Raw genomic sequence first — 71,801 nt, forward strand, 5'->3', positions numbered from 1 at the left:
TTATATTATGTCTCTATTCGTTGATAGGTATGTCGTGAAAAGTGTTCGGTTTTAAGAAAATTATCAATCAATACAGCGTAACATCTTTTTGACAATGTTATTTTCTGAGTTTTTATTCTGGCCGCTTCTCTGGAAATTCTAAATATCATTTAACTCATGCGCTGTTATTATTGTTATTCTGAACAATGTAAACACGGAATGGCCTTTTTCTTTTAGGGGGGTTCGAGGGCGAATGCGTTATGCAGACCAAATTTCGCCGCTGTGGTATTCGCCTGGCACTATGGAATTCTCTCTTATTAAGCTTGGGGGGCTTAAACCTTAAATTATAACTAGTTCGAGTATAAGATCACTTTGAACCACGAAACAACTGGGAAGAACGCGTATTAGTGAACGAAGAGTCCAAGAAATAACGCGTTGACTTCTCTCATTATGGTAGTCTCTGAGCTAATATCGATGTCTCTCAGGCCTGTATAACCCACAAGATTAACAATGCCGAGAACAACACGACATTGTCGGTTGTAAACACGGCCATGATTAGTGATCTCAAGCGGAAACAAGACCGACCCCCCGGGGGGTGATTTCAAAATGCTTTGAAATTCCAAAGTCGGCCTGGCGGCTGGCACCGTTACAGCATAAAGTGCAATATCACTGATACCGGTGAAATGTCATTACGTTATATACCGGTACGTAAATGTAACGGGATAATTGTTTAAAACAAGGGTCAATAAAACGTATGTATTTCAATGTTTTTTCATTTGTATTTGCGTTACTTATCTTTGACAGTATACGTAAGGTCATAATACTGCAGTAATCGGCTTAAACTAATTAAATGTCTTCGAGTTGTGCTATATTTATGCCTTATGTATCCGCTTCGCTCTGCATCCCTGTTGGCGTTCTGTAAGAACTCTTTTCGAATATTTTCTTTTTTTCAATTTTTTCCTTGCCTACCCGTTTGTGATTTGCTTTAGATTCGTTTGCAGTGCCAGCTGCACATTATGATTATTATTACTATTTCGTGCATTTAGCCTATGAGCCACATTGTATCCACTTGTGTCAGGCAGTATATATTCAAAGTGTTGTTATCTATGTGTTTACCTCAAATGATACCTTCACTTATTGCTCTTTAGCTGAGGAACTAGGAACTTACACTTCATTGTAGAAATGTGTGTAGACACATGCACCCGAGACGCATGTGTCCACGCCCGTTTCTACAGCTCTCTGCATCCTATCGAGACGATCGAATGCCTCCACAGTAGCTAGTCTATGTAAAAACGTTCGTTTTTATAAATTGCGACCTGTGAAAAAAATGTTATACATTTACAATTACGCTTGTAGCAACGTCTTCATTGTATGCTTTGTTTTGGTCGTATTTAGCTGATTTTTGATTTCCTCGCTGCTTCCTTCATAAAGTTATTATTCGTTTCATGACCTGAATTCTCAAATATTCACGAATATTTTTTGTATGTAATTGGATTTTTATATGGAGTGTGATGATACTGATTAGTTACGTCACAGCTTCAGCAAAGATCACATCAGTGCTCTTCCCCCGCGTCAAATGAAAATCGGCTGATTTCTACAGCAGTCTTGTCCCGTATGTTTGGCATTTCCTATAATTAATCTGTTTGCCCCGACTATTATATTGTTGACGAAAAATATAAGGCTAGATCTCGACTGTTTTATCTCTAATTTGTTATAATAATAATAAAATACTATTATGTGTTAATTTCTACCGGTCATTTGTAACCCGTTGCTTACATATACACGTCCAGCTACAGTTTCCATATGAGTAACAACTACAACTACGCCTGCTCATGGAGTATTACAGCTGTACTTAATCGTTCAGGTAATTGGGCAAAAATGCCTCTCCACTCTTCATCTCGGTCCCTTTTCCTCATTGTGCTCTATAATATATTTCTATCTATTGTACTGAACGTATTTTCTACGTTTAATCGAGGCTATCAAGTTAGGTATCTAGCCATCTGAATAACTCAATCAAATTTTTGAAGTTCCCTGTGTTGCAATTTGTTCTTCCTAGCCTGAATACCTACTTTTTGTCCACTTCTTTAATACGCTTTTCGAGGACCTATGGAAATCTACTAATAATACTCATAATGGTAGTTATAATCTCTTAATAACTTAATGAATGAGATGTCTGAGAACTGTCGTTAGGCATGGCTTGAGCCCCAGCACGAGACGGTATTGTAAGCTGCAAACGTCTTCATGCATTATGCAGCCTATCCTACATATAACTTGGTTCTTCAGTGCTGCAGAACTTTCACTCATCACCCCTAGACCCGGTATCCTTGACCCCTGATTCGAAGCTAATTCTAATTTACTTCAAATTCCGGTTTCGAACATAGATCACCTCACATGACCCTAGGTTCAATAGGCAAATTATAACCCTTTATTAGACGTTTCATGCTTTCGTAGAATTGGACCTTTTCGTATTCTTATTAAAATCTGCATTAGCTGGAGCGCCCCGTCAAAACGAATTCGCACACCCCAATGTCTTCTTGAATTACTCAGGTCCGATCTCCAAGATCATTTTATAAATCAATAATAGATATTTATATGCATAAAAAACTTAACAAGTATACTTTTTTCGAATGAAGTTTTTTTATTCAAGAAAGTTGGACAAGTGCAGCTACTAATAATACGTAATTCCTTTAGATTTCGTATGCTGTTACATACGGAATTATGTTAAAATAAGCCGAAAACGCATGCTATTTGTAATCGCCGCACTTGTTGGACGGTTACCCTCAAAGCTGTCTCTATTGTTAGCTGATTCCACAGCTAAGGGTCATTTTGGTTAGGTTGGTTTTGTGATTGTACATATATCGTCAATAATAAACACCCGAAATGTTCTTGCTATATAAATAACAATCTGTACTCCAACGATTGGTAATTACTATCCCGATAATGAAGATAAATTCCTGAATGAAGTGCTTTCTGCAATATCCACGCGCGCGTACTTTCTTATTATTTCTAAAATAGACAGTTGCGCCCAGACCTGTTGCAGTCTATTTTGCACGTGCATGTGCACGTAAGGGCCCGCTAGCTACTTTTTAGGAAATAACAATTAATATCATGCTTGAACTTTGGCTATGTCGTTTACGAGGCATAGTCATTTGTTGGAATAATGTGCATACATATGTATGTGGATTATAAGAGGCCAAACCTAGTATCGTTGATTCCGTACGTACGTTAACATTACAGCGGAACTCGCGTGCCATTGTTCATAAATAGAATACGAATGAAGCTCTTGTTCATAAATAGAATACGAATGAAGCTCAATCGACAATTCTGAAGAGTTGAATCGAATCTGCACGGCCGATCTTGCATCTAATTAGGTACATGATGGCTGCTACAATACCGCAAAGCTTGCTTTCTGTAATAATTATTTATTTGAATTTGCTTCGGCAAAATATGTTGCATCTGATCATTTTACAAAGGCAAGTCCTCAAAGTGTCCTTCGTTCCATTTAATGCTACTAGAAATGCGGCCACGTACCGATAAACCCAATAGATTCAATCAATGAGTACTGCTACATATGGCAATATAGAAATTGTATATTGCCCACTCTGCATTACCTACACTGCTGCCTATTTGACGCACCAACCTGGTAAGCTTCGAGTAGTACAACAATATGTTTGATCGCTTTGCTAAATAGTCATATAAATCAATACAGATTAGTTAGGGTTCTTGTTTGCTCCTTGTGGCAAGCAAATTGTATTATCTCGAGCTCCTAATATCTCTCCAGCCAGCTTCGTGTCTTAAATCGGTTTTTATCACAGACGGTTCTTGCCGACTAGTTGCATGACGAGAAGCACAGCAGATGGCGAGACGAGTACGCAGGATACCATCTCCTGTTTAGAGTTGTTTCCATCTAATTCTTCGGCGTCAGTCAGATCTACACGGACAAGGTCGTGAAATCCGGCTGCCTCAGGGGGGAACAAGACCCATTGTGCCTGTGAGAATGTTTACGCAGTGAAAAACTTAGTTAAACAAAACGACTCGCACACGTGAAGATTTCGGCTGTAACAGCCTTGCGGTCTGCTGACAAAAATGCTAGGCATAACGAAACTGTATGAGTAAGTTGGGAGTATTTAGTACCCCACAGGTTAGGTTGGATCAAACGGAAGTATTTCGCATGTTTTCTAGAGGTTACTCATGCGAACCAAGCAACAAGCGAACTTGCCTTTCGTGACAATAACGGCGGACGAGGGTGAAATAAAGTCTGAAGTTGTCTATTGATGATTATGTCCACTAAACGTTCGTTGTATTCGTCAAGAAATTAAGTAAACAAATGATGTGATAGCTTGCAGCGCGACCCATGAGTACATTAGGTCTAAGATTAACCTTGTTCGGGACCCCGGGCAAGCTGATATTGGATTTCGTTCCAGTTTGGAACACGTAATATTCAACTTACCATTATACGCAAGGGCGTACGGACTGAAATTTACTCTGCTACAGGCAACTTCTTATATACTGTCTAAACAGAAGCGTTGCTATGGATACAGAGTGTTCCTGTCGTCAATGGCGGCTTGCTTGCAATCATTATGTTGCCGAATTAGTTATCCTACGTCCCAGATGAATCCAGCTCCGTAGAGGACGAGGGCGTATGTTTTATTCTAATATGTCATTATAAAGTTCGAGAACTTGTCACTCCTCAACAAAATCTCTAGTCTACGAAACCCATTTCTACACTAAAATTTTCGAAGTTATATTCTTCTACAGCTGCAAACTTTACCGTGATCATACTTGCGATAGCGATAATAAAAACAATGTCTACATTTACGTTGGAAGAGGGTAGCTTTCCTTCTTTTATCTAGTGCTTAGAATATCGAAAAGTTTACTGTGATCAATAATGACGACATGAGCGATTATCGATGGTGGTAAACCGTAGTGATGACAAATCTGTTTGGCCATTTATCGAACGACAATAATATAGTTTTCATGCGCGTATTTGTCAAGACCGTTGCCTACCATTCGGTTGAGTCGTTGACGAATTTTCCATCTGGAGATTGCGACGAAACGATCGACGGTGGGATCCTCCAAAAGCCAACTACGCCACATTCTCCTCCATCTACCATTCCTATGGCTGCTAAAGGGAATCAACTTGACAAGGTTTCCCACAGCTTCAGAATTGGATTTTCCGCCTTCAAGTAAGCAGTCAGCATCAAACAGTAATGGCTCGAGCGGAGTTTTCTTTTTCAGTGTCTGAAGGTTTTTGGGGCACCTACGATAAACTGCCTCAGCTTCAAAAAGTTCCATCTCGTTGCAGAAACGACGAAGCAGCCGACCCCCTCCATCGTCAATTTGCCTAGTCTCTGCGGCTATGTCTTTACGATAATTTCGAAAGTGTGCATCAAAGTTGGCCTCGACATACAGCTGTAATCGAAGAGCATGGGCACCCGTCACACCGCAGACTGACGAAAGGCTCGTAGTCCCAACCTGCATGAAAGGTAGTCATGATGAAATGGAAAGCACTATTATATAAAGACCATATGTTTTGTGTCTAAGTTCTTCCTCAACTATGAGCGACCTATACGATCAAGGTTACGGTACAACTGTTAGTGGTGAGATGTCTTGATTGGTATACGTACTTGGCTGACTCTGCAACTGAACAATGGTGCCATAGGAATTCCATTCATTACAGGAAAATGTATGTCCAAACATGACGTAGGGTCGCCTGGGTCCGCTTCCAACTCTGGATTCAACCGCTGGACGGTGACGTAATTTGTCTGCAAAAACCGGTGTTTTCTACAAAGTAGATCCCGTTCTCGGCCTTGACCAAGCTCCGTTAACTTGTCGATTACGCCTTGGGTCAAGTTATTACGAAAGTTGATTGTAGGATTCTAAATGAAGAAATCAATTTAAAGCAAGATTTAAAAAAAAAAGAGCTATTACTACTTCCCTTTTATTACGACAAGCGAAAAATGTTTGCACAGCTAATAGTGTTGGTATAAAACTCACTGTAATTACGTGGGAATTGGGAACGTCCCAATCCGCTAGGAACTTTGCTTAGCCAACTTTTTGGCCAAGATTAGGATATAGTCGTAGCGAGGGAACCTCATTAGGAAACTATTTGCCAGACACGTACCAACTGAAACTAAGAGGGTAGGTCCAGATATTTCCTCTCCGTGTAGCATTTTGCGCCCAGAGCGCACAAACACTAATAAAGAAGTGTTTAATATACAGCGGCGTCGTGGCTGACTTAGGTTGGGTCTAAAATCTACGATGTAATCGCACGACGATGCTGGCCATTAATTTTCAAGCGCAAACGATGCCATCAGTCTCATACAGCAAATGATATTTCGGTAATCAGTTACCAATTGCCGTACATCAACTGCGGGATGCAAGCAAGCATCCTTCAATATCCAATACATCGACGTGGAACTCTCAGTTTACCTTGGTAACTTAACTTCACTTATTATTATTATTAGTATTATTGCTCTAATTTGGCCACAGGCCAGTGTGGAAACCTCTCAATAAACTTTACTCGAGATTTAGCGGGTTCAGAAGGAGATAAGGTAATCTAAATAGAAAGCAAACATGTACTACCTTGCGTTTGTATAGGCCGATATCGTAAACATATCTTCTCCTGAGCACCCCAGCGGGCAGCTTCGAGGGGTCATCCTCGTATTGCTCATATGATGCCTGTAAAATCGTCCGTTCAATTGTAAACAACGGGTCATGGATGCGAATCCAACTTTCGTAGGCGTTTTCGTAATCATCGCTGGAAGAACCGTTTTTCTCTTCGTCGGTCAATTCCTTGCGTCGCTTTGAGGACGTTTCATCTACTTTACCCTTTGGAAAGCGCACTTCTTTTTTCTCCGGGTTACGTTCGCGCCACGCTTTCTGTCGGTGATGATGAAGTTTTCGAAAATGATGCGAAAACCAATCCGAAATATAGGGGTCACCGTCAAGGACAGATACATCTTTGAGTACTTCGTCCCAACGGCCAAACGCATATTCTTCGAGATGGGCGACCCAAAGCGAGTCATCGCGGCGGATGAGCTCGAACAACTCACGTGAAACTGAGGCGAGACGAAGGAGGTCACCCGGTGACAAAAAGCTAACGATTCGTCGGAACGGAAGTTCTGGTAGACTGTTTAAGGCAAAACATGCGCTCTCAGCTGATTCACTCATAGCTTCTATATTCCTGAAAACTAAAAGGTTGATGATTATATAATCTCGCATCAATATATATATATATATATATTATAACAATTAGTTTTGCTTCAGAGACTCTTAGACTTGCGTCTCATTGAAAAGATTACCTTTTGAAGACACTAAACTTCAAGAAAGCTATCTTCTAATGCTAATACTGCCCTGCTAAAAATACGATTTAGATACTTCTTATCTCTCAAACTAGCGCCTTACAACAAAACTAACAACCAAAACTCCCAATAATAAATTGATCTACAGTCTGCTTATAGTGTTGAATAAATCAATGCAAATACACAGTGAAAATATCTCTATAATTATAAGAAGATTTAGTTATCTGTACTTGATGAGCCCTCCTTTTTCGAGTACAGTTCAACAAAGCCCATTATCCTTTAAGTCGTTAGGTCATATACCGTAGGCGTATACTTTATACATCCCTAGGAGCCGACATTAGTATTTGGTTTCTGGCAGGCTACGCCTGTACTCCACGTGCGCATATAGTAACGCGTATAGCGCAATTCCGCTACAATCCCATGCTACAATAGATCTCTCCTTATATTCGAATTTCCACACGTGCCCCTCCAAACGTCCTTATTGGTGTTGGGGTTATACCACAAAGTTAGCTCTCTACTGTTGTCATCGACCGCGAGCGTCGACCGATAGCCAAAGCATTTTTCAGCGGAATCGGCGTGTTCCTGGCCGTGGTCGAGGCATTGACCCCAAGGTTTATCTCCCTTAACGTCAAACAGTGGATGGTGGCCTTGGGACACGTGCCTGGGCGAGAGGGTTGGCCTGCGCAAAGTGGCCAAGGCTGGCAAACTAGGCCCCATGTAAAGCAACATTTAGCCCCAAGCGAGCAGTCGCACCTAGCTAGGTTGCTGGATCCACGTGTCAGATCGCCCTTTCTCTCAGTGAAGCCGCCAACACCGCAGCCGCTGCTACAGCGTCGCTAGCATCGGCTGATACACTCTCAGGGTACTCGCCGTCGTCGCTTCACCGCTGCGCGCCTGCGCTTGAATGCCTCAGTGCGGAAGAGTCCTTGTCTGCTCTGAGGGCCGCCTCCATCACCACAATCTGCGTTTGCCCCCCTAAAACCATTTCTGGTTCCCGTTGGTAGCGATAACCGGCGTTGTCATCGACTTAATCTGCAGTCATTTCAAGTCGAACGAGAAGACTATAAATAAAGGGTAAACGCCATTCCTTCGAATGGTTTGGTCGCAGGTTATGGTACGCTGTACTTTGATATAATGATCATTCCTAAGATAAATAGTGACAGTTTCGTTGAGCTTTCAGCTTCACTGTTCATAAAAACTACTTAGCTCTAGTGGATTATGTAGAAATGCAGGATCAGACCCACGCGCTGCCTATTTGAAAATAGCGTGGAACATATCTTTTACCGCCTGCGTTCTTTTCCAGACACTTTACTTCTGGTATCAATTGGAAAATCGTATTTATAATTGATCGCAGAATATGTTAATGAAATCACTAATTAGAGAAAATGCTTTTGTAACATAAGCTCAATTTTAATTCTATATGTGGGAGGCTCGCGAGACGCGTGACCTCCCATTTCAATACCTCGATCGAACTCTGTGATGATCTTTCGTCACCTTACGGAATGTTCAACTGCGTTCTAAACTGCTGAGTCTCCGTATTTATTATTGGTACAACATTTTATTTGGTACAACATTAAATCGCACACCCTTTCAACATATATATTCATAACGGAACCCTTTTACCCGATCCGCAGCTTATGAAGAATCTTTCAATCTAATGGGCGTATATCGTATTTAAATGATATTTTTAAACGCCTGTTTCAGTCCTGTTTTATCAACAAGACGTCGCTTGCTTTCAATCCTTTTACGTGCATATGACAGACCTCTTCAGTCGGATGAAGCACTTCGTGCTTTGTGATCATTTGGCCAGCTACGATGAGTATCTCATCATGCCTTAATAATGCTGGACGATTACTATTCTAAGGATTCATGCCATTTCTCTGATTACTTGCTAGCATCTTGTCTTAGCAGGACCAGAACAATCGCTAATAACGGCGATGTTCCTCATGCGTTAACGCCAGTGTTAATTAATAATAACAATAACGAATAATATCTGACGCATCCAGTCGTTAATATTTTACTTCTGATGGTTAAACCGTTAGGCACTTGATGAAACAGTGCGTCTACGTATGGATTCGAACCTAGACCACATCGCGTGTACCTGCGTCTAACAGGCAAACACGTTACCCCCTCTATAACTACGGGTTTAACAATCCATTGGTGAAATAGTATGGAATCGATATATGCATAGTATCCAGTCGAATCTGAACAGATCTCGTTCCTGTAATTCAATTTCGTCGTGTCGTGTTTTTACAAGGGAGATCAGAATATAATCAAAAGGTTTAGGTTTAAAACGCTTAGAAGCTGTCCTTGATATTTTTACAGCTTTTATACAGAAACGAACAGCCTCCTTACACCGAAGAAGAGCAATTGTCAATTCAGTCATTCAAATAAGCTCATTCTTAATACAATATATTATGCAGTTTTTTTTTAAGACTTCTCTCTTCATTTGGCATTTGTTTGGATTTTTGGTCGTTTTGAACCCTTGCATTTTTGGAATCATCCCAAAGTTTTATTATTCCCCAAATATATTTTTCGTATATAGCACATCAACCATTAAGAAGGAAATAAGAATAGAATATATTAAGGAATTAATAACGACTAGTTGAGGTTTCTAATTGAAGATATAATCGCAGTATATGGCGGTTATATTGAAGAGACGTGACGACTAACAATGACGCTTCTAGTGTACGTAAAAAGATCGTTGAAGTATACGATAATATATATAAGTGTTTGTTTAGATACAAACCTAAAAATCTAAAATATATATATATATATATATATCCATGATGAGTTATTCTACATATTGCTTATTCTTAAATTTAACTAATAGGTGTTCAGATATTTTTTGGGAAAGATAAGGTTCAAATGTATCTCCGACCTGACTAAGGCCATAGGCAAGACTACGCTACCATTTCTATTAAAACTGGACACGAGTTTCTGTCTATCTCGTAACTCGTAACATTAATGTACGTATAATAGTTGATATGTTACAGCACTTTCTGTGTCTCGTCTACTGAGATGAGTTTCCGCATAGCGGAAAAAGTGTGCGACAGAGAGAGACCAGTCTAGCCTAGAATACATTCACATGGAATCCTCGAGGCAAGAGCTTCCAAGATATCTGTTTCCTACGGTGATTTTTGTTTGTCTTCTGAACTTTGTCGGTAGGACGAAGGAACTCAGCTTAACGCAGCAGAGCAATTTACCAAACGAATCGTCAACGGCCCGAACTGGCAAGCACAGGTATTTATTGTTACATTAAGAAGTCTGATAATACAAACACGAGTAATGATGACAACACAGAAACGTTGCGGTTGCATTGCAAAACGCGGAAGCGGAGACCTCCGCTACAGACGAACGTTTCTTCGTATACCAATTATTAAGGTTAGCAGGTGTCAATCCTGTTCTCCTCGTGTCCTTCAGAACCTTGCTGGTATATACTGGTAATGAACTTCTGTGTGAGCATAGACGTAGGTTGGTCACAGAGCATACAAAATGGTAAGTTGTCTCTTTGATAAACAACTGGATTTCCCTTAACCTAAGAAACAGTATTTTTTTTTCCAAAAGATACGAAAATATGTATTCTGCTTTTAAGTGAAACCGATAATAAAAATTGGTTTTCGCGAAATTATAATCTCGACATACGAATAAGAGAAACAACAACAAACTCTATTAGATTAATCTATCTTTACGTGCAGAAATCTGTCCGTGTTCACATGCTTATAGAATAATTTTATTATATTTTTCATTATAATGTAGTCAGTAATGATGAATCATCAATCAGCGGTTTCAATCCAGATAAATTAGTGATGCCTGCAGCTTTCGCCCTTTAAACAGGCCGTATGACCACTGATTGACATCACCAATATATTATAGGTCCTTGACTACGTTTCAATACGCTTTTAGTTCGGCGGCTGTAATGTCTTTTTATTCTTGCTAAAGGCCTTTAAGGACATTAATGTACTATGTACTAGGCTGCTACAAGGGAGTACTGAAATTGCATAACTTGTGAGCTACGCGTTGCATGTAGAAATTGGCTGATAAATACTCCTGAAAACTTCTGGGTGAAAAGCAGTGGAGTTCAGTCTGAAAAAAATCAGTTCTTGAAAATCAGTGCTTAACAGTGAAAGTTTTGTTCTTCAAAAGCCACAGCGTTCGAATAATTCATGAAGATATCAGGCAAGAAACCCTTAAGCGAAAGTACAGCACATGAATGGTACAAACGTTTCAAGAACGAAGATTGAAGACTAGCGAAGAGGTAACCAGATATCGGGATCCGAAGGTTAGAAACACATCACCGAATCGAGAGGGTTTTCACAGGAGCAGGGTCTGCAGTTTAAGAGCTCTGCCGTCTCATTTCATATGTAGCGTGGTACAGCATTACAACCCAAACACTGAAAATGCGGGAACTTAGCTAAAAAAAAAAAGGGTCCTCTGTGAATTGATTCCAAGCCAGTTAGAAATTCGTGTGGCGTATTTTAAGCGCAATATTCGGAACTTTAATCAACAAAAAACCCGCCTGAAGCACACGATCCCCATATGTGACATATGCCTCATCCTGAATCGACAGCCGGAGAACACCAGGATGGCGTCGCTCTAAACAAAAGTTCGGTGACAGATGAGTAGGACTAGAGCTAAGGTAATGGACGTGGTTACAATGGAGATCGAGGGGTGTTCAGTACCAGTACTATGAGATACTCGCTGAAGCTGCAGCTCGCTGACTCGAATCGACAGACTTATGGGCCGTTGACACAGCAACCGAAAGTCTGTGTTACGTGATGATAACGCTAGACTTCATCGCTATGCCCCAATAACTTCTTAGATTAAGCAAAAAATCATCCAGCGCACCTTCAACTCGCTTATTATTCCGATTTAAATCCGTACGGGACTTCCCATGCCCTAACAAGGGTAACTGGTGGGCAAGCACATCCGGTCATCGATTTACCTCGAGAAGATATAGAGAAGTTACATATGGGAACGCGAATGGTTGGTACATGGCTGTTTGGAAACTGCCAGAATACTCGTGGATGGCCTTGTATTTTAGGAGCTTCGAAACTTCCGACAAAAGGTATAACCTAACTAGCCGCTTTACACGTGCGAGGTATCTCAACTTATGTATGAAAATATACGAGAACCTAACTGCCAATAGCCGACCTTCATATAACTATCTTCCATATCTGCCGAATGCATAAATTACCTTTTGCATTGTCGGCTCCGGCTTATTCATTTATCATCACTTATCATTCAACGAGTAAGCCAATACATATATATACAGATATATGTGAGTTAATGGCTAAATCTTCGTTATTTCGCAGTAACAATGTAATGAATTGTGCTTGAATAGATTACAGTTAGAACGTGTTGATCAATACGAGTAGACTGGGGTGTGGCTTTTCACAGCCGAACTCATATACCATCATCGTGTCTATCCATTAGGGAGTATAGCCAATTGTAATACTGTCTAGCTATGATACAAGGTAACATACTCAAATACAGGCCGAACAGGTATAACTTCAACATAGCGAGCCTAGAAATAAACTCAACGATTAGACAAGATACAAGAAGCAACTGCAAAATTAAGAACATTGAACAATTTAACATTAGTAAATTCCACATAATTCTTTTTCTATAGAAGACCAGCTGCGGCGAAACTTCAACAAAACGAAAAACGTGAGCAAAAGGAATTTCGTGCTAGCGCAAATTATAGTAAGTTTATCGCAAAACAAAATGCGCAATAGGGCGGTAAGGACACGACAAGTTCCTCTATACAATAGCACGTTCGAAGCAAAGTATGTTTTATGCATCCTTACAAATACATATCTCTCTGGGACATTGTTACAGCAAATGAACACCTCACGTTCACCCGGATGTCGCTAATATTCGTAGACCCACACGCCGGCAATGGTATAAATGCGAAGCCTATCATTGCCAACATCGTTCTCTGCCTGTTTTTCCTAAAGAGTAAGGCAGATTCCCGAATAAACGTTTCGAGTTCCCTTATACATCCGGTTCTGCTGTAGAGGGCTGGCCTCTCGCATCACAAAATGAAGTGCGTCTACGTCTGCTGTCCAATCCAGACTATCTTGCGTGCCCCCAGATTTACCTGGGTGAACACTGCGTCATCACGGCGGCAAGGTGTAGGTTTCCCGGTGCAAGAGAACTGCTACTGCCACTTTTTCTATGAACTATAACTACGACAATTTGCGTGCATTCGTGTACTGCTGCCACGGTCGATTTCCAACGTCCGTCAGCGGCCACTATGGCTAACTTGGAAATGCGACCGTCCTCTTAAGAAATTATAGAAAGACATTACTGCGTCGCTAATTCGACAGCAACAGCGAATGTAGATGTTGTCGGCTTTCCACACGTTGCATAGGCCCGCGGACATGGCGGCGTAAACCGATCGGGGAAGTAAAGTAGCTGCTGAGCGTTGGTTAGCCTTTAGGAAAACAGACTGGCTGGCTAGGTAGGGGCAGAGGTGCAAGGCCAGTCACGGAGGCTATGCTGGCCGCCAGAGGCGTGTAGCTCAGGCTGAAGCGTTGGTTAGATAGACAAATCATAAGTAAACGGAATTCAGGATGCAATAAGGACATCTTACCGGTAACTAGATCGTAGCTTTGTGGAAGCACAGAGGAACGGAACAGCTTGGCTAGGTGCTGCAAGAACTTTTCTCTTTTGGAGAAGACTGAGCGTTTATGGACCTACCGTACCTTCTTTGAAGATGCAGACGAGGCAAAGACAAGTGCACTTTCAAAATCTCTTGCTTTGAGTGATGATATCATACTAGCGGCCAATAGGCTTTAAGCAATTTCTCTGAAGTTATTTGTTGCGAACACCGGAAAGTTATATTCTATAAGTCGCCTGCTTCTCGATTCCACAGACGATGAACCGATACGAACGAACCCCCGAAAAATCGTTCTGACCATGAGATTCTCTATATTCGTGGCAGATTTCTCACTACATTCATAGTCGTTTGACTTTAATCCATGTGCCGGCGGACCCAAAGCAGCCCTTGGATGCAAAGCCCACTTTGGTTCTTCCATCCACGGAGGCGGGCCCTCTATCCTATCGTCATATTCTTCCGTTTTTCGTTCTCAGACACCGCCTACGAAGTTTGCTCGCATTGGCCAAAGTCTAAACAGGTGTGCAAAGATTTGGCGAGAGTCGTACAAGCGCGCCTGCTTCCTGGCGAGGGCTGAAAAACCGGCCGGCGTCCCTTACTCCGGTATGCACAAGTCAACTAGGCGCTAGCGATCTCTATGCACAGCATTGAACCTGTCAGTGCAATTTAAGCAGAACTTGAAGGTGCATAAAGCACCTACTGAAAGCGACCAATAACGGCGATCTTTGAGCGGGAGCCCAGTCCCGATATATGTCGCAACAAAACCTGCTATCAAACAGGTTGAAATCATGTTGCAAATAGCTGTGGCCGGGCGTCAGCTAGAATAAAAAGGGCTTTCTATTACTGATCAATTAGGATAAGAACAAAATAATAGAATCAACACGACACCTCGTCGTACTAACCATGGAAGATATCCAAAAGAAAATCGGCATCACACAAACATAAACAGGTCGGCAGAATACTTGTTAATAGGGTCATCCCGCCCTTCCCTTGACAGAAGAGTGAGCATTCCCTAGATATTTGTCTGCAACTGTCAGACGATCTTCCAGTACATTTTTCCATGTATGGCCATATTCATGTGAACGTAAACCATATCCACCTACCATTGCCGTGTATCCAAGGGTGACGCAGGCTACGGTTTTGCTGCACCAGCACAGATACCCAAAAGCTGTGGCTGGCTCGCTTTTAATTAAGGAGAGGGTCGCATTACAAGCGAAATCTAGCTGGTCTGGTCTCCCGGTCGTGCAAGCCTACAAACAGGCTCTACAAGGCCAGCCACGTCATAGGCGAGTCTAAGATATAATTTGCCATACGCCTGTCTAGCACAGCACAACGTTGGAAAAGAACGACTCTACGCCGTCAGTACTGAGTAAGATTATATACATATAAGAAGGAAGTGGAGTTATTTGTCTCGAGAGAAGAATATTGTGGGGTGATCCTATAACATGGTTTGGTTTTGAAGTCTCTGCGTTTGTTTATTAAATCTCATCGCCGTTAGAGCTTCTCGGTGTCAGTCAGCGTTCCAGTTCAGTCGTTCGCTCGTAATGTTATACTTCGAGTTTGAAGTAGAACGCTTCTCTATGACACACATGACATTTTCAATCAGTCGTCTTTATATTATTTGTTATCATTATTATATTAAGCTAATGATCTATTTAAATTGTTGGGATGTTGATCGCTAATCAAATGCACGCCATGGCATTTGTTTAGATTTAGAATCCAAACTATATAATTAGAATAACTTGGCAATGTATAAGATGGATGGTGTGTTAATTACAAGATAGCCACTTAGAGCCTTGGACTACGTTATCAATTGGTGATCTGAGCAAGAGAAGGAGAGGGAGTAATGCTGTTATTGACTAGGGATATATACGTATGTACATACATACATACAGGCAAACTTTAATTAGATGCTTGTCATAGTGGGTATGCGTAAGAAAAAGCCAATTTCTTACACACCATAAACGCATCACACTGCGGCATCTTTGAAGTTTGAATAACGATCAGCTGTTATCGCTGGACGAACGTTCACTAAGGTAGAAACACGCCCTTTTATGTTTGGAATAGACGATCTACGTTACCTCCAGTTTTTATATGGTATCTGGAACATCTGAGGCGGCGATTCTCAATGAGAGTTTCGATTTAAATGACTTGAAAAATCTACCAAAATGGCTCGACAGACCATTTATGATACGCCAAAGTTTTTGGCATATGAAATTTATATGTATATATATATATTTATATATGGAACATTTATAATACATAAAAAAATATCAGTTGTTGTCTAGGTGCCGTCTTGGAACCAACTCGTAGGAGAAAAAATACCGTACTTAGATGCATTCTGTATTGAACACGTGTTGGATAATGATCGAAAAAGTATTCACCGTTTTTAAGCTAACATTGAAGCAGCTACTTTTTATACTTAAATGTTACTAAATTTACTGTGCTACGCTGTTTTTATTAATGATCTCTGGCCATTTTTTTTTTTTTGTAACACTAAAAGCCTATCACTGTGGAGTTTGTTTTTTAGGCGACACATTATTTATTAGAACAACATTAAGGAAGTCCTGCAGACACCGCAACAGATGATAGCTTGATGGTGCAAGAAGTGCGCTGCGTTGTTATGATGGAAACCAACGACCTTTCTGATCACTAGTTCCAGATTATTCTCTTCAATGACTTTTTTTCTAGATTTTCTAATTGTTGATAGTAACGGTCCGGATCGATCGTTCTGCCGGATGACGGCGTCTCCTTTCCGGTCGCATCAAACACATAGCATCACCTGCCTAAACGTCAGTCCCCGGTTTCGTTGTAGAATATAGAGCCTTTTCTAGCTTTTTCTAAAAGCGACATTATTGTCGTATGTGATATTTTTCATCACCCGTGATCAGTCGCTTTAAAAATCGCTTGATTCCATTTCTGTAGAGCTTCGAATTGGGTCAATACGTTTGTGTCAATTCGTACGTTACCTAACCATCGAACGTAAAACCGTATGCTAGTCAATGCTAAGTTTCTTGGTTATCTTATGGCTACGCAGATATCGGTTTTCCTCTATGTCTTCTTTTTCATCTTCCTTCACTTGTCGATCACTACAAAAAGCATTTTTCTCATCGAAATTTTCAGAGCCAAAGAAACAGAACCGTCTCTAGGCCGCATCTTTTCCAAAAAAGCGCAATTTTTTATAGGTTTGGACGATTTTTGAGAAAATTGTAACGTAGATAATCTTAGCGGGAAGTTACTTATCTTCAAGACACTTCGTCTCAATTGTGGATAAAAATTGCACATCTACTACTGTCGAATCTATGCTTCTAAGTGAGACCACTGCCGACCCAACGCGAGCCATTTAGGGGAAGATGTTGCTTCATAAGACGTATACGAGGCTACGAATGCCGCCTGTCAAGCAGCTAGATTATCCTTGAACGGGTTTCTTGGCCCAATCCAATGAGACTTGGCGTATGCGTTGGGTTTTCTCATTTTAGGAAGTTTTTCACTGTTTAAATTGTACATTGAAATGGACCTTCCAGAAAACAATACTCCGCAGATATTTTTACGCAAAAGCACATAAACAAAAGTACGAAATGACATCAAAATTTTTTTGATGCTGTTTCGGACAGTACTTCTTGCAAACCATTTATTAGCCAGATCGTCTAGCGTAGTAGTTCATTGATCTTCTTCTATAGGGCTCACGTATTTTACCGGCTTTAAAAGGATTACGTCAAGTACAGGGGGAGGAAGCGTAGTATGTACAAATGAATTAGCCACAAGCACTGTTCGGAGAACTTGCTCCAGATGTGGCCACTAGTGCCACATATATAAGTAAAATAAGACACAGAGACTTATCTGAAACGTGAATCAATTTAATGTGAATGTATATCCGTATAGCAGAAATCCTAGAACTAATACAAGTGGTTCTCCTTTTTCTGCATCAGTTGGAAGATAATGAAGTTATTTTCACTAGAAGAGCTTTTTTGGCATATGCACATGGATCATTTCTTATCGACTTATATATGACAATATCCAACCATGGGCCGCCCCTAAAGCCTTTGCTAACGCTCATTGTTTTCCAGCTTTCCCAGCGCTCAAAGGTGGACAGGCTAGTCGCGAGCGTTCTTGCTGTAGGCGGTGCTCTATATGAGAAAACCATATACTGCAGCACAATCTGAGTACTAATTGTATTACGCTTTACAGTACTTTATTAATCCTTATATCTGAAAGTAATCTAAGGAGCTCTTAACGAATCGTATACATGTAAATTTGTGATTTGCATAATATAATAAATTATGGCTAGTTTATAATCAATGGCTTGTTTGAGGCAATCGACAGTAGAATACGTTATGCCACCTATCGTCCTTTTTAAGGCATGAATACGAATCATATGAAATTCGGGACAATGTGGAGACTGATGCTATCGCTCAATTCGGTTGTGTTTAATTTAGGTTGCAATTGAAGCGTGGCGATGAACTCGTTCGTTATCACTGTCGTTTAGCACGTCATATACCCATAACCGACTACAAAAGTTCGAAATGTTAGACAGATACCACTGACCCCTTCCAATTTTTGGAGTAACAAAATGCAAAAAAAAAAAGCAAATGCTCCTGATGCTTATTGTAAGAATGGGCATTAGCTTGCACCCGGATCTGCTCGGCATTGCCACAGAAGTTATCCATATTAAATCAGCAGGGGATGCATCGTCTATGCTCCATTTTTTAAGAGCTTCCGTGATCACAAAAACGTGTTCCTCCTGAGGCTCTGAGATGTAGACACCTCCTCTGTGATTTTCAGTCTCCCGATTTCCATTTTGAAATCGGGTGCTCTATTAGTATACTGTTTTATTTATTATATTAAAAGCCTTTTTGTCTAAAGGTTCCATCAGCCATCGACGAGTTACAACAGCGCTGTCAGTTTTTTCGGCTAAGCTATTGATAATCACTATGCATCTTCCAAAAAATAAAAATTATAAGGTAAATAAAAGTAGATCGGAAGCAGACCGACGCACATGGCTCAGGTCTTGAATTATAATTGAGTTGAATGGAGATTACACAGAAAAAACACGACCGCCAGGGGTGATTAGCATGTGCCAAAATCATGTTGAATTCTCGTTTTTCTTCAGGTGGTTTTAGAAACAAGGCATGATAAAAAAATTCCAATTAAAAGTCAACATGCTGCCTGTAGTGGTATTATAAATCTACTTTAACTCAACGTCACTACAGGCTAGGTATCCTCTACCTTTCATTCGGATCGGAGAAATCACATTGGAATAGGAGAAAATCCGCCCAAGTCTCCATACTAAGCAAATTTCGAAAATCAAAGAGAAACTTGACTTTTTATAAGCTTCAACTCGTATTTCTATTCATGTATGACCAATATTTTCTTAGTTAAGTTCTGCTGCTAAAACATGCTCTCAAACTTGTTAAAGGCTACGATCATAAGTTTAATATAGCTCAATATATTTAATATAGTTTTAAAGTTTCTCTTGATACACTTGGTGCACTAGAAGATTCCGAATTTCGCCCGTTTATTTCGACAAAAGCTCGACATAGATGAACTTCAAACGTTGTCAATCAATAGACTCGAAGAAATATAACGAAAACAATTTCGCCTCCTATATGACGCAACTCACATCTCATCACAACTATCATCACAAGGTCATTGCTCGCCGTTAAATATGAGTAAACAATTAAATAATAACCGATATTATTTTTGCGTGGCGTGTACTTTTTTTGACATATTTCTCCCTCGGTGCTGATATCGCATTCAACCACAGTAATATGATATAGAGCGCAACAAATGCGAGAAATATAGTACTCTGATTTTGTTAATATACTGGTCATCTAAGAGGCACCGTCACTGCCCAGATCTACTCGAATCGGCGCGCATATCACTTTTGGAAGCAAAAGCTTCAACGAAGTGTTCCATGGTTACGGCCTTCGACTAATTTAGAAGGCCGGACAAACGATTTACCAGCTTAATAAAAAAAAAAAACCGAAATACATAGGCAAATGATAGGGCTTCTTTCCTTTGCCTCTCCTGACTGAGGAAGTTGAGAGAGAGAAGCCCGATTAACTTTGCAGCGGCTGCAAAATTGACAATCTCTGTGGAACGAGTCCAGTAAGGGAACTTAAGAAAAAAGAATAGTTGAGTATCCCTTTGACATTAAGCAGCAGGCTGCTGCTGTAGAACGCCAGGATGTTCCGTAGCGTGCACCATATTAGCTGTTTAAAATAATTAATTCGATCTAAATAAACAATCTGATCTCTCTTTTTCATCTCCACCGTTAAAAGTTTAATCAATTTCATTATCTGATGCGTTTGTAGGGAACAGAATGGCTGTGAAAATTGGTAATTTTATAGTAGCTATTGTTTTCCGTGATCGAAACCAAATATGTTGTGAGAAAAACTAACAACCTTAACACTCAATATGGGTTATTTTTGATAATAACAAGGTTTTTAGGTAAGTCTTAACATTGTTCACAAGATATTTCAGGGCGCACTTATAAAAGGAAAAAATAAAAAAGAAATTTCAAAAATCAAAGATAAAAATAATTTTGAAAATTAAAAAATATAAAAATATACTTAAAGAAGCGTATTTTTTTCTTGCCATAATATTTAAGTTGGAGTGATTTATGGAAGTACCTCGAAATTTTTTAATAATAATTTTGAGACAATTGAAAAAAAATGTCTAGAACGATGGACCAATAGTGTACGTAGACGAGTCCTTAGAGGTCTACACCAACCCTTTAAGCACATAAGCCATTAACCGTAAAGAAATAAGCAACTTTGGAAGACAAGACACCAAAGATAATCCTATGATAATTAAAACGAATACATACAGTTGCTACGCACACAAGTTACTCAAGCGAAAATAGATTTGCTGACAAAAAGCGACTTACTTCTAAGAATCTACAAAAAAAAAAAAAAAAAAAAGAGGATGCACATTTTTTATTTCTTGAAAGTAATCGTAAAAGATTGGACTACTTTATTTTAAAGCTAATTCTAAGCTACCCTTGCAATAATTCTGTCTAAAAGCTTATATTTACATACATTGTTTACATAGGCATCTTTAAAATAAGGTATCATGGTCGTCAACATAACCATCAGATGATGCATCGTGACGACACATTTACTTTTCTAGCAATTTTTACATTTCCTAACTTTTGTTAGTAACGAAGTATAATGCGCTAGCTAACCCATGAGTTGCGACAGATTTGTTTTGACGCTTATTACAAATAAATATCAATGAAATATGGCCGGTTATTACTATCAGTATTATTATGTGAGTATAGACATAGCTCAAATGTATGGTATCAAGCACGATGGTAAGGCACAGATGTCTTTGATGATTTTTTACGTTTTTACAATTAAATTCATTGTCGAAATTAACAAAACGGATATTTTTCCATTGCTAGAAATCTACCGCATGTTAGTGAATTGAACAGCTCTTCTGATCTGTACCCTTCTTTAGATGTCTTTCAAGATTAGTAGCTTTGGAATAATTTCCAAAAAGGTCGGATAATACGATATATTTCTCGACTTTCATTCCCAGTATCTCACAAATATTTACTTTTTTTTAACCACACTTGTTAGGCACACAATTTCATTGCCTAGGCATTTTTCAATTAGTATTGTAAATCATAGAATAGTTGCTGAAATACAATTAAACGGATTCCTTTAAGTGTATGGAAAATCAAAAAAAAACATTAAAACAAGTGCATGCAACATCAATATAGTGATCTTCTTTGAAGTAAAAAGCAAATGCCTGTAGCGCGGTAAGATGGTACACACCCTGGGCGCGACAATCATTCGCTTAAGCGCTAAGCCGCTTGCGTCATTTCGCCTTGAATGCGTAACTAGCCTGCTTCTAAAAGCCCCAGTTGGTGTATAATTACTCCCATTCTTCCCATCGGAATCATTCCCATAATTCCAACTATCAAATTTGTGCATGTAACACGCATCAGCATATAAGAGCGAAACAGATTTATGTTACAGTTGTTTTTTTTGACGTCATCAGGAATCTTTAATGTAAACGGGCAGCAGATCTGGTTTAGAATGCTGAACAATAAAATAATGATTTACTTCACCCCATCTTCATGTTGTGGCAACAGAGAACAATAGAATGAATGTGATTTTTCTATTCACTAGGTAAAGCCAACGCAATTCCACGCATAGTGTAAAATGTTGATGAAATGAATAGAGAACATGCAGCACTTGAACTCTAAAAGAAAGCCCTCCATATATGAAGAGTTCAATCCAATCACGCCTAAGTATTCTAGCATTTTTCCAATTCGCTGCAAAATTAGCTACTCTACTTCGGTTACCGGATGCTTTAAATTGACGTAAAAAATTATGTTTATTACTAAAATGCAGTGCATATTATACTATTTAGTCTAAGGCTTTTTGTCCGCTGTCTATTCATATATATCCACTCACAATATACATGTTGAAAGAAAAAAGTGACGATAATGAAGAGTTTGCCCTCACAATGAAATTCAAAGTTATTACGAAAAAAACAACTCGTCCATCTTGGCTTCATCCTAGAACTCTATAATACATTGCAATCATTTATTTAATCTCTACTCCGGGCTAAATTCTTAGATTATTCGTCCATTTGCAGCAGCAGATAACCTACCGCATACACGCGATACAAGTAAATCTTTTCCTTACGTTCATTCTATAACTTCACACTGCAAGTGCCTTTGTGATATTTATCGTTGTATATTTACATCACTAATAATTTACTTTTAAAGACTCAGCTAAACTGTAAGCACCGATTACTCTTCTTTGTTATCAAAAAATTTGTTCAAAGCAATAATGGGTAGTAAATTTACTCGTCAGGTGAACTGAGGCACAAAGAGTTACTTCACAGGCTAAATTTCGGTTTCATGCGTTGTTCGGTATAGAAAAGCATCCATCTAAGATTGTGTCCTGATCCTTGGAATAAATTATAGATTGTAAGCGAATTCTTTACTTAAGGTGATTTTATTCGTTTCAAGGGTTGCCTGTAGAGTGTTTCTGCTATATGTTCTTTTTCTTTCTTTATTTCAAATATCTTACTCTCAGAATACCAATAAGCTAGTAGTGCCAGCTATATAGAGCAACGTCGATAATCGATTAATCACCACGATAACGTGCAGTATTACTGCTTCCGTCTATACAAATTCCGATTGATAATTACCTGGCCCTCACCCGCTTAGGATTAGCAGGACTGCTCGTCTCAGAGCGAGTGGCCCTCTTTCGTGACTGCGACGTTGTCATAGCCGGAGATGGAGCAGTTTTGGCCGGCATGGCTGGTGATGCGGTCCGCTTCGTTGATGATGAAGGACTCGAATTGCGGCGGCCAGGATTTGTCGCAGGAGACGCGTTCCTGTTTCGGCTACAACCAGTGGAAGGTGCAGGCGATACATTTCGGGATCGACTACGCCGTCTCGGTGGATCCCTACGTCCGGATGTAGTCGAATCTGGACGCCGACTCTCGCGTCGAGTTTTCAGTGCGGCCTTGGACGATCCTTGTGATGAAGAATCAGGCTTGCTGTTATTGCTATTGCTAGTGCCGTTGTCCTTAGCATTTACCTCCTTCGTTGACTCCTTGCTGTCCTTGTCCTTGCTATCCCTATCTTGCTTATCGTCCGTTGCCGACGAGATGCGTGACCTCTTATCGCCGTGGTCCTTGCGGGCCTCGCTGATCCGCTTCGTTTTTACTGGTTCGCCGTCAGTTTTTGCCTTGACGTCAGCCGTAGTCGTCCGTCGTATGTTACCGGACTCTTTTTTTTGTATGTCTTTATTATCATCCTTTCCACTGCTTTTCGTCTCCTTCACCGTACTCCTTCGAGCCTGTTGCTGCTGCTGCTGTTGTTGTTGTTGCGGTTCCTTTTGAGTCTCCTTTTTTTCTCCGTCAAAGCCGACCTTAATTCCGTCCTTTTGGTGATCTCGATCCTTGTCTTTAATGCTGCTACTGGTGGTGGTGCTAGCAGAAGATTTCTTCTCGTTGCCGCCGGCTTCTGGAGCCGGCGTTGTACTTTTCGTAGAACTGGCTGGCGAAGATGATGGCATTGTGTCCTGGAGCATGCAGTCGAGATTCGCCTTGTTCTTGTTCGCTTTATTGGCGAGTGCTGTCGGTACCGGTGAAGCTTTCGCGGGAGTCCAGTCACCTTTGCCAGTTTTCCCGCCGGTAGCTGCCGGTTTTGCCGCGGCAGGTTGCGGTTGACCCCCGTCTTTACCTCTCGTGTCGACTTCAGCTTCGTTTTCCTCATCGCTGTCGTCCTCTTCATCTTCTTCTTCTTGTTCGCTACCGCTGCCTGTTGATGTTATGGCCACCACCGTAGTCGTCGTTGTCGTCGTCGTCGTCGTTGTCGTCGTTGTTGCTGCTGCTGCTGTTGCTGCAGCCGTTTTTTTTTTAGCCGCGATAAGATCACCAAATTCGTCGTCCGGCAGCTCAAAATCACGTACGCGCGAATTGGGAAACGGCGCAATCTCGCTTTTATCAAGCGCTTCGAGATCATACATTTCATCAAGCCGATCCCAGAGAACGCGGGTCGGCATCTCTTTGTTCACGAGACGACAAAATTTGTCGTGAATGAAGAGCATCTGAAAGTGTTTTCCCACGCCGACAGGCTTGTAGCCTACCATAGCCACAAGCAGGCTTAGATCACCACTCTCGCTACTCCAATTGATCGGGCTCTGTTCAGGCATAGTTTCAGACGTTGGCGCACACACTCTTCTTCTCTTTCCACAGCTTCCCTATTTTTATCTCGTTCTTATTAACGATTAGCAGTTTTTTATTTTTCGACGTCTTGCCGCCTTTTTATATTTGTCGATACACGAAAGTCGTGATTGCTTAGTCGCCCTCTGACCGGTTCCTGATGTCACGCACGGGCCTATTTTCTGCGTGCCCACATCACTGCGGTATAAAACAGAAGCTATAGTCCACAACCTAAAAATGGAAACAGAGAACAAAAGTTTAACCCCAGACCCATTTTTGCGCCGCTATTTTACGCTGTTCTCGTAGAAGAGTAGCAGAATTTATAAATTCTAAATAAAACGTCATCATACATTAAAAAGAAAAAAAAAAAAAATATATATATATATATATATATATATATATATATATAACTAGAAAGCAGAGAGTATATATATATATATATATAGTTAAGGCTAAAATTATACCTAAATACTTGGAAATTGTAAGACAAAGAATCGAACAAAGGTGAAAATGAAAGGATACTTATAATATATGCAATGATAGATTAGTCGGCTGCGTGCTACGTTATAAACACAATCGTATCTTTTGCCCCGTACATAGCATTGGTAACTTGCAATTGCGTACACAAGACAGAATCATCGTAAAATAAAGACTACATGGCCAGACTGTGCACGTGAAAGAGCGCAGTTGGTGGGCTTATATCTAGATAAGCAGTTTGAGCAAAAAGGATCGCTTTGCATCCTCGAACGGCACATTTATCTACTATGAGAAGAAAATACGAGAACGTGTAGTATCGTGTCATCGCATACCCGGTTGGCCGTCATGCCTTAATGATCAAAATAATAAATAATAAACGAAAATAAAAATTAGAGAGGTAAGCGCACTGGGTCACACTGGGCTACAGACAATACTACAAAAAAACTCTGGGAACAATAAACATTTTTAGCCTGCAAGTGAATGCTACGCGTCCTACCCGAACAAACGTATAGGTACTGAACGCAAGGATAATTGTATCAATGAATATTACACCAAAGAGCTTATGGTGAACCAATGTAATCAACAAAAGAGGTCGTAATTAACGTGACTTGAAAATTGTTCGTCGCTCGTAACGATTCATAATTTAGCGTCGTTCCCAGCTCTTCCAAGCTGATCCACAACAGCAATACAGACGGTCGCACAGTCTGTGCGGTTTACATCAGTCTGATGTAAACCGAGGTCAATTTGTATCCAGTTCGGCTGATCATACGGCGAAGCACGTTGCATAATAGCTAACTTACCACTACGCTAAGCGGATGATAAACCTCAGCGACGGCACGGGCCTGTTCGGGCTTTTCGAAAGGACTCTGCACACTGGAGGCGTGACGAAACACCGTTCAGCACAGTTAGAACTAGGCAACAACTGAGAGCCACTATTGGCAAGCTAAACGTTCTGGCGAAATTCGCTCCCCAGAATGACCTGAAGGTCCACAACAATTTCAAACGACGTAACTGTGGGGTAAAGAAAAAGAAAAGCGCACAAATAGTTGGCCACTCACGAAAAGAACGTTTCCCAAGGGCCGCGTCCAGCAGCCGCCTTTGTTACTCTCAGTATTCAACGAAAACAACATTGCAGCAGCAAGATTGTCTTAGCTAGCTGCGGAAGCATACGGGCCGCGTCACACAGAGAGGGTAATCCCCTGCTGAGCACATCACCGACTCCGATGCGATGCGCATAAGAACTTAGGCAGTCGAAAAACATCGTCTGCTCAACGTATTTATAGACTCAGAGAAGGGTAGGGAAAATGGTATTGTAGTAAAAAAGGTTTATCGCGTAGAGACATTTCCCTATCATCCAGTGCTATTAAAAATCCGCAGATCTAATTATTGATTGAATCAAATAAATAGTCCTGTCTCTTACGAACGGTCACGACAAGGTGTCGCTTATTAGGGATTTGGGTTCGATTAGAAGGTATCGTAATAGTTTCATGACAATATAGATCATGCTCATGTAAATTATTCAATAGTAAAATGGACATTAGTTTTTGATCATGTAGTACATCTAACAGGCCAACGAAATAGTATGGCTGGTCAGTTGTGTAAAGGACACGACATTTTTCGAGATCCTACTAGTCACTACCATGTCTATAGTGAGGATGCTGCGTATCAAATAACCGTTGACAAAATCATGTTCAACATTACCACATGTTCATCATTAGATACTTGCAGACTGACGTTTTAAAGAAAAAAAATATGGTTGATAGACTTCTCTAAACCGCAAGGCATGTCTCGCTTCTATTTCTCAGGTTGGGATTACTCAAGTCTTTCGTCTAAACTCGTACCTATCTTTCAAGTCATGTTGGTGATAAGCGAGTGTCCCCGTTTTTGTTTTCTACAATGAACGAAGTACATGTCCTCTCGCTCTAGTCGCCTACGTCAAGTTGACTTTGTTTCTATTCAAACATTAGCGACAGACCGAAGCACAAAACGGAAAAATCAAATGATAGGCTGAATACAAGCACCAACAACTTCCGATTCATTCAGTTTGACTTGACACCTAACCTACCAATGATCGCAAAAACAAAACTGATCGATTTGTTTCGACAATATGGCAAAAACTTTGCACTATATTTCTATGTATAACGCATTAGTCCCTTAGGTGAGAAGCATGAACTAACGAATGAATGGATGGATGGATGAACGGATTTTCTAAAACAACTCCGCTCTTTACTTCTTTTCATTGACTCTCGTAATAAATGCATTTCGACAACTACCAAACAGCATTGGGCGGAGGGCAATACACATTATTCTGGGACACAGCATAAATTGTGGCCATGTTTAGGATGAGTGGTCTGCTATAGTGCGCAGTCCGCTGTCAACATACCGCGTCCGACTTCTGCACTACCCACCTCTCCTTCATCTTCTACTGTTTCTGTACAGCTGACATATGTATGGCTATAGAAAGCGTCGTCGAAACGCGTCGAATGCAGAATGTAAACAACAAACAGTAGAAACCATAGGGCGCCACTACTACAATCTGAACTCTTTACCAGGCCGACACAAAGCGAGAAGTGTTACCTCGCGAGAAGCTTTACGAGCCACTAAGTGATGGATGGAGCGTCAACAGCAGCAACAGCTTCGTCCAGCTGAGGGGGGCCTGCGACGGAGAACCGCAGCAGTGATCTGCTAGTAACAATTTCCAATAAGGAAAGTCTATAGTAGCTGCACAGCTGAAATACAACGATTCACTGAGGTGCACGGATGGTCTGTGGACAACAGTAACTGCTGTTACTGGAACAGCGTCCACAGAATCACAACGCTAGCAGCTGAGTGAACAAGCGAGAATCTGCTGATTTCGCCGACGGGCGCGCTCCCGTCGATTATTCATGCCAGAAGCAAATCGTCGACGGCGACGGAGAGCCTTTCGCTGTAGCGCTGCGTTGGTGATTGCGGCCGTTTTGTCTATCGCTGTTATAGCGAACCAGCTGATACCAGCTGGACTACTACCGCTGTCGGTTATTAATGGCGTTGTGCGTAAGCGTTTCTGTGCTCGTTTACGAAACGAGACCAATCGTACCAATGGAAACAGCAGAATTAGCGAGTGGCGACTATCCATGCAGTTGCTAAAATTCCTTTGCCGTCCATCCGTTCGTCGGCGTACCCGGGTGTTTCATTTGCGCCTTTCGCATCGATTGTCGCCGCTACCGTGGACAGCGTTCCGCTTTCAATAGCTGCAGCAGCACCAACAGTACTATTAGCGACGTCTTCTATTATTCTCGATGTGTACTCCTTGGCAATCGTAAGTGGACGCACGACAGTGGCACCCCCGATGCAGCTGTTCCTGATATTGGAATGGTATCGGGTACTTTACATTGTTGACGTCTCACTTCAGGATGCTGCCACTGGAATTGTCACGCCGCCTTTATTGACGCTAGTCGAATCCTTGTGTGTTATTGTTGCTGCTATTGTTGACTTTTTGTGATAAGCATTTTGCTCGTTGGCGATTCTTTTGTACACAATAATGTATGAATAAGTATTATGTTGTGACCGATCCGATTTAGCCGTTGCTTGATTGATTGCTTGGCCTCACAATGTATTCGACGGGTGCTCGCTAATTCCGGTACTGATAATCGTTTATCCCATCAATGCATAGTTTTTTGGGCTATTTTAATCATTGAATTTCCAACTGTGTTAGACTGGAACTGACGCAACTATTATTGGAATGGTTGCTGTTATAATAATCTGCCTGTCATCTGGCCACCCGGTGCAGCGGCCTAGAGATTAGTGAAGAAAGTGAACGATATTATCTAATGAACAAAATAAGTACACAAAAAAAAGGAAAATCCACCAACTTGAATAATTGTGTAAGATTACGATTGTGGCAACTGTAATAACTGTTGTGAGTAACGAAGGCAGCATCAAGCTACCGCTGAATGCTCGCCATCAGCGCTTACTGAGCTGCCAACCAATATCAAGTGTAGAATTTCTTATAATGTTCATAGCCGTCGTCACAGTAGTCGACCGTTCCGTGGTAAAAGGCTAGGAGTTTTGTGGTCCTTACCGTCGTGCGTAGTGATTAAAGTGAACATTGCTCGTTATAGTAGTAGATGTTGCTAGGTGGCACGGCTTGCTTGTTCCGCTTACCGTCAAATACAATCGCAGTAAAAGTTATACGTGATTATAGTTCAGTAAGTTTGGTCCCCGATAGCGGCGCTGCTTCAGCCAATGAAGGGTGTCGATGGACGGACTCGGCCGTGAAAGTGTTCTTGAGAAAACTGTGCTAGTGATTTGTCGTGGTTGGGGGTCACAATCGAAATTACTGGTTCGACAACGTTGAAACAACAGCAGACCTAGCGTAGGATAACAGCAAAGTGAAACAAACAAACAAACAAACACGGAGATAGAAAGCAGAGGTGCGAAAGGAATCGTTGAATCGAAGCTATAATAGCCCATTTATGTTTTGATGTCGGATAAACAAATAACAAGTGACTAGACGACCGGGTGAAAACGAAGAAGCTATGTGACGTAGACGATCTGCAGTTGCGGCAGAAGGTGACTTGATCAGAAGCAGCTGCAGCAGCGCTTACGACAAATACTACGTGGGTGACGACAACGATACAACAGTTGCGGCAACCGCATCAGGGCGCAAGGGTACATCGTAAGAAGTGGATTTATGAGGGTATTCGTAACGGGTTGGTTCAACAAAAACAACGATCGTTAACGATGTGGATTGAGCCAAGGGAGATTCTGATTGCGTCGGGACTTTGGGCGACGGAGAAACGGTCGACGTTCTTCTCGCTACAACGGCGCAAAGGTCATGGCTCTCGTGGTTTGTCTTCCGTTCTGCTCGGGACAGTCGATTCAATCCTATACAACAATAAGCCGGCACCGTTTCGCGTTATCCATCATACGCCGAGCTCTGAAGTGAGCTGGGCCGTAGCTGAAGCCTTTCAGCATGTTGATATTGAACGGGATTGGCAGTGGCTGATTGACAATCTCTCGCCAACTCTCGAACAGTGCGATGGTGAAGACCAAATGACGGACATCGTGAAGTGCAAAGTCACTTCACTGCTAATGCAGAGCTTGCAGGCCTCTGGCGGATGCCCAGACACCACCGATCCAGACTTCCAAAACACGCTGTCGAGTTTCCGCCAACGTTTCAATATGCCAGAAGAGAAGTTAGTTAATTATTATTCGTGCAACCTGCTGAAGAATAGGGTCCCTCGACAGGGCTGGCTCTATTTGTCAGTGAACACGATGTGTTTTTACTCTTATTTGCTAGGCAAAGAAACAAAGATCATTCTGCGCTGGACAGAAATCAGCGTGCTGGAGAAAAGCCGAAATTTCCTATTTCCTGAGTCCATTCACATAGTGACGCGTGATGACAAAGAGTACCTGTTCTCGCTATTTACCTCAATCAAGGAGACGTTTCAACTAATGGAGCAGCTGGCCAACCTCGCCATGCGACAGATCATATCTGAGGAGGCGTACGAAGAAGATCCAAATGTGTTTTATCGCATGGTCAAAAACATGCAGCGGAAGGGGTCGTTAGTTAAGCGCGATCTGGACGCACGAGCTCAGTCCGAGTCGTATCGGCTACGATTTCGCCTGTCAAGTGACGAACGGCTAGATGGAACCATTGAATGCTCACTGTTCACCCCCTACGACAAGAAAACAGTCTGGGGCAAACTCTTCTTCTCGAGTAACTACTTATGTTTTGATAGCCGCGTGCGAAACCTCGTGCGAGTGATCATTCCACTAAGAAATGTTATCATGGCTGAGAAAACAGTCCTCACCTTTGGGTCGCGTCAACACGGCATCCTTGTCAATTGCAAAGATGGCAATACGTTCATGTTTTCGGAGATAGATAAAAGCGAGCTGGACACAGTCGTCAAGAAAATCAGTGACCTTCTGAGATTACCACCAACCAAAGTTCTACTGCCGCATGGAGACACGCCACGATCCGATGTTCGCTGGAAGTTGACTCCACCTCTTGTGCAACTTTTCCCGCTGAAGTATACCGATGAGGGAGCATCGAAGATGCAGGCGCAAAGTGCGAAATGGGAGCACCATTTCGTCGAGTATTGTCGTGGAGTAAGTAGTTACCGCACATTCGAAACGATGGAACTTGTGCTTCAGGGAATTCCCGACAAATACCGCGGAGAAATTTGGATGCTGTACTCAGGCGCACTCAATGATATGCAGCGCAACCCTGGTTATTATCAATGGCTTGTTGAGGCTAGCCAATCAAGGTCTAAAGCGTCGATGGCTGCCGATGAGATCGAACGCGATTTGCACCGTTCTCTGCCCGAACACCCTGCATATCAGGATACTGTTGGTATTGATGCCCTCCGTCGAGTATTAAACGCATATGCCTTCAAAAATCCTCACATTGGATATTGTCAAGCAATGAACATAGTTGCCAGTGTTCTTTTGTTATACAACTGCGAAGAAGAGGCATTTTGGTTGCTGGCCGCCATGTGCGAACGCCTACTACCGGACTACTACAACACGAAGGTAATCGGAGCACAGATCGACCAACGGGTCCTACAGGATCTCGTCAAGGACAACTTGGGCCTGCTTCACGACAAGCTTGAAGCGCTTGGAATTCTGTCGATGATCTCTATCTCATGGTTTTTGACTTTGTTCCTTAGTGTTATGCCATTTGAGGCCGTTGTGCAGATTATGGACTGCTTCTTCTACGATGGTCCTAAGGTCATCTTCCAGGTGGCGTTGGCAATTTTAGACAAAAATAAGAAGGCTCTTTCCGAGGTTGTTGACGACGGGTCCGCTCTTGCTATCCTAAACAAGTTTCTGGGCGGTATCACGAACGTGACAGGGCCCATCGTTCAGAGTAAGCAGCTACCTCTTACTGAGGAAGAAACAACCGACATCAGCACCCTCCTTGACTATGCCTATCGAACGTACAACTTCATTAGTGAAGAGATGATCGAGAAGCTTCGAAATAAGCATCGGCTTCTAGTAGTACAAGACTTAGACGCACAATCGAGCACGCAGGTTCTTCGATCACTGAACTCGGACATGATGCTGAGACAGCTGTTAAAAGAAAGCGATGCCCTGGATCTATTGCATCTGGTCAAGAAAGAACAACAGCTAAGTAGCCGCCGGCCCGGATTTCATAATTTGGCGCCGAAAACCGACCCTCTGCTTCCCGTCTACGAGCAGTATAATCTCGATTTTGAGCACTTCAGCAAACTATACCAGCAGATCTGCGACTCGATGTGGTACACCGGTGACCATCCGGAACAGCTGATGTTGCGAATGTTCCATCTTTTCGACGAAAACGAAGATGATTTCATAAATTTTCGTGAACTCTGCCAACTCGTAGCTGTTCTGTGCTACGGAGATTTGGAGCATCGCTTGGGACTTATCTATTCGGCGCACCTAGTGAAAAGTGTAGCGGCAGATGAACCTTCACCGCTGGAGCTACTTGAGGACACTGAAACGGCAACCGAAGCCGAAGAGTACTTCGCGAAGAGCACAAGTGAGGACAATGTCGAGTTCAAAAATTTGTCGACCTACACACACGCGTCGCTGCTTGACGCGCTCGTCTGGAGTCGCCAGCAGAGCGGACATTGGCCGACCTCGCAGAGGTCACCGTCTGTGAGCTCAATGAACCTCGATGAGATTTTTCAGGAGCTGCCTGACATGAATCAGAAACAGTTTATGGCCATGTTCACTAGCTTATACAGACTCTTTGTTGGACACCCGCGAGAAAACGACTTTGTGAAATCGCTGGCTAATATCAGCACGATTCTCCTGCAGACAGGTGAACTTCAGCAGAAGATTGAACGATCTGCATCACGAGAAACGGCAACCGCGTCCCAGCAGCACATAGCTGATGGTGCTTCAAGTCGGGGTACGTCGACTTCGGAAGGTAGTGCGGGTGGCGATGGGATTGCTCGCCAGCAAGACCGATGGAACATCCAGTGGTACCTATCCTTTAGCCAGTTTCGTAATACACTACGAATCGATGATACGTTGTGCAATTTTTTCTCCCTTAAATTGCCCCTGTCGGAGAAGCTAACCGCAATCAGGAAAAACAAGCTATAAGGCACAACACTTCATTGTATCCCTGGGGCATTCTCGAGTTTTCGAGAACCGTAATAATTATAATGCATCTGTGGCACAAGTTAAGAATAGAAATCATGCCAAGCAGACGAAAGTTAAAGAAAAAAGCTTTTCAATTTGTTCATCATAAGCATGTATCTATAATCGCTCGGGACACGTTTGCGTGGAATGGACGGGAGCCATATCGACCGTTCAGGTTCACTGAAACAACAAAAGAATTTCATTGCATCGTTGTGATCCGTTCCGCCACTGTGTTGTCGTAGCCGTCCAAAATTGCATTTATCTATGATGCAAATGACATTGATATATTTGTTAGTGTAAGTTCAGCGACTAATTGACCCCGTAGTTCTAGATAATAGGGCTGTTAGCGTTGATCGAAGTGAGTGACAAAAGCAAAGAGGTCCGAACAATCTGTATCCTACGAAGCCGACTTTTCACCGCAAACCGAAAGAGCGTTATACTTGACTTGTTGATTGATTAATAAATAATACAGCAATGTAGTATATTTTCACGGGAAAATGGTGCAATGATAAATGCTATATAATAACGAGACACAAGTTTAACTCAATTTCATTTGCAAGCTCAGACGTCATAGAATGATGCAAATCTTAAAGAAGTATGAACCTATATATAAATATATATGATACAGAAGTTGGTATATGCTTTAATGGCTATTTAAAAAAAGAAGAAGAAATAAGCGTAGTGCTATATAAAAAAAAAAGCCTGTATAAAGGATGAAGTAAAATAAAGAGTTTTCTATGGCGAAAGAGGCGCCAAATTTCAGAGCATTCCTAACTAAACTCGATAGGAACACGTGTGTCACGTATTGTTTTTTTTCAAGACTAAAAGCCTAGTTCGTTTGGAAATCTTTACTCACGAAGACAGTTATACAGAAAACCCTGTAAGCGTATCTAAGCGCCACAAATACGTGACCGAGAAATATACACTGAGTAAGTGACTTGCTTATGACCTATTAGTAAGCGGCAGATATCCATGATTTATGGTCTTGCAATCGGCTTTGTCGATTCTTTATGGTGAGGACCAAAATAAAACAACATTCACAGGAAAGTTGAAAAGACAGTTCTATATCGACTACATAAACAGAAAAAACGTGTGCAAGAAGGCAAAAAATAAATCGGTGAGAGATGTAAAACAGACAAGTTAAGTATGTATCAGAACGCCTTGGTGGAGATTCTGCTAGGACTCCGCAAGGATGTGTAAGTCAGTGACAGATTCGCATGCGCCTACCGACAATTAGGGCCCGATACTTTCAATGTTCGTCGAAATGTATTTTTAAGAGGAAATATGATTGTCGAAAGAAATGATGCAATATAAAATGTGTTCTTTGTTTTCTCTCTCTTTTTCTCTATGTATGTGTGCCATGTAGCAGTGTTCCGAATTTGGAACAGCAGTAAGCTCCTAGTAACAAAATTAAAATTGTCTTAAAGTCACAGATATTCCAAAGTGATTAGAATGTGGATCACACGGTTAACAGAAATGAATCATAAATATTATCTTGAGGATATTGCTTTGTGTAAAAATTTTTAATGGCGAAATTCTTATATAATGAAATCTGTTGCGAAAGTTATGAAAGTAATGTTAGGTTTTTTTTTACAACATGTATGATTTTCTAAAGATTTTATTATTCAGGATGAGTGAAATGCTCCTATAACTAATACTGAACGAAGTACGCTATGACGCTGGTAACAGAAATTTTCATAAATAACGCTTTATTAATCTGAAATGTTATTCTATATATCATTAATTACTATTATTTTTTACTAATTTGCAAGTGTAAGTCTCTATTAATTATTAGTTTTACAGGGTATTTGGGGTGAATTAGAATAAATATCAGCTGGCTGTTTGTCGCGATAAGCATACGTTCGCTATCTATTCTTGGAAGTAAAGCTAGTTATTATCTCTGAAATAAAGTAGCGCATTTATCATCAAATGATGGTTATTTATCAATAATGAATTTCGGAATATGAGTGAACACTAACGGTTGTCCAATGTCCTCACCTTGACAGTGTTACAGTATTGGCCAAACACTAAGGCATATGAGATGCGAGAGGCGATGTACGTATTTCGGTCCGAAATTGCCGCATGCACGTTTGTACATATTACTTCAGTTTTTATTTGGCATCTGATGTTTCAAATATAGCATTAGTACATCTACTATATATAACGTGTGGCTGCTATTTTTTACCTATAGTATTAATAGGTATCGTTTCAGTCGTCGCACGTAGGAATGATAATGGACCGGGAACGATGAGCATTGTAAATCATCGTCGTCATACTTAATAACGATAATACGTATAATCTAAGCTGTAATAAAGCTATTACTTAAATACTTTACGAATTCAAGTACTTTACGAATACCTTGTGCAATATGAACTCATTATCTAAATCTGATAGATGCTGCAATATGGCTTCCGTTCACGAAATCCCTAGTTTTCCTTAACTAGGATAATCACTTCGAATAAGTCTTCTTCTACTGGGAAAGATTATTAAAATGAAAAAGATTTTGTCTTGCTATCTACGTAAATACGAGAGTACACTATGTTCAAGATTGTTGGCAAGATGTTTGGCGAGCCCCATGATGGCGTAGTAAATAACCTATTCGCGTTCTAAAGATATATGGTGATTTATGCTCAAGTACCGGACGCAAAAAGTGGGAGCATGAAGAGGGACAATAAAATCACTGTCAGATTTGTCTGTACTGTATGTTTTTATTGTTGATTATTCGCTGTAGGAAATACGACTGCAAGTACCTTTTTCACTATTATATGACAGCTACGAAATTTTCCAAGTTCTTAAATACGCTACACTAAGCATAAAGATATAAGTGGTTTGCATTGCCATGTTGACTCTAGACAGAGGTCAATGTTTTGATGAGTAAGGCCCAAATTCTTTTCCTTTTTATTTATTATATTTATTTTTAGAAATTACGTAGTACAAGAGGATTTACATTGCTTTCAATATCTAAATGAGTTGTATAGATAAATGGCAAATAGTTTTAAATTATATAGCTTAGTTCTTTTTGAATTTATTTGTTCCACCAGCCACGACGAATCATACCGAATGCATCTGAACATTTATTCATAAGTAAATCTGATCCCCTGAAGCCAACGGCAATCTTAAGCCGAATCATGATTTATAACTGGTTATGTACAATTTAAAGATATACGATTTTTTTTGTTAACACTCATTTCCAACCGCTTCAAGTTAATATCGCATCTGTTGTTCCACTAAGCTCACAGATCCCGGCTAACTAATCCAACTGCGCGCTTCTTATGACTGCACCCGTAGCAGCATCAACGACTGCAGCGCGTTGACAAGAGCTACGTTGTTAGGTAAAGAAAATAGGTAGGTTCATCCAATTATCGCTCATCTATTTCAAGCACGCGCGCGACTCATTACTCTCGGAAATCGTTGACTGGACGACTGTAAATAGCAAACAGGCAACTACCCAATAACTTATTGTCGTCTGCTGATCGAGTGCAGACGATAGCAGCCATGGCCACAGTATTAAGCAAAGCAGACTAAGCAGAACCGTAGCGTTAATGCACTAAGTCCGCCTTCTTGAAAAATCGTAGCGCACGAGCCTAGTTGTAACAGTATTCAGATGCTACTGTATCCTTAGTAGGAGATCTTATCGCAGGCCTCCGGCACACTCCAGACCCAAGCGCTAAATATTAAGATTTCGAACTCTGGTCAACGCGGTAGACCGCCACAAACCAACGAGAAGTGGTAACAACGTCGTTGTAAACATAAATGGCTGCGCCCTGGTTGAAGTTCTGGGAGAGTGAAATGGTGCGGCGGTGTGAACGGCGTTGGTTCAGAAGCAACGCCAACAGCTTAAAGAGAACAACATCAGGCCACAGTGAAAAGCAGCCGCAGCGGAGACTAGGTCTGTAGCAGCACCAACGCTGGTAGTTGTAGCAGCTGCACTAGCAGCCGTATCGAAATGAATGCAGAAATTCAGGGCGCTACGATATGTGGCGATGCAATGTGATGCAGCTGGACTAGCTAAACGAAATCAAAATACGTATGGTTATTATAAGCGTATAGGGAAAGTGTGGCAGCGCACGGTACACGTTAAACCCGCCGTTGCAGCAGCTATTATGTAATTGCGATCAAGTAAGTCCGCGATCTCCTGGTAATCGGCGCATGTTGCTATCACCGTTGTTGTCAACGCTAAATGCTCGCTATATAAGTGTTTTTTTGTAGAACGTGGAATTTCTATTCATGTTAGCGATAACAGAGATGGTCGCTGTCGTCGGTGGCGTTGAGCTTCTCAGTTAGAAGCGAGTTAGGCGAAGAGAGGTTTGAACGAAATTGCCGAGTGCGAAAAGACGAAATCAGACGGCACTCGGCCCAGACCGAGAGGCTGGAGGGCAAAGGTTGGCCGCGGCCGCCGATGCTAAATGAACCTATGATTCACGGTTTATTGCGAATGGTGTCGACATAGTGGTTGGAAAGTGAGCTTGTACGATAAACTACCCTGGAGAAAGAACAATAGATCTATCTGTTCAGCTGTCTATCGTTCTACGTCAAGCCGGAAAAATAACAGCGGCGGTGACTGGAACAACTGGCCAGAGATTGCTGTTGGCGTGGTGGCAGTACAAGAAAATACCGAATACCTGATAGGCCTGTAACAATCGAATAACAACGACTGTCACTAGAAATCGTGGTCACGATGGACAGTTCCCAAGAAGAGGTCGTCTATGGAAGCGATGCGGCTGAAACGACTCATGAGGGGTCTACCGGAGGCCAGGACGTAAGTACACTTTCAAGGGTATCATCGGCAAACTGAACAACAAACTGTTAACACCGAACAGAAATTATTAATACATGCATTTGTTGACCAGCATGGCAAATCATGCTGTCTATAGATTGTAGAGGTGCGAAATCGTGTAGAGAAGGCCGACAAAAAAAAATGCTACTGTCACAGTTGTCGGTTAGCAAACGAAAATCGACCGACAGCGACAGTTGGAAGGACGCTCTCTTTGGAACTCGAACAGAGCGAAGGTCTCCGCATGCGACAGCAGCACAGCTGGTCCCTCGATACGTACAGCTGTGATTCATCAAGCTACCTGCTCTTGTTACTACGCACGCTCCAGCACCAACGTGCCTTCCGTGTGCCAGATTCGTAACAACAAGAGACTTTTGCTGGACTATTGACAATTTATCAATATTCTAACGAAGGGGGAATGTAGCACAAAGCACACTGAGATAGCTAACCGTAAATTTCGTTGAATTCACTGCAAAAAAATGCATGATTATACGAACACTTGGACGCAGGTTGACAAGCACCTTGATATCATATTCATCTGTACGGGGATCAGAGACAGGATCATGAAGTCGACTGATTTATTAGTGAAAAACAAATTTTCCAAGGCTTCTCTTCAGAGAGTTGAATAGGGTATCATTACTTGCAGTTATGCACAACATATTCGAGCTTATGTCTTGGGGCAAATCTGTAGCTTTGATAGACAAGTGCGCACTGAGGGTGTTATGGCGCGCCAACAGATTATCGCATACGTGAGAAGCAACTACTGCATTCATTCGTACCAATGATCAGGAAGTCTTGTGCTTGGTAGATTACATTATATTTTGTCCACACAGTGATAAAGGTTCCGGCTAAGGTTTTTTGTTGTGCCGTAATGTTAAAGCTATCCTCAATAAATACTAACAAATTTTTTTTCTTGAATTCTTATAAAACTATGCATTTTTGTTCGTAAAGTTTATTTTCTGAATATCAAACCATAACAGTTTGAACAAATGTAATCCATTTGCTTGGACAATTCAGTCAATTACCTCAAATAATCCATACCTCACACCTGGCTAACCACTGAATTGACACTGAGTAGGACTAAAATGTCATTTAAGAAGTCAGCGTTTTTCGTCAGGAACGACTACTGTGTTACAAATTCAGCATCTTGTGTGCTCGCAATTCTGAGTCAAGGTATTCAATAAAGTTAAAGCAAAAAGAGCAAAACTTGTACAGGAACGGCAAATGAGTGTGAAGTATATAGCGGCCAGGAGACACAAAGGAATGATGTGCCTAAGATTCTTGTGTCAACACGATACAGCTAAACATTATAAATAGATAGTATATATAATTGATAAATTGTAGTGCCATCGTACTAGGAAGCATTATTGTGTACATAAGTATCATATGTTCCGTTCAAACCCTGCGCACAAACCAATACATTTTAGACGCACAGATCTTGCGTTTGGTAGACATTTCAACAATATAGTCAACCATCTAACATAGTTAGATATTAACAACTACATTTATTCTTATCCATGGCCCATGGAGAACTTAATAAAACGTAGAAATAATTGTGAAAAATAACATTTTGAAGGAAATAGCACACAATATTTAGTTACATACTACGAGCTCAATGATCTTGTATCGAAAGATGATTACTAAACACACGTTGGGTAGAGGCTGTTGGCTGTTCTAATATATACATACTGTTATTCAGCCACCAGTTACGCATAGTATGTCGTAGGAATGAGGCCTACAATAGCTTAAGTCAACCACAATCTGGTCTTCGTTTACTGGTCAGATGGCCAAAAATAAAATGACGTAAAAGACTACTATCTCTATCGGATTATATTGCTATCGGGCACTGATCGAGCTGAACTTTTAGGAGCAAGAAGCGATTTTTACTCTCGACGTCTTCAAATGCTAATAGTACACCGCAGGTGAATGAATCTTACAATTTCTTTTTACCTTTGTTTGCCCATTAATGCTTTCATCGAATACTGGTAAACTCGTTAAACTAGCTCGTAAACATTACTTAAAATCCATATGATTGCGAATCGGTTAACCGCAACATTAAAAACCGAAAAAGCCAGTTAGTAAACCGAGTTATATCATTAGTATTTTCTATGCTATTATTTAGCACAGACTGGGCTTTAACTTTAATCATTTTTATCGTTTATTGATTTGTGTTCCAGTGCAAATTGTCCAGATCTGAATCGTATTTTGGAGACAATTTTTTTGCAATCCGCCGTCAGGGCCCCAGAAGATCAGCCAGTTAAACTGCTCGTCTCGCAAGTTCTACAGGTTGATGTATGCTTGGGGAAACCACTAAGGAAGTTCTGCTTAGGGAATATATTTCGTCGATCCGCTAACTTAGCAGTATTAGCAGCCAGAATAAAATTAAACTCTGTCCGTTAACTTATTTTAGCAGTTCGCTGCAAATGGGCATTCGTGGTGAAGCGTTCTACCAAAGGCATCATTGGAGTCTAAATATAGTGTGGGAGCAAAGGCAAAGATTTGATAGCAAAATAAAATTAACATTACCGCCTTTTATATCACAAATGTAGTACATAGCTAGGTATAGCAATTACAAGACTTTACTTTGATGTGATCTCGTCGAGGAGCTAACGTGCAATGGACATATATTCTGTCGTTGTCCAAAAAAGCAATCAGCAGATTGCGACTTGCTAGAGTAACGATTTTTTTTTATTAATTTTCATGAAGTGTCGTTGTTATTCGCCCCACCCTGGGTTTTGCATGCATGACGCACTTTTTTTTCGATTCAGGCTACAATAGGTAGTGCTGCTTTGCCAGTGGAAAAGTAGGATTCTGTGTGGCCGAAAGCTTTTTGTTACGACTGAGCGACTTATACTGAATCTTATGATCGTACTTGAAATGAGTGCCAATAGACTTCTATATCTGGTAAGACTTCAGTTTGCGAATGTTTTGCGAGGTAGTATTTTTCGTTGGTTAGGTGATGCTAAGCTTTGTTACATTGAGCGCTTGGATGATGGCACATAGAAGATATTTCTAGTGACTTAAAATGCCCAGTGTGATTAAACATTTACTTATTCTAGCTTTCGAGAGGTATGAGAAGGTTTTATCTAGAGGTATATTTTCGTTTCCTTGCCCATAAAAAATATCATTGATTTACGGTATGCGCAAAAAGCACTCTATCGACGCAGTGGAGCTATGTATAGCTTTAACATTGCTAGGGCACCTGCCTAACTCAATATTAGTTGAATATATAATACGTGGCTGCGTGTGCACCACGATAAATATATATATATATATATATATATATATATATTAAAAACAAGCATTAGTTTGAAAATTTTCCTTGAAGATTTAATGCGGGTATAACATTTAGTATCTTTCCTTACTTACTGAGCTTGCATATAGGGACTGAGCCATGTAAAAGTTGTTGGTGCTCACCTGCGTAGATTTCAATTCCTTCATTCGTAAAAATCATGCTATATGGTATTCTTCTTATGGCAGAGAACCATAGTTTGCTTCTCAGGGTATGATGAGTACTTCTTGTCCACCTGCCATAGGGGAAAAGAAGACGGTATCAGAAAAGTAGTCCATATAAACGGCTGTCTTTCTACTATGCGTGGTTTGTAAGAATATTTTACCTGATTACAACTGATTTTCACTGTCAACGTTTTTACCGGCCCTTGAAAATATGGTACCATAGTGTTTTCATTATCTTATATATATATATATATACATAACATTTTCAGTCTGTCTCTGATAGAAGTAAAAAAACAATCTGCAGGGTAGAAAAAAAACGAACTATCGTAATTTCCGCATGCATTCAATTTTTCCGATAAGTGGCTTCCATCATGCAAGACATTAAGGCTTATAACAAACCCTATGAATAGCGTTCCATTCCATTCAAGTAAGGGAGAGTACACCTTTTGACGGGTCTATTTAAGCTAAATCAAAAGATAGCCCTTTAAGTGCACAATATAACTTGTTTATAATATCTCATCTATACTGGCAGGATTGAGCCCTAGAGGATGGCTAAAAATACAGGCATTGAAACGTAAAAATGGATGTTGCAGGTTAACAGGTCGGTTCTCGCTCCTGTCCTGACTTCGTTTAAATCGTCGAAATTAGTTGTGAAGCAAAGCTTTGTAGCTATATCAATGTCATTCAGCGTCGGAAATTTCAGAACATGATTTATGTCGCCGACAGCCTGCGCGACGTGATTGGCGTTGAAAGTACGGGAATTTGGAAAATAGATAATACTAGCAAGGCCCCCTCTCGTAGTATCCTTGTTTTAGCTTACATGTTATCCAACAGATGACGTCGATGTGCCTTCTAAAGCAGCGAGCATATTCCTCGTACGGGAATTATGCAAATGGAGTGCTATGCTGGACGGCGACAAGGGTATTAGTCGAATGGTTGTATTGTATTGTGCTTGACCGCACGTGACTTAGAAAGACGCCACTAGTGGGTCTAATATATGCAGTTGCATTCATGTATAGAAAAGCGACTTCATGCATCTCTGAGAACGCCAAATTCGAACGTATTTCATAAGGGATTTTAGTAATTATGGGCACGTTTTGAGACGACTTCGAAAAGCAGCGAGAAGGGCTGTTTCGACAAATGATGGCATAATCCAAGTGTTTCGATCTTCGTATCGCCAGTACTTCTGGTTTAGCACTCTCTCAGTGGTTTTCTATGCGCTCGTGCACTTCACGAAGCAAATGAAATCGACAATTAGTAGCTTTTGTCTATATTGATGTCTATTCGTTGATCTTCGCTTTATGAATGAAGTTTTTCCTCCAAATGTTCCAGATATTTCCAAATATCCACAAGGTCGTTTTCGTACTGATGACAGCCTGTTTTTGCCAGCTGATTTACAATTAATTAGCGAAACCTCGTAAGGATGACCTTAAAATTCCGAACTTTCTTTACCCATTAGAGCACATATGTATTTGCGAACTTATCAAACTTTTTCATACGCTTGCAATTAGAATCTATGTTGAATTAATGTCAAAACCCGTGTGAATCACATCTGAAACGACAGGAACTTACACATGGCGTGCGCAGACTATGGAAATCAAAGAACACCGAGAACTGTGATGCAAAGGGTGATTCTTTTTTTTTAGCTCATATCGTTTAAAAGGTCGCTGTTCTCGCAAAAGGTTTACGGCTTTCAAATCAACCTTTACGGAATTAGTAAACTTCGAAGTACTTCTACAAGTCATACCTCATGGATGTTTTTAGTGACATATAAATACACAATTTGTAGAACGAATATTGTAGGTGCTAGCATTTTTCCAGGATAAAAGTTCCTATTTAAACCCGGTTCTCCGCCCTATTTGTCTTGTATTTTTAATGACATTACTTCAGTGGAAGGCTCCACGATTATATAGCTAAAGAGGTCTTTACAGTAGATAATTTTTCAGGGTGTTTCTTTAATACATTACCTGTTTATCGTTGACGTCCCTTGAATGTGCATTGTTCGCTTAATCAGGTTTGTGCGTTCTTGCCTTACAGGTTATGTCCGAAAAGGTAGAGAACTTGGCACGGGACATCTACGCGGAATTCAAGCGAATGATGGACAGGTATGATCAAGACGTTGTCAAGGATCTCATGCCCTTGGTGGTTAACGTCCTGGAGAGCCTAGATCTGGCCGGCATTGAAAACCAGGAACATCAGGTTAGTACTTTATCCACTTTTATCTAAGCTAATTAAGAGAAATCCACATCTAATATCATAAGTGTATATTTATTATGTGCATTATTGAAAGGACCAGCCTATGCTAACACTATATGCAGGTATAAATTATCAGAAGTACAGGTCAACTAAAAAGTTCGCCAATCATAGTAAACTCAGCGTACGGAGTTTAAAGCTGTCTGGAAATGGTCTCACAAGTTACAAGCCTCGCCGTGCTCGGGTCAACCTGACGATTCATGTGATTCGAATGCGCATGTTTTGTTATAGGTCGAGCTCGAATTAGTGAAAGAGGACCACGAGCAGCTGGTGACGCAGTATGAACGTGAGAAGTGTCATCGAAAAAATGCCGAACAACGACTTCTCGAGGTGGAGTTCTCTAACGATGAAGAACGAAATGAACTGCAGTCTAAGGTTGGCGTGACCACCTTCCCGTGTTCAAAAATTCCTTTTTCTGCCTACTGTGAAAATATAGTTACCCTATCTGTCGATCTAAATCTTTCAGAAACTTAAAATTATAAAAATACTAGCTGCTAGTGCATAACAACTATAAAGGACTTTCATTGCCTGTTGCAGGTCGAAAGTCTCGAAAGCATTGTTCGTATGCTTGAAATGAAGGCCAAAAATTCAGCGGATCACGCCTCGCGACTTGAGGATAAAGAAAACGAAATGAAAAAAGAGTATGCCAAACTTCATGAACGCTACACCGAGCTGTTTAAGACCCATTTTGACTATGTTGAGAAAACAAAAATTCTCTTTGGAGCTAGCCAAAATGCCAAACAAGGACAGGGCCAAACGATGCCCACGACACCTGTCGAAGCTTCCAGGTACTATTAATTCATATGTATCGATGAATTCTAATCGAAATATTTTCGAACTATCATCTTACTTCGAAACTTAATCTTTTAAATTAAATTAAATTAAAGGGCCAATTCACTTTGTTTATAATTTATAATAATAATATAGTCCACAGCAAAGGGCTGAGCAACCAGACGTTGCTTCAAGTGTATAAGATGACTGAGTATTTATTAACATGACTGCGTACCATCGTCGCTGTTGTCTTTGTTTATCTAATGCTGTAGCTAATAATATTTGTGCCTTCTGGCTCGTGTGTCTGTTTACAGTCGACTAGCAAAAGTAAGTGCTGATATCCGATCGCCGGAGGAGTTGCACAAGGGTTGGAAACTTGAACAATTTTCCCCGGACAAAGATCTGTCAATGAGCGAAGCTCTTAGTCAACCATCTGAAACAACCATGGTAATTAAAAATGCGGTATAGCAATACTATAGGCATATTATACATCGTTAATGAGCCATTGTTTAAATATGTATGTATAAGGAATTAAGTTATTTCTACTTCTTATTCGTACTTCGAAATATGCACCATTTACTCAAAGAAACTTTTTGCCGTTCAGTACACGGTACACAACGTAATGAAAAGTCCATTTTCGTACCACTTAATGTCAAGCGGTGTATAATCAACAATGTAAATAAATAAAAAATCGATCAGCGGTTTAATTAAGTTGTAAGTTTATGGCTTCATAATCTATAAAACTAAACAGGTTGAACCAATTCAAGACAAGACACGGGTACGGCGGCCAAACACTCTTTATCAGGAGTGCAAATTTGCCGACAAAGAAGATCAGCGGAATAATGGAAAACAGAATTCAGCAGCTCCAACGGACGAAGACGCTTTCGATGCTGGCGCAGGTCTGTATCGGCTATCTGTATACGAATAAGATATATGAAAAGAATCGGTAGTTCAGAAGGTTCCAAACGATTTCATATATTGTTTTGTTTGAACGTTCTGAAAGTAATTTTATTACAATATAGTTTTGAAATATTGTAGTGAAATTTTTATAATACATGTTTTTTTTCCATAAACTATTCGCTTTATTTGCTATTAACAGAACTCAGTGTATACGATTATGTTATTTCTATGCATATGTTGATCGAGCTTGTAAGGTGGGTTCGAAGTTCCTGCCTCTTATAGCCAAATATAAAGGAAATTATCTTAAACTTCAACTATTCTTTTCAGATTTGCGGCATGAACCTAAGTTAGTATTGCTATTATTTCCTTATCATATTCTTAGCGATCCCAGTTCGACATTCACATTGAGTTTTAGAACATTATCATGGTTATCTTTGAGCTTCTGAGATTCTATGTGAGCCGAGTCTGACCTATGTGACACATTAGTGAACTCCATTCGAATAAAGTCTATTATTATTTTCTCATTACTCACGCTACGGTTCGATCAAGGGTCTGTTTTCCCTTATTAGTCGTCAACTCTTGCGAGAATACGCGCCAAATGGGTGTCTCACTTTTTTTTTTCGACTTCAGACAGTGTAAACGTTACCACGCTGCTACGCATGGCGAGCAAGTGACAAATAACATGAGCTTATACTCAAGTTCTATGTGATTCGATACAGTGTTACCTGTTGTATTGTTTTGGGTAAATACGTTATATGCGTTTACAATCTAAGCAATGGTCTCCGATGTTGAATCAATTGTCTTGCATTCTTATGCCAATTTTTTTTTTTAGTAACAATAACTAAAAAGCAGCCTCCTCAATATGATAGTCCAGTCCAATATTTTCATGCAGATTACCTTTTAGATCCCGAATAATGCAACTGGTTTGAAGCTGGAATGGTCTAGCTACTTGATTGAACCAACACTTGAATCAATTTTTATCCTGTTTGTTGGACGCTGCTTCACGTGTAGGAGCTGTAGTCGACCCGGCAGAATTTGCCTCATCAGGTTTGTCAGCTTTATATATAGTTCGATGACAAATTTGTGCATTTTTAGCACGCAGTTATCAGAGGAGATCAACAGAGCAGGATGTGATACGCATAATATTATACACGAATCAACAAGTTGTTTATTCGAAGAATATTTTGTTTGGCAGTATATAATACGTGGTGCGAGAGCACTACATTTTTTGTTCGTGCGAATGGCCCCGACGCTTGCTTAGTGACCCGCTATTTGCAATATGTGGGCAACGCTCTTCCTAGAGACTGATCAGCTTCTATTTTTAGCCTGCTCTGCAATAAATTTTTTTTGACAAAAAAGATTAAAGGGAAAAATGGATGGCGTCTGCTAGTCCTGTTATTATATGAATGAATACCTAAGGCACGAGATGACCTTATGAATGAAAAGTTTCGTTGTTACCTAATTCTGCCAGTGGATTGCTCGGTAGAAAGATCGCACCGTAAATACAAAGAATTAAAATGTGTTTTTATTTCATCATGTACATGGTGTAGTATAGTCGATAGCAGTAGGCTTGATACCATAAAACTAGATAGTGTTTAACAATTCGGTAGAAAAAATACCTAACTTACTGATAGTGGAACTACTCTTTTTCTCGATTGGAGTGAACGAAAATCTTTGGACTTGATGATAGTACGCGTAAAATCAGCTTTTCGGTCTTTGATTCGTAGTTCGCAGTTGATTCGCAAAAAGCGGCTATCCATTCCACTGCCATTATATGTGAAAGATAAGTAGAACTGATTTCGAAAATGCCTCATTACAGTGAGCGACAATATCTTCGGAATGGGTAAAGAGGTAGAAAACATCATTCTCGAGAACATTGAGCTGCTAGCAACAAAGTGAGTTTGATTCCGTATGTAGCATTTTACAAAATTACATTTTCTCTAATTTCTGTCGGGCTTCAAATGCATACGTCACCCATACTTGAATTACTGATAAGGCTGACAAGGCAATCTCGTAACGTAACATTAGTAACATAATAGGATTACAGTATTCACGAACCTTAAAGTATGGCCTTATAAGAGGTATTGTATATGGGTAAAACGATATTTTGGGCTAACTTTATTTATTCGGATACACAGATGCTATACAATAAATGTCGACAGCGGTATAATAATTTGCAACTGTATTATTTATTGCATGTTAGAAATTACGTTGAATGGAAAATATGGATGATCAGAGAAACCGGCCACATGCTGCAATTAATCAACGATATTTCCCTATCAAGTATTGATATATTTTTTAAAATTCATTTGATGCAAATAGTCAATAATGCTTGTTATATATCGCGGTCCTTTAAAATATCACAGAGAGCAAAGCATTAGTGCTGGACTGATGAAAAATGTATTGTTTTCATTTCCGTCCAGGAACGCCTTAAATATTGTTAAGGACGATCTGATTGCACGGGTTGACCAGCTGACATCGGAGAAGGACGTATGCGAGGAACGATTGCGCCAAACCGAGTCACAACGAGATGCTGCCCGCGAACGAGTCGAAGCTCTCGAAACAGAGATCAAAAGGCTTAAGGTATGCTTTTTTGCACTTACAATTAGCTGAGAAATGTGGCCTGGATCAGCCATCTCATGGAACACCTGGCCTAAATGTGGCAAATCATTTTTGAGCACTAGCCTTTGCTTATTGTCCAAAATACGTAATTTTCCAACACTGATAGAAAACAAAGGAAATAATGGACAATGACTGATTATCAACTAAATTCTCATAGTTACCAAACGAAGCAAGACGACATGCAAATATTGAAATGAATACTAGTTTACTCGCGTTAAGCGGGAAATGATTTACTGGTATGAAATACCGCTTAACTACCGATACAGATTTTGTGATTTCAATTCAATGTTCGAGCCAATGTTACTTTTTTGTTTTGCAAACACATTGACAAGGATAAGTGTTATAATTAGATTCATTCATAAGCCGCGATCAGTGTCCTCCACACAATTTTACATCTAAAAATAATAATAGATTTACGTTGATAAAGTCACCTTGATAAAGGTTTACCACTATTTTAGTCGAAAACGACTAATGTAGATTGGACGTAAATTGTATACACGCACCGTGTGCTTATTATAAACGAACTGATAGCTCATTTCAGATATAAAAGCAACAATACTCATGTTGTTTTAGGAGGAGGCCGACAGACTGGCACTAGAGCGGGAACAGGGTGACACGGCCGTACCGATGTCACAGAGAAAGCGATTTACTCGGGTCGAAATGGCACGAGTGCTTATGGAGCGTAACCAGTATAAGGAGAAGCTTATGGAGTTGCAAGACGCCGTTCGCTGGTCAGAGACCCTGAAAGCAACAAAGCTAACAGAAGGGTCAGCTTTTGACAAACCACACACCGGCGGAGGCGGGATTTTCAAATTGTACGTTCATTCTCTACAAGAATTGTATCCTTAGAGTCTATTTATGGACCACAAAAACGGTAAATAGAGGATACAAATATTACATCTGAGTCAACCTAATTCAGGGTCTGGATGTCAAACCTACGTTAGTTCCTTTCCTACTAGTATAAGCGTTCTTTCATATCTCTGAAGTTTGCAAGGGATTAGAAGTCAACGCTGCATGTGAAGCGAATTAGTTTCCGTCTCCAGTATCTAATATAATATTAGCTTCAAAGGCTTGTCAGAGGGAAAAAATTATGCTTCCATAGGATCCTTGCTAATAATATATGTTACTGCCAAGAAATGTAACAAAATTAATATTAAAAAATGTGTTCAAATTGAAATAATGTTCTTCCTTGTTTTAATGCTAACACACTGGACTCCAGCCCGAAGTAAGTTCTTATAAGGTCTTGTGCTCCTCGCCTGAGTTCTCATGTGTTGTTTCGTAAAGTGACAGTAAACTTGTGAAAAGCCACTTCGCGTTTGTTCTTTAGCTTGGAACTATTGAATCTCGGGTATATTTTTTCCGTGCATGGTATTCTGCACTCTAAATTTATTGCTCTCTTAAGGTTATAATTTTTTATATCTATCCTTTGACTCGTTGGACGTAATATCGGTTGTTTAAGCCAATTCTATTACATACATTTAGTGTTGCACATGCCTTGTGTACCTAGGCTCCTAAGGGTAATGCCAAATAAGTATAAACTAAGTTGCCAAAAATAAGAACATTCAATACAGTAACCTTTGAATTTACGTATGCTACTTGAGTACGGTTATTTTACTAATAATGATGTTTTTTAATAGCTTGCAACATTAGGCTGTCATTAACTTGCACGATTTTTATTCTAATGTAACTTGCATTTGCATCGCAAATCAATTAAAGATGCTGTATGTAAGTGTTTGAGGGATACATATCGTTACCACTTTTTTTTGTCTTAAAATAATCGATTCTTTTTTAATGCCTCCCTGTTATATGTGCTCTCTAGATTAAGGCGTGAAGTTGGTTATTTTAGAGCTTCTGATGATGCTTTGTGTTCCTCAAAATGGCTCACTCAATATTGGCGGGAAGGTTCGTCCTCCTGACATGACGTTCTTATTAAACCCTTTACCTCATATGTTTCTATAGCTTTAGCAATTTGTTCGCATCGGACAAAGGCAAAACGCCAACGGCGCCGTTGGGTCCTGGGAGTACAGCTTCGAAGGACCGAGAGCCAAGGACGAAAGCGTCACTGCAAAACATCCGATTGCGCGATGGAATCTCGGAGCGCAAAGCTAAGGAGCGAAGAGATCAGCTCAAAAAAGTGAAAGGTAGCAAGTATTTGTTGCTATCGTAATTCGCTTTCAGTTTTCTGTCCATGGCGTAATAGATAGTTCCCCGAACGGTAATATTTGGACCATCTGATGTAAGGATAATGACAGTTGGCCACGATCGGCTGTTCCGACTAAAAAATTTAAGCGTTATCAATAAATATTATTCTGCAGTTTGGTGCAGTTGAAAGTTTATCCAAATTTTATTTGCTATGGCTTTCATGTCCATATTGCTAATATTGTTATTTTATGCTAGTGGACGGTTGTATGCTAACGGGTATGAATTTTGCTATTCATTTGCTTTGTCAGCCCATGTAGCCAAGGATGATATCGGACGGGTACAAGCATACGGCTGGTCCTTGCCAACAGCCAACGGACAGAGTCCCCTACAAAGTGTACCGGTACCAGTTTTCTGTCGACCCCTTGATCAGAATGATCCTAATCCTCAGCTCAAGGTAGTTCATCATCGCTTTTCATGCGTATACGCATATGCTTCGAACTCGTTCGTCGAAAAAAATCACGAGATTAAATATGTATATATAGACCCGTTAGCTAGGCTAGATAGAGCATCTAATACAAAACCAGACTTACCTACCCCTGAGCTTGCTCTTACACGATACAATCCCTAGATATGTCAATATACTTGTACATTTGTATATATTCTACATAGTGAACGTCTTAAACGAAGTTGACATTGCGTATTTCATGCTTCGAATGTTTTTTCTACGTTTTGGATATTGTGAGGAGAAAATATATGGATATAATTTTATCTTATGAAGCTTCACGTGCTCACATGCCCATCCAAAAACGTCCTTATCACTTATTATCCAGAAAACATTCAGGGCTAAAAGCTGTCGTTAGATACATGTCATAACAATTATCTATTATAGGTATGGTGCGCATCAGGTGTTCATCTTCCACAGTCAGCGATGCCACGAGAACAGTTGCAGGACTCCGGGGCTCAGACGGGCAGCCAGCTGGCTGAGATGACACTGTCGTCACTTGTCTGGATCTGCTCCGGAGTGCAAAGTCGCTTCTCCCAGGTGAACTCTCACATTTTCATAACTTAGTTGTTGTCCCTAGTTGAAGTTTGAAGTGGTCTATATTGTTACGTATAAAGATGTGCTTTCACTATCCATCACGAGAAAATACTTGGTTTTTTTCTTTACCATTCTGACTTCAGGTTTCAGTTATAGATGCGAACAATCCGGCGGAAGTGCTAGAGACATTCAGGATTGGCACAAGTCTCATTCTGTGCATACAAAGCGTGCCTGGCGTCCGCGAGGATGGTTAGTATAAGTTAATGCTGGTTAAAAAAGCTGGACAATGATATTAACTGAATTTTCTTTCGTCGAGTTCGTTGATCCTAGCCCACTGCCTATGCAAAATCATCGAATTTTAGCGGAAATTTCCCGAAAAATCTCTGCCTTCACCTGTCGATAGCCTCTTAACCATTGGGAAAACTTTATCAGTCAAATTAATCTAGTTTAACATTTTTTTCCCTCAGATTTTATTTGCAATGAGGCCTATTTATCAGCTTGCATTAACGTGGAAAATAAGTCCAATGAAAGCGGAATAATGACCAAGGCAGAGCCCGGTTTAAACGCCGTATCTGAAATGGTCCGGGAACATAATGCAGATCGACCGGGTTTTAAAGGTGGAGACGCGGAAACCAGAGGCGTTTACCCCAATGCAACCCTTGGTGCTGACCAGGAGTATCTAGCGCCAGCACAACGGGAAGGAGCCAGTGTGGTCGACGTCCCTTCACCGGAAACGGAGGCCGGCGTAGAGCCTCTACCACATGACCCTCCTCAGCAAGCTGCCAGGCCACAAACGACTGGCTCTGCACCAATAACACCAGAAAAGATGTCAACCCAACTTCCGACCATGTGGATGGGAGCACAAAATGGCTACCTTTACGTACATAGCTCAAAAGCAGACTGGAGCACATGCATTCTTAAGGTATAACACTGGCATACTTCAAATCGCTGACGAGGTTACACTGATAGAGCGGTCAAAAAATTCGTGAAAAAGGTCATTTGATATTTTTTTTTACTCTAGTTTTGATTATACTCTGCTATCCTGCTAATTTCACACATATAATACGAAGACATTCGAAATTATTCAGTGACCTTTTTCGAACTGTATAATACATTTGGAGTATGTTTATCATTATGTGATTTATATATTTATTGAAACGCCAACAGCTGTATTAGAATCGGGCGCACGGTGAGTGCCAAAGAATTATAGGGACGAGATCCTAAAGACCTTTGAATCTTTACTCACCTGCACAGGTAGCATAGTATATGCTGATACTGCAATCGAATTAAGTGACCCCTCAGTTACACAATTATTTTTAGGTTAACGAGTAAGGCTACTTAAAACAAGGTATGTTAATTGCATTTTAGTTTAAACTTTCGGACTGTGTCCTATCGATCGTTCACCACCGGGGACGGGTATTTTGCTCGTTGGCAAATGGCCGGTTGGCTATATTTCATCGGGATCCAGTGACACGGGAATTTAGCGCAAGTCATTTTAGAGAAATTGTGGTGTCTCCAGAACCCGAAAAGCACTCGTTACATTGTGTTGGGGTCGTTCTCGACACGAAGATTTGGTGCGGCTATCGGAATACGATGGCAGTGCTGGACGCCCAGACGCTGGATATGGAAACGCGTTTCAGTGTTCACCCTCGCAAGGACAGCCAGGTTCGTAAAATGGCGTCGGCTAGCGAGGGAGTCTGGATCACGATACGCTTAGACTCGACCTTCCGACTGTACCACGCGCGGACGCATCAACATTTACAGGTGACATTCGGACATCTTGTCTAACCGATTCATTAACGGTGTTTCTACTCAAAATTTGCTGTTAACCTTTGCCTAGGTGACGACTTTTAAATATTACTTATTTCTAAATATTGATAGCTTTTCAGCATTCGGGGATTATCCTCTAGTTTCAACCCTTCTACCATTGTGAACATCAAATCATTTGTGTCACAGCTAGCACAACCTAATATGTAGTTAGCCGTTTTACTAGTCGATGATAGAAAATGAACTCCATATGCGATTTCCTTATCTCGTCTGTTCCAGGACGTTGACATTGAGCCCATGATTAGCCGGATGATCGGCGCAGGCAAACTGGGATTCTCATTTGTGCGTATAACTTGTATTGGCATCACGTGCAATCGCCTATGGATAGGCACAGGCAACGGTGTTATTCTGAGTTTACCTTTGCTCGCTACGTCGAGTCAGAGCAATTCTTCAGCGAAGACGACGTTGAAAAAGTTAACCTCAACACAGTCTCTACCGGATGCCGCAGCCGGGCCAACTGGGTTTGAGGAAACGGCGACGACGACCGCCGCGGACGCTGAAGGTGGACCTTATTCGTTAGGGGCAACGAATCCGATTTCGCCCGTGGCGGAACAACCTGTCCGCTTCGTACCGCCATCGCTGCCTGGCTCCTGTTTGCGCGTGGACGATCTCTCCATTCCGTATTGCAACATCACGCAGGCACAGTTGTCATTCCACGGCCACAAAGATAGCGTACGTTTCATTTTGGGTGTACCGGGAACTGGTGGGATGATATCCACTACGTCGCCAGCCGCGGTCAATCAGGAGGGTGGCACGACGCCGCCGGCAAGGTAACGGGAAAGCATGTCTATTATCTAGTATAAGTGAAAAAACAACAATTAGTGAAGACGAGTAGTCGGAACGAATATATTAGTGAAAGAAATATATATACAGGGTAAGCCGAAAACTTTTTGACAATTTGAAAAGTTTGTATGGGTGATCGCTGCGAACAGAGGATTGTTGTTCGTTTTAACTAGTAATGTTTGCTTTTGTACGATAAGAAATAGCTATAATTAAATTAATTAAACAGTATAATTTCCTTGTTTCATCTTTCTGTGAACGATGCATGGCCAATCTCATTGTTTCGGCCAGTCCCTTTGTCATTTTTATCGTTGCACAGCGTTTATCCCAGCGTATCGCTGCGCCATCCCGACCTGTTAACGTTTCCTACCCTGTCCACCAGCTTTCCAAGTTTTTAATATAAGCCAATTTTACTTCGTTTGCCAGGTGTATGTTTGTCTTGAGCGGTGGTGAGGGCTATGTCGACCTTCGCATGGATGAGGAAAATGTAGGAAGCGAATCGCTGTCAGACAAGTCAGACCTCAGCCACCTAATCGTATGGGAAGTAGCTCTGTAACTGGTGTTATCGGAAATAATAGTTTACAGATAACACCTTTAGCCGCGCAAGCGGGAGTGCCTGACCACAACGCGGTAAGGCTTCGTAAGCGCGCGAGGAGAAAATACAGTGACTTCGCTGAAGTTTTATTTATCTTCCCACACGACTCAGTGTGGTTACTATGTGAGAAAGTTAATATTTTGCAGTTGGTGTAGTTTCAGTGAGGTATTGCGAAACCACGCCTCAGATTCAATACTGAAAAAGATGGCACAGCATGACCAAGCGGGAGGATATCGTAGCTCTACACAGCAGCAAAATGGCGTGTCTAAGACAAATTTAAATTATACACGAAAACCAGTTGTAACGAAGTGGAGTCGTAGAGGAGATTAAGTTCATGGCTGGCCTACTATATCACAGTTTGAGGAAACATGGAGACGACACTTGCGGCATGTTCCAAAGAGCCTATTTATTTGAGGCGGTAAGGACGTTTGTGTCCAAAATCGCTCTTTCTGGTAGTGTTGACAAAAAGGGCGCACGCATAGGAATCAAAGTATGTCCCTGTGTACGTCCCCAACAAGCTCTACAGATACTATGTTGCGGGACCCACCATAATGCTTACCACGTTTTGTGTGATTCATTGTTTTAAAATCCACGTATATATATATATATATATATATATATACATATATAAGATCTCCGTAATACGGAATATTACGGAGATCCCCCTTTCTGCATTGGCTGACGGTAAATATTATTTCTATTCCACTGATTCCGTGTTTAGTGTTAAGCACAAGTTCAGCTCACTTCATTGCAACAAAAACCGGACATAACCATTGTCCATCATCAACTATAGGGATGATTCTTTTCGCTTTCGCGTTTTTTTTTTGATGAAGTCATCAATTAACATTGAAACCGTATAATATTGAAAATTATGATTACCGTAAACTTTAATATTAACTGGAGTATTACTATCATCGTATTACATTACGATGTTGCAGTTATTAAAAGTTGGATAGGGATACTGCTTCTATTTATAAAAATAGGTCGTACCCTAGGTTTAGTATCGTGTGGAGCTGTGACATATGTTAAATACAATAAATCAATAGATACAGAGTGAATGACTATAGAAAGGCGAATTTCCAAGGGTAATTTTAGAGCCTGTGTGCGAATATATTGCACTATTATACTGCAGCTGTGCCTGCCTGCCTGTCTGTCTGTGTGTTGATAACTCCACACATATTAACAACTATGAGTACCCATTTAAAGAGATAATATAATTATTTAAAGCTTCATTTAGACTGTTACAAGCGAATCCAGCGAAGTTTGAAATTGAATAACTTTTGAACTACACGCCGCTAGCAAACAAAATTTGATTAGTAATTAATCGAGTGTTCTAGGATTCTGTGAGTAGGAACCAGTCGAGTTTACTTTAGGAAAGAGAGGGAAGAATATCTTCTAGTTTCGAAAATCAATGCTCAGTGGTGAAGTTCTTGTTTCCCACAGCGCTGCGGAAATTCATTGAAGATTAATGAGAAAGAACATTAGACCAGGAGGCCTTACGCGTTTCCCACAGCGCTGCGGAAATTCATTGAAGATTAATGAGAAAGAACATTAGACCAGGAGGCCTTACGCGAAAGAAGCACACTACGTAAATGATGCAGATATTTCAATAAAAAACATCTGAATATTGAAGGCCAGCAAGGAGGTGACCAGATTTCGGGGCGCGAAGAAAGGGGATGGACTGAAGCAACCAAGGGGCCTTTCCACAGAGATAGAGCTTGAAGCCAAAGCTCGCAATTCACATGTATCATGTTATAAAATGATAAACTAAACTATTGACAATGTGGAAACCGAGTAAAGAATTAGTCTCAGGTAAACGGACTTCCGGACAGTCGAAAATGTGTGTACTGTATTCCTCGTGCAATTTACGGAACCTGAACCAGCAAAAAAATCCGCTCACAGCATACGATTGCCACAGAATACACATCGCTCAACCTCTACCGCTAGTTCGGGAAAGAGCAGGCGTGAGAATGGCATAGGCCTAAAGAGGAACCGAGTTCAATACCAGTGTCGAGTGAGTTCGGACTAGAGATTCTACGAGTATTTGCAATGGGCATCAGAGGCGTCTACTACTATGGGGTAGCCGCTGAAAGTGAACTGAGCGCAACTAGCTATCTCAAGTTCCTCAGGATACTCATAAATTGTTGGCACGGCAATCGAAAGGGGGCAGTTTGGTTACTTGATAATGACGCTAGACTTAATCGCCATGCCTCAATTACTTTTTCGGACTAAACGAAAGAATATCCAATGTTGAATTATACCATTTTCTTCTTTCCGTTTAGGTTTGTGTGATTACACGGCTCTTCGCACCCTAGGAAGGGGGGGTGAAAAGACATATCCCACTATCGATTTACCTCAACAAGTTATAGATAGAGAAGACACATATGAGAATGCGACTGGTAGGTATATAGCTGTCCAGAGACGAAACAAGTATGTAAATAATAAAGGAGGATATCTCTTGTGAGTATTGCAAAATCATTCTAGCCCAACTAGTTCAAAAAGTGACCGGTTTTGAAGTCCGCCAAATTCGGTTGTAACAGCCTAATATAATTAACGGAGAAGAGCAACTAATATAATTGTGCGAGGAATAGTTGTGGCAGCAGCAGCAACAACAGGTGTGATGTAAGAACGTTTGCGTCAACATTCGTAGTAGTCTGACGCAACGTCGAAACGATTTCCGTGACGGATATTGTGACGGCGATGTGAACCTGCACTAGAGGCAACCTACGACGCGAACGTTTTGCGAAAAAAAAATCGACAAATACAATGCTACCAAATGTTGTAGGGGCTAAGCGGATTGTTTATTGTATTGTATAAGTTCGATTACTGTAGTTGCACTGTGACAAGTCGTTTTTTTTGTTTTTTTTTTTGATTTTTCATGTTCTTGTTGCTTTTTTAGCGTGTGGACGTACAAAGTGCATATTCTGATAATAAAAAGAGATAGGAAAAAAGTAGCTCGAAGAGTAACAAATGTCAGAAGACGTTTTAATTAGTCTCGTATTGTATTTTGTGCGTCTAATGTAAGGAAAAACAAATAAACAGGACTAGTCTTAAAGTTGAGTTGATGAGGGCTGAACATTACGAAAGATATACGTACTATATAATGTATGTTTAATCTGAGGCCGAGCATTAATTGGACTAGAGCACAAACAGTGGTGAAGGTTTACAGGCTGGGTAACAAAAAGATTTGTCATTTGGCTCCGGATGTTTTCGCTAGTTAAAAGACCGAATCAACTTTATGATGAATTGCTTGATTGCCACAAGACGCTGGGATGAACACACTCCGATTTCCGCATAAATTAAGGACCTTTATTATTAATTAAATCCAATAACGAGTCGTGGTTTAGTCTCTTCATTCAGGCGGTTCCTGACCTTATTTTGTGAAAGGCATGCATCTTTCGTTATTTTCGAAGAGTCGGCTATGCTTGTATCATCCTCCCAGACAAGATTGCCTTTTGTATGTATCAGAAATTGTCACGGTGACTACTCTAAGCCATGTGAAATAGTGCAGTGTATGAAAATAAATTTTCGTAAGTAGTAATTTCCTAATATTTCTTAAAACGAGTCATCAGCTTCTTAAAAAATCTTTGAAGTGCGCTTTGCAACTCCAGTCATTATAAATCGGCCTACCCTACCCTGATCGCCAATGCATCTTCAGCAAGAAAAGTAGACTTAGGTTGGTTTCAATATTAACTCACATAATGACCATGCTGGGTTCCTGATTAGTCGGGGGACACTATAGTACCGAGGGTTGGTCCTTTTTAATAGAATTAACTGAAAATTTTTATCTGAGATATATGTCTGTACATATACATGATTTCAAGGCCTTTTTAGCAAAGTGAATTTTGCCCGAAAGGCGTTGGTCGGCGCGCGCCCATCAGACTGCCTGGAAAACACTTCACGTACTAAATTTGGTACTAGTACTGCCCGTCTTATTTACGATTCGGCAAGAACCTTTTTGAAGTAGGCCTTTCATTATTTTCAACTCGTTCGAAGTAAGTCTCGTAATAGACATTTAAGAAAAGTTCAGGGTTTAAACGTCAAACTGCACGACTTCTGCACTTATTTTTGACGTTACCTCCAGGTCAAGTAATCGATGATGTTTAGCTGCAGAGCGCACGATTTCAAAGGTAAAGGCAAACGAGTAAAAAACTTCTGGGTTACATGAAGTCCGAACTTCTCGCATTAAGCAAATGAGTTGGCAGTAGCTTTTATATAATATCCTCTATTTCAGTAGGCATATATAATGCAAAACTTCGCAGTGCTAATTAAATTAAAGAAGTTGACGACAGATACGGTTCTCTGTAGTGATCGAACAATTGAGGAAATCGAGGATCTTTTATCTAGCTGTAAATCGTCGCCTCAACTCATATAATTACCAAAAAATGTTATACGCTTATGCTGAAATTATGCATAGAAACACGCAAATGGAAGACTCACATACGTACGGGAGACACAATTCTCTCACAAAAGCTGGGGCAGTGTTTGAGCGTAGTTTAACATAAAAAATCAGAAACGATGGTGACGAAGAAAAAAAAATCTATTTGTGCATATTACTAGTTAATGCTACAATAAAGAATTATCTATATTGTCATAGAACGAGTTCTTTTTGTTGCAAAAAGTGCCTGGTGATATTATGAGATTACAGCAGGCGTTTTTCAAAAATTCATTCGATTCATACTTCAGCACATTCGGCCTTGGCCAAACTGTAACACTTACATTCTGGAGCGCGAATATCTTGTCGCTAAACAATAATAATTATGAGCCTTGCACGTGATTGTACCATACGCCTATTGAAAAAATACAAACAGGCCGAAATCCAACAATCAGCCAACGGCCTGTCCGTCTTTGCTGGGTCCGGGACTATTTCGTGGTAAATCTTGGATAACCTCTGTTCCTCCTTCGATTCCTTTCAAACGCTACACTGCAGTAAAATTGGCTCCGCAAAGAGAACTCGTCAATGTCAAAACTACTTTCCCAGACAGTGTCCACACACAGCTACAAAATGAACAATCTATTAACCAAAGTTTTTATCTGTTAGTGTCTAGTACGATCTAACGTATTGTTAAAGAATGTTTTTGTTATTAAAGAATAGAAGTAGTCGTAATCCAATCTACTTGATGACGTAACTTTCTTTTATAGGAAAGGCTAGATAATGTTGCTTGAACGGATTGGGATCCGTTATTTTATATTATTTTGTCATATTAATAAATTACTCATAAATACGGAAGTGCACGTTTAATTGTAAGAATTCTAATTATACGTTCTCTAAGATTTAACTTTGTAGGAGCAATAAGTCTTTTTGCCATTCGTTTGCATGCATAATAGAACAGAGATCCCACAATGGGTTCCCTGAATGATATCGCTTTCTGTGTCTGCAGCATTTAATAATTAATTGATTCCAGCTTAAATATTATTGACCATAGTCTATCGTAACCTTCAGAAGCGCACAAATTGTGATGTTTCAAACTTGGATTTTTTCAAAAGTGGAGCAGATATTTCAAATCGACGTTGACGTTTTAGGCGTATGCAGTATGATAGATGAGATACGACTAAGAGACTACTGAAGGATTAGAAAATCCCCAGGGGACAGACAATGATCCATACTCCGATATACATTAAGAATGAAAAACATAAGCTGCGTAATCAGATACGTAATACTAGACCATTGCAATCCTTTTCGACAAGTTAGGGCATGGTAATGGAAATTGGCAAATTTTCCAACCCATTTTAAATGTATTAAGATAATAGTCGGATGAGGGAAAGACTGAAACGAAACAGTTACGATGGGTTAAAAAATTTGCTAGAGATCTGCACGCGATCAATCTGTGGTTTGATTGATTATATCGTCTGAATTGATTTAGGAAAAAAGAAATAAACTAAGACATTACCTCCGGCTTGTCCGAGCGTAAAAGCTCCGCCAGTCAAAAACGGTTCTACAAAAGAACAATGCAGTAGATCAGATGATATCTGCACATTTCAAAAGAAAAAAAACCTAACAGTACTACATTTTAAACCAGCCGCTAAACAATGAGAATAAATTATTTGTGTAGTAATAAGCTAACAACTGTTTTTCTTCTGTTTGTTTCGTGTGTTCGTCTCCTTTGTACAAAGTGTCTAGATTTATCAGAGCAGACATTGACTGCTGAGTGTCTGACGTGTGACGTATGGCTTGCTAGCGTTCGTTAAACTCTTGATAAACTCAACGAGCAATGGAGAATGTTGTGTTAGTTGGCCTATATTATATTATGCCTAATTGACACGCCTAACATAACGGAAACAGATTGGATGGGTATTTATTGACTAGTTAATGGAGAGTATGTTTTGTTATTTTATAGGTCGAAAAGACCCTGCTAACTATGAGCACGGTTCTCTTTTTGACGAACAAATATTGTGTTTTACTCAGGAACGGATTCCATCCGTTGGGTGTTCCTTTTTTCTGAATATTATACTCGACTCGAAACTGTCTACTGAACAAAGTCGACTGCATAAAATTACCATATGGCTGGCACAGCTCACATAGTGGTTTTGTTCATGATCATTATTCGCTACTGCATCCGAGATAACACATATTAGAAGGTTCATAGTCGCACAGTCGTTGACATCAAGCTCACCCAAGCTTTCTGCCTATTAACGAGGATGACCGCGGTTAGCGGTGACTATACAAATACTATCTGCGCTGTACTGGTAAGTTTTTCTTCCATATTGCTGATAAACGCGGCGGGGCTAAATCATATGGAGAGAGAACTGAACGCGAGCAAGTTAAAGAAGCGAACTGGATAAATTATCAGTTCTTCTGCAGTACGTACGATCCTGTGAACATATAGGAAAACATATAGGGCTTTAACATATAGAGCTTCGACAGAGTTTAGAGCTTTAGACAACCAGTCTTCATGATTTCATGGTGGGCTCCCAAGTAATGGTAGTTCTGCTTTTATCAAAATTGCCAAATAAACAATACATACAGTTATTCATGCGAATTTTTCACTTAAGTGACACACATCCGCAGACTTTGAAGGGTGTCATATGCGGTCAGTTAAGGGGCGTCCGGCTATAATTACTCTAACTGAAGTAAGTAACACTCAAGACAATGCTCATGTGTACTGAAACTCTTGGTTCATTAATAAATGATAGAGCTCAATGAAGAAAAACGTTTTGCGGATGGAACCATGGAGCACCAAATCATCGTATTATCGCTGATGGCGGAACTATTTATTGTGTATGTAATTCTCTGCCAAATACTAGCCGGACTAGAAACGACAAAAGACACGCGCGTAGAAAGCTATGCTATTGCGCCCAAGCCAATTCATTAAAAATCAACTGTAGCAAGTGGATGAATTAGAACTATCTAGAATTCATCATTACCAAACTAGAAACCAAAATTACTAAACTATTAGTAAAGCATACTTTATGAACAGACATTGCAGGCTCAAAACTTAACCATTATGACCAACAATCTACGTAAAACGAACATACTATGATTTGTTCTGATGATGATGCATCAAATAAATACTCGAACGCCTCTGGCGTGATAAAATATTTTTGAGCAGCTCCATTTTGAAGCTAAAATAGCGGCGATTACGAGATTGACATCGTTATTAGTTGAATGATTACCATTATCTACATCCAGCGATTTGAGCGCCAAAATAAGCTTTCCATTATGCTTGTACGTTTTTTTGTAACTGGGCAGCGCTTTTCAAACAGTAACATATTTCCGTAGGTGATGCCTGCAATCTCGCTTTTTACATGTTTCGGCGCCTGGTGATTACGCATTACGTCGATGGTACATAGTTCTATTGGAAGTAATCTTTTCCATCCAGGCTCTGTCACTTCCCAAAGACAGTTGCCATGAGTTTTAAAGCACCCCGTATAGTTTCATTAATCATTACCCGTCTTTAGAGGTGATGCTACGCGTCAATTCAATAGGCTTGAATATACGTATTAAGAAGCAAGCTTTGTCCTTTGAATGCCACATGATTTCCTTGACTTTATTATTTTGTTTCAATTTTCTTCAAGCGAAGTCCATTCGAGTTGCTCAAATGTTAAAGCTCTATCCATAATCGCAATAATGGTTAACCAATCGACGTAGAAATAAAGAATTGTTTCGGCACTACCCTGAAACGCCATATACTTTATTTTAGATTGTTAAGATAGGCTTCGAGCGAGGTTAAAAAAGGTGCTCAAGGACAGGACGCTATATGAGTACGTTCGCCAATACCTCGGAATCGCTTTTCAAGCGGTCAATACGCATGCATCCCTCGAAACGAAGGCCGTCCGAAGGGCAAACGCACAGTTTGCATACGTTCACAGAGGATGGTATGAAGGAATATTTTCTATACGAATAACTTTATTGACAACTTGAGTGCTGATATAATAATAAAGTTGTTTATTAATGCGCTTCATTTGTTGAGTTGAAGTACGTACAATAACTCATAAATTGGATTTTTACTTTGTGGATTAATGGTCTATGTTATATTATGTTTTTAACCTAAAGTACAACGTTAGTTTTTCGTGTATACTAGCGAAGTTTACTATTGTTAACCTTAAGGCCTATGGAGCTCATTGGTCCATAAGACTTTCACACGCTTTTATAAATATTTTTACTTTTTCTTTTTTCACGTATTATATTATTGATATTTCACGTATATTATTATTGATTTCTGCGCACTGAAAAATTGATCGGAGATACTTTAATCACATTTTATGCGACGTTTTATCTGCAGTTTTACATTCCGAAAACTGTATGTAATCCATTTTCGTTTGGTTCTAAGAATAGGCGATGAGAAATTTAAAGTACCACTTATAAAATAAACTCTCCCTATTAATTATAACGCAATGCGAACCTTCATTTTTTTGGACAAGTGTCCATATGTTCAACATACATCTAAAACGTACAACTCTATCGTGCGCCACAGAGGAGGTGTTTTTTTTGACCCAGATTTTGAATTTGGTCTGGAAAAAGGCTTTTTGTCCTTCTTTAAATATTAAGTATAATATCTTTTAACTAGTAACGAAGCCGATAAAGGCGATTACATACAGTGAACAAATGATCTGCGCTCTAAATCCAACTTAGCTTAGCTTAGCTCGTTTTATCAATAAATAATAAGAACTCTAACAAAGTAATAGGGTTCGTCAGTTGCTCAACCTAGGTAAAGTAAAGGTCAGAAAAAATACTACAGTAAGAACTATAGTAGTTGCTTTTCTTTTGATGCTACAAAGATATCGAGCAACGAATAGTGTCAAAGGCATGATGTAAACTATGCAAGGGAACATCGAATAATTAAATGAGCGCCACTTAATCGTACTGGTTACGGTAGCATTAAGTCTCCTTCAGGGGCATCATTTCATGTCGATCTGTTTCTTCCGTGAGCTCAGAAGACGATTTACCGGAACTTACGAAGCGCATTATCATCACTGTGTTTAGTTAGAGAATATATTTTTGCTCGTCTATTTTAACTCGTTGCCTTACAATTCCGGAATGCCTGTTGATTTCGTATTAAGCAATCAAGTCTGTCTGAGTTTCGAGCTCGTTAATAGCACGTCTACCGCACGATCAGTAGTCTACTTTGCCCTTAGCTTTTCTGCGGGTAAATTAAACATTTTCATGCACATGTTATTTTTCCCTTGTCTTTGACTTCGGGTGGGGCAAAATGTGAGGAATAAAAACATGAGAGGCAGGAGGATCGTATGGGCATAGGAATTTGCTCGTCGAAGGCAAACTTAAGCAAGAACTTTTTGCAGGTCCCGTTTACGTTCAAGGAACCGATAGATATGTATCTACTGCATGTAAAACCTTTATTTTTTTCTCGTGTACCTAGCCACAGTTCTTGTGTCCTTGTTTCCAGCGGGCTGCAAACGCTTGAATTGACCTATAGTGGTAAATTCCGTGTTCAATATAGAGAGTCAGACATGTTTAACAAGGCTATAAGATTTAACGAGCTGACCTTAATGGCAAAGCTGTCGGGTTGAACCGAGTCGTATCACGAGAATCATCGCTTACCTGCATTACGTCTAGAAGCATATTCTTAAGGACTACGATTTCGACCTATTGTACTGTACAATGAGTTAGCAACATCTTTTCAAATATCTCTAGGCAGGACAACAAATAGAACATACGCTAGTATGAGCATAGTTCAATTATAATCAATATAAAAGATATATATAATAAGATAAAAGGCAAAATATTATTCTATTTACGAGCATTTATTATTTTTAGTCAGTAAATTATTATTATATATACTTATCATCGTATTTTTTATTTTGATAAATAGAGAGACGTATTCACAATAATTCATTATCATGTTCAGCATCATCATTACCATCGTCAGTAATAGTTATTATCATTTCCTGTCAGTCGTGGCGCTCTATTAGCAATAATAATTAATTATACTTATTACCATTGTCATATCTCCTAAGTATTCATTCGTCGTTGCAATTTGCTCTCTGCGTTTATTATTTTATAATAATAATAATATAATTTATCTATGGGTCTGGGTCGTGCGCTTGGCCTAGACGTCCATTGGTTCAGGCGCTTCTTCTTTATATTTATAGCTGACCCATGGTCTAAATACAACAGGGGCCCAAAGCTGGACACCGGCTAAGAAATTATAAGAGTCCAGCCCAGTTAGATACCGATCTGCTCCATCTTGCCTCGTCGTTAAATTGACGCCTGAACTAAGTCATTTAGACGAAAACAAAGAAGCCGTATTTTTCAACGTTGTTTACGAATAACGATAGGGCTTACCACCCAGCTATACATACACCTGACCGGCTGCCGGTAAATGGCAACGTCAAGCCAAAGCTACAAGAACGCTTTTACAGTTCTCTTAAATGGGACTTACTATTTTTGGTTATAATTCACTTAATAATAATCATAAAGATAATAAGAATATAATGGAGATGCAAGCCTTATTGATAGGAGCAGTTCTGAGCAGTTTCGGAACGCAAAATCTGAACAGAGAATTTTTAATTAAAGATATACTAGTCAGTTTATCTTGCGGTATGCTAAGATGATAGATGATACGGCATTAAGCCACTCCATTCAACTGAGTAAAATATCTAGATATTACCGTATTGTCTTTTGAGTTAAGTTATTTTTCAAAGAATCAATGGCCACTATCATGCGGAATCGTCGCTCGCTAAGTCACACTGTCTTTTGACTAACCGTAGTAAGTCTACCGCCTCGTCTTTCCCCCGTATGAGTTAGTCTAGTTACCGTGATCACTACGTAAGTTGACCAAAAGCCAGTAGTACGATCACTTCGCCATTTTTGGTTGCCTAGCAACCGCGCTCTGAAGAATCGGTCAATGACGCTGTTTCCTACCAGGCCTGCCGGACCTAACACACATAATCAATCAAGCGAGCCTGATATCCAAGTATGGCTCCTTCGACAAGCACACACACACACACACACACACACACACACACACACACACACACACACACACACACACACACACACACACACACACACACACACACACACACACACACACACACACACACACACACACACACACACACACACACACACACACACACAACACACACACACACAGATATACTCACGCTGCCACACATCAGCATAAGCACATTTGAACATCACACTCGCCTGTCCTAGGGTATTATGCCCTTTCCTCCCGGGTCTCCCGTTTTTCTCTTCCTATATCTATATTTGTATGTTATAGATTTAGGAGCTCCTTTTTTTCGTAGCTGTTATTATCTATTTACATTGATCGTTTCCTGAATCAAATGTGTGTCTTTATTCAAGTTAATAGCAACTGTTTGCTTATTTTCGACTAGGGTCATCCATTTGCTTTTCGCCACAGCTTTTGCTGGTCTTACAGAAACCTGGAAAGCTGTTCACGTAGATCTTTTGGGACACAGTATGCTGAAACAGTATTTGTCTACATCGTAACACAATTCTACCGTCTTACTTATTATAATCGCTAATCGTGTATAGGATGTGTTCGAGGCTCTCGTTGACGGAGTCCATTGCAGTGGCAGAAGCAATGTATGCAGTTAGAGATAATGGTTGATCAATCATTGGGATTAGAATAGATCTAAGAGAAAAAGGTCGAAGCTGCACGTCATTAACCCGTATGCTACGCAAAGAAACGCTTCGTAGTTAGTTGAACGATCTGTTAGAAGAATTTTAACTTAATTTGAATAAGGTTTTCAAACTTTAACAATTTAAAATCATTTTAATCTCATTTGCAGTGACGAGCGTCTCGGAACTAGTAATGTCACCCCTTAATGTTTATTGCTATCGGACAGATTAAACAATTGCATTTGCCGTACGAGATAATGTCACTTTGACGCTTCCCTAGAAAAGGAAGTTCGGCTTTTTTAGGATGTTCTACTGGAGACTTCTATTTATCAACAACTATTCGTCCCTATCGAACGTAAAAAGAAGTAAGGACACGACTATTTTACAGACGAGACATCGCGAACTTAGGATAAGCCTATCGCAACGGCTAAAAACTCTCGAATGAATTACAGGCATTTCTAGTCTTTCAGAGCCATTGCCGATGCTATGGTAAAATATTAAACAGTTTGCACGATTATCAGTGAGCGTTGATTGCATATCCCTTTGCGTATGTTCGTTTTGAGAAAAATTTTTTCCCTACATTTTATATAGATGACGTGCTGATGCTATATATATATATATGTATATATCTATATATATCTATATATATATATATATATGTATATATCTATATATATAGGTGAAAATGCTACTAACCGAACTCCATGAAATAAGCTCGTCATACTTCGAATCCTCGACGAGTCGCCAGAGTTTGCTGAGGAAGGCGGGTACATTGCCACTCTGGCCGGCTGTGTTTTCTGCTCCACTGAGCGGCATGGCCATTCGGGCCTCCCGCAAAGGTGCGAGCACGTCACTCAGCCAGGAGCTGCGGCTGGGTTTAGTTCGTCTTCACCGCTATCGACCGTCCGTATGTGCTACTCACGTGCACTCACTTAATTCAACGTAGTTGTCCCAATGGAAACTTTCCTGATAGCCGATGTCACAAAAGAACGGCTTCGTGTCGAGTAAAGTTCGCACCATAAAACCTTGTACACAACGACTTGAAACAAACAGTCTCTATTCACACCGCCGGAACGGTCCCCGCAAACAGCACCGACTATTGTGGCAGCATCGGCTTCTTTCCCACGCAAATCACGCACATAAACGCTGCTGCGAAACACACATCCAGTCACTACTCCTTCGGCTGCTGCTGTTGCTGCTATTAAGCCGAGAACTCTGAGCCGACTGCCTCCAGTCCCCCGTACCTCGTCTCATTGGGTTTTGTCTGCTCCTACTGTGGACGACTGCTGTTGCTGCCAATGTTATTGCTACAGCGCGAACAATACGATGAGATGAGCACCCTACAGCTCCGTATTTCCGCTTAGATGGAACTTGTCGACAAAGCCTGTGATAACGCAAAGATACTTAAACCGAGTACTACGAACGTAGATAGCTTTGGCCTTGACGTCTCTTACCCTCTCTGCTGTCGTTATGGATCTCGACACCTTTTGTAAGGTTGAGCTACCTTCTGCCAAATGAACCTAACAACCACCAAGTTGGTATTTCTATGCATTATTTTATATGCGGCGTTGAACTGCCGAGGGATGCTGAGGCGAAAAACACCTAATATATTAAAAAATATTCTGGTGGAGTTAACATTTTAGTTCGTAGTTGTTACATTAATATATAGACTATCGAGATACATCAAGACTGAAAAAATATATTGCAATACAATTTTCGAAATCGCTAACGAAAGGTGCTACAGGAATTGATTAAATCTTTCTGTCATACTCTTTTGGCATTTTTTGTCTCGTATTTTTGGCATATTCTACTTTGTTTAGATGTTTAAATATACTTACGGACTATGACTAGATAGGGACGAATTTCCACCATAACAGTAAGGTATAAAGAGCACTGCCGTAAAGAGAATACCGCCCGTCGTTAGGTGTGACAATTTCGAATATTTGAATAGAGCACCACAATCGCCCATGCAAAGCACCTTAAAGCATGTATTACGCACTTCTTCTATGCTAAAAATGGTGCTAGGTAAAAGCCTTGTAGACGTGTAGAAACATCGCGTTGCCGTTTACAGTGTCGCATTGAGTAAATGCAAACATATTTATACCTCCCTAACTTTGCTTGTAGGCCCTGACAGAAGACTAAACATAACAAGTATACTCTATTATCTAACTCATGCCCCTATGCAAGGCTGAATAAAGCGCGAGCTCATTCACCCATTACGATCTACCAAAACAGAGTGGCGCCACGTGTGAATTGACGCATTATCGAGCTGTATTCAAATTCTACAGGGCCTTCATGCGAACGATACTTTTTGTCGAAATGAATTGAAAAATGCTCTTGGTAACCTCACTAAATCTCCATGATACAATAAACACCCAGATGCATTTCTTTTTAGTCCTGCTAGTAAAAATGCAGAAGTGATAAGTGTTATTCAATCAATTAAACAGTTAAGTCATTTCCCTTAGTAGATCAGCTTCTTGAACTAAGCTTGAATTAAATCCGCAAGAATTTATTAGAATTGTTGAATTGAAATAAATTCTACAATTCTAATATCTTCTTCAAAATGAAGAAGCAGGCCAAATCTTCAGTTGTTGTCGCATTTTTCTCTAATCCTTTGCATCGTTCATTTTTCTTTTATAAATATAGGAAATAAGTGAGGGCCGCTAAATTAGTTGCTTTGTGTTTTACGTACGACCGTCTTGAGCAAACCGTTACATCTATTTGAAATTATGGAACCTTACATTGCGGTCGGAAAAGTTCGACAGCGTTGCTGTCTTTCCGCTAGATAACAAAATGTCGGAACCGAAATTTCAACTAGAGCCATACGTAAATACTGACAAAAATAAACATCGAGTTCGTTCAGCTGTTGAATAGATAGAGAGCAGAAAGGTAACAGCCCTACACTGGGTGACATCCATCCGCGAACAAATCAGCTCTAGTTTCTTATTTAGCTGACACATGCGTGTGGTAACAATTTCCATCTTCGTTGGTAAGGCACAAAATCGTCTCACTTTACTTTAGACTATAGAACCCAGTAAATAAACAATATATCGACAGTTTGTACGGCATATTTTACAATTTTTTTTTTCGTGATGCTTCTGTGTTAAGTTAGTTCTGTTTTTATTGGTTTAATAAGTCCTGTATGCATGGTAAAGTTGAAAAGCCAATATATGTATAAAAAAAATTCAAAATCTCGTATCCAGTATATTATTCATGAATGCAATGACAAACCATGGTGTACTTTCATACGCATTTCATGTAGGTGAAATATTCTAAGTATGCAGTTAATATATGTGTTTTACACCTCAATGCAAAATTTCGTTTCTTAGGTAATTATGCATCCTAAGTCAGACAATTGAGCAGTGGAGTTTTATTAACTGATTAACAATTGCTGTTGGAAATTAGCATCGATTCAGTCTATTTCAAACAAACCTGCTTCTCAAATCAATCTTGCAATCTAAAAAAACTTCTAATAGTTTTTTTATATTCCGTACACAAATTTGTTGCCTCGTGTAAAGAGTAGCCTTGAATAATTAGATTTCGTATTAACCTCCCGATGCGCCGAAGCCGGCGGCGTACATACTGTGTCGATTTGACAGGTATTAAATATTATTGAGTAGCATATCAAATGTGGCATAATTGTTACGAATTAATTAGTATAGTGATGGTCTTGAACGGCACTGTAGATTCCGAGCAACCGTATAGACAACCTTCGCCGTCATGTTTTTATCGGGGCTTAGATTTCTAAACATAAATACCTTTGAAATAAGATCATTCAATGGTTGTGACACAGCAACTTGAGAGCACACTGGACTCTTTCCTAGATAGCGGACCTTAAATATCATAGCTATTATGATGTGGAAATACAAACTTCTATCCTCGAGATTATAGATAAAGAATCAACCCTGAAGAACGATTGCAGGATCGCAGGGAACAACATTTAGACTACACGCCCTCCACAGGAATTCGAAAATAGCCTGATGCGACTTAAGCGGTATTTGCCTTACCAGAGCTTTGTTTCACTCATTTATATAAGCGTCACGAACCAGTTTTTGTCTTTGCTTTTATTTCAACTAATTAAAATATTTTGGCTAATTAGTATAAAGAATAACACAAGGTATTTAGCGTACAATTCAAAGTCTATAATTCAGTACTCCTGACGTAAAGATATTGTATTACTGTTCAGTGGAGTTGATAGAAACTTCGACGTTAAATTAGATGGCAAAAATCCGAACTTACTAGTTACTTCGCATCGAAAATAATGTATCAACGCCATAAACACGCCATCAATCGTATCATCTGATTTAAGTAACATAGAACACTCAAGCACTGCAATTTTCACTATTAATACCATCTCGCCTTTATTTGATTGCAGTGACCTGACTTTGCATATGTGATGACCTAACATAGCAGAAAGTTTGTGGTAAGATTCACATCCACCTGTGCGTTTTTTGGCTCGCGTGAGTGTTTTTAAAAGTCGATCTGCATTTACGTTTCTCGATGGGCAACACATTGAAACCTCGATTGGAGCACGCTGAAAAGACAGGCGTCTGTTCATTGTCTAAATGTCAAATAAAAGAGTTCCCAGCAGCCGAATTGCAGGTAATTGCAGTGAAATTAGTCCGGAATGAACGGTTTATCTAGTCTGAAATAACTTTTTTTTTTAAACCATGAATCCCTCTGATTAATCTAACTAGTTAAGTGTAGCATTCAGTTAAGCCTGAAAAATTGTTAATTTTAGATCTCTTGAAAAGACACGCATGTTGGGTCAACAGCTGTACAAAGTGGGGCCAATTAAATTCAGATATTTTCTTATGAGTGACTTCTAATTTTGTATCTGAATAAAACTGTATATATCTGAACGAAATGTTTTGCAAATTTTGAATGTTCATTGAAGATTCCTACTATTTACCTGTATTAAACAGCAACTAGTCATTTTAAAACATATTTTTATTTATTTGAAATTAGTTTTTTAATAGTATGCATGCGTTAAGCCGTATCAGTAGCCATGAAATCCTCGAGGTACCGCTCAGAAACGTTACATACAAAAATTTAAGCGAAACTGGTGGTATTTTCTGGTGATAATAGGCTAAAAGATCTAAAAATACAGAGCTTAAAGCGGCCAAAAAGTTTAAAAGGTACAAAAAAACTAACTGTTGGAGATTTCAATCACCTAATAGGCAATTGGTATTCTTTTCCCCAAAACAACCAAAAATTTCAAAAAAAAATAAAAAAGATAGCTAACATCGTGACTCATATTCAGATGCAAAGGTTGCCTTTGGTAATGTATTTTATTTTGGAGCTTTCTATGAAAAGCGCATCGCTTTGACATTTGTGATTTAATTTTACGCATCATTATTTAACTCATGAAGGTATTACTAGGATCTCAGCGGAAAAAATCTTG

The 71,801-nt window shown here is 40.2% G+C and overlaps 5 protein-coding genes across 19 annotated transcripts in view; 3 read left to right on the forward strand and 2 right to left on the reverse strand.

Annotated features, from left to right (window-relative positions):
* Positions 1–2,606: 2,606 nt before the first annotated feature.
* LOC111253121 (uncharacterized) lies at positions 2,607–15,218 on the reverse strand. 5 transcript variants are annotated; one of them, XM_086992222.1, is made up of 5 exons: positions 15,009–15,218; positions 6,565–7,172; positions 5,607–5,858; positions 4,987–5,454; positions 2,607–3,968 (listed from the first exon to the last, which is right to left on the reverse strand). In XM_086992222.1, exons 2-5 carry the CDS (start codon positions 7,150–7,152, stop codon positions 3,789–3,791), a joined length of 1,488 nt encoding a protein of 495 aa, XP_086848348.1. In that variant the 5' UTR covers positions 7,153–7,172; positions 15,009–15,218; the 3' UTR covers positions 2,607–3,788. The 5 variants fall into 5 exon arrangements, with proteins under 5 accessions (XP_086848348.1, XP_086848346.1, XP_086848350.1 ...); XM_086992220.1 differs by lacking the exon at positions 15,009–15,218 and adding an exon at positions 14,808–14,986; XM_086992224.1 differs by lacking the exon at positions 15,009–15,218 and adding an exon at positions 13,882–14,742.
* Positions 15,219–22,424: 7,206 nt separating this feature from the next.
* On the reverse strand, positions 22,425–27,793 carry MrgBP (MRG/MORF4L binding protein). 4 transcript variants are annotated; one of them, XM_022812089.2, is made up of 2 exons: positions 27,655–27,793; positions 22,425–24,831 (listed from the first exon to the last, which is right to left on the reverse strand). In XM_022812089.2, exon 2 carries the CDS (start codon positions 24,588–24,590, stop codon positions 23,073–23,075), a length of 1,518 nt encoding a protein of 505 aa, XP_022667824.1. In that variant the 5' UTR covers positions 24,591–24,831; positions 27,655–27,793; the 3' UTR covers positions 22,425–23,072. The 4 variants fall into 4 exon arrangements, with proteins under 4 accessions (XP_022667824.1, XP_022667822.1, XP_022667821.1 ...); XM_022812087.2 differs by lacking the exon at positions 27,655–27,793 and adding an exon at positions 26,919–27,099; XM_022812086.2 differs by lacking the exon at positions 27,655–27,793 and adding an exon at positions 25,878–26,292.
* Positions 27,794–29,799: 2,006 nt separating this feature from the next.
* Positions 29,800–35,887, forward strand: Tbc1d8-9 (TBC1 domain family member 8/9). The gene has a single exon (XM_022812070.2). It carries the CDS (start codon positions 29,800–29,802, stop codon positions 33,148–33,150), a length of 3,351 nt encoding a protein of 1,116 aa, XP_022667805.1. The 3' UTR covers positions 33,151–35,887.
* A 607-nt stretch (positions 35,888–36,494) lies between these two features.
* LOC111253114 (C-Jun-amino-terminal kinase-interacting protein 4-like) lies at positions 36,495–58,547 on the forward strand. 6 transcript variants are annotated; one of them, XM_086992036.1, is made up of 19 exons: positions 36,495–37,948; positions 40,141–40,255; positions 43,457–43,618; positions 43,904–44,047; positions 44,210–44,460; positions 44,758–44,890; positions 45,195–45,342; positions 46,355–46,390; positions 47,163–47,238; positions 47,767–47,926; positions 48,539–48,780; positions 49,925–50,106; positions 50,416–50,561; positions 50,997–51,149; positions 51,290–51,395; positions 51,764–52,068; positions 52,515–52,910; positions 53,193–53,743; positions 54,180–58,547. In XM_086992036.1, the coding sequence occupies exons 1-19, from the start codon at positions 37,896–37,898 to the stop codon at positions 54,307–54,309; spliced, it is 3,489 nt and encodes a 1,162-aa protein (XP_086848162.1). In that variant the 5' UTR covers positions 36,495–37,895; the 3' UTR covers positions 54,310–58,547. The 6 variants fall into 6 exon arrangements, with proteins under 6 accessions (XP_086848162.1, XP_086848160.1, XP_086848159.1 ...); XM_086992034.1 differs by having other exon boundaries at positions 36,496–39,885; positions 51,614–52,068; XM_086992033.1 differs by having other exon boundaries at positions 36,496–37,948; positions 51,614–52,068.
* A 10,675-nt stretch (positions 58,548–69,222) lies between these two features.
* The window catches only part of LOC111253542 (leucine-rich repeat-containing protein 57-like), a 5,915-nt gene continuing 3,336 nt past the window's right edge, over positions 69,223–71,801 (forward strand). Inside the window, exons 1-3 of one of the 3 annotated variants that reach the window (XM_086993293.1) lie at positions 69,223–69,386; positions 70,289–70,391; positions 70,773–70,999. In XM_086993293.1, the coding sequence (XP_086849419.1) occupies positions 70,898–70,999 (102 nt within the window). In that variant the 5' untranslated portion in view covers positions 69,223–69,386; positions 70,289–70,391; positions 70,773–70,897. The remainder of the gene's footprint in view (positions 69,387–70,288; positions 70,392–70,772; positions 71,000–71,801) is intronic. The other 2 variants (XM_086993292.1, XM_022813083.2) reach the window with 2 other exon arrangements.

Source organism: Varroa destructor, unplaced genomic scaffold, assembly GCF_002443255.2.
Source record: "Varroa destructor unplaced genomic scaffold, Vdes_3.0 BEIS01000006.1, whole genome shotgun sequence".
Classification (NCBI taxonomy): Eukaryota; Metazoa; Arthropoda; class Arachnida; order Mesostigmata; family Varroidae; genus Varroa; species Varroa destructor.

Bases quoted from the DNA above. Each gene is read 5' to 3' on its own strand.
- MrgBP (XM_022812089.2), bottom strand. From the start codon at position 24,590: ATGCCTGAACAGAGCCCGATCAATTGGAGTAGCGAGAGTGGTGATCTA.
- Tbc1d8-9 (XM_022812070.2), top strand. From the start codon at position 29,800: ATGTGGATTGAGCCAAGGGAGATTCTGATTGCGTCGGGACTTTGGGCG.
- LOC111253121 (XM_086992220.1), bottom strand. From the start codon at position 14,967: ATGGAAAAATGTACTGGAAGATCGTCTGACAGTTGCAGACAAATATCT. The intron at 5,859-6,564 runs GTAGTACATGTT...TTCTTCATTTAG, and splicing joins TCGGCCTATACAAACGCAAG to AATCCTACAATCAACTTTCG. The intron at 5,455-5,606 runs GTACGTATACCA...CCTTTCATGCAG, and splicing joins TCAGTTGCAGAGTCAGCCAA to GTTGGGACTACGAGCCTTTC.
- LOC111253114 (XM_086992033.1), top strand. From the start codon at position 37,896: ATGGAAGCGATGCGGCTGAAACGACTCATGAGGGGTCTACCGGAGGCC. The intron at 46,391-47,162 runs GTTTGTCAGCTT...GCCTCATTACAG, and splicing joins GGCAGAATTTGCCTCATCAG to TGAGCGACAATATCTTCGGA. The intron at 52,911-53,192 runs GTGACATTCGGA...CGTCTGTTCCAG, and splicing joins GGACGCATCAACATTTACAG to GACGTTGACATTGAGCCCAT.